General features: G+C 32.7%; 7 protein-coding genes across 7 annotated transcripts; 2 read left to right on the forward strand and 5 right to left on the reverse strand.

Moving 5' to 3' along the window:
* Window positions 1-1,762: 1,762 nt before the first annotated feature.
* TRIADDRAFT_57972 (uncharacterized protein) lies at window positions 1,763-5,436 on the reverse strand (the record flags this gene model as incomplete). The annotated part of the gene is made up of 5 exons (XM_002114266.1): window positions 1,763-1,860; window positions 2,381-2,462; window positions 2,661-2,705; window positions 3,317-3,427; window positions 5,359-5,436. The coding sequence occupies 5 exons, from the start codon at window positions 5,434-5,436 to the stop codon at window positions 1,763-1,765; spliced, it is 414 nt and encodes a 137-aa protein (XP_002114302.1).
* Window positions 5,437-18,760: 13,324 nt separating this feature from the next.
* Window positions 18,761-28,429, forward strand: TRIADDRAFT_28071 (uncharacterized protein; the record flags this gene model as incomplete). Its single annotated transcript, XM_002113948.1, has 30 exons — window positions 18,761-19,123; window positions 19,518-19,643; window positions 19,858-19,991; window positions 20,191-20,403; window positions 20,566-20,778; window positions 20,938-21,258; window positions 21,610-21,787; window positions 21,925-22,081; window positions 22,195-22,336; window positions 22,759-22,838; window positions 22,990-23,048; window positions 23,200-23,412; window positions 23,894-24,072; window positions 24,219-24,306; window positions 24,464-24,585; window positions 24,694-24,787; window positions 24,940-25,049; window positions 25,268-25,364; window positions 25,508-25,606; window positions 25,743-25,937; window positions 26,060-26,149; window positions 26,238-26,351; window positions 26,526-26,615; window positions 26,775-26,889; window positions 27,024-27,160; window positions 27,337-27,459; window positions 27,600-27,658; window positions 27,749-27,847; window positions 28,057-28,132; window positions 28,235-28,429. The coding sequence occupies 30 exons, from the start codon at window positions 18,761-18,763 to the stop codon at window positions 28,427-28,429; spliced, it is 4,281 nt and encodes a 1,426-aa protein (XP_002113984.1).
* A 3,579-nt stretch (window positions 28,430-32,008) lies between these two features.
* Window positions 32,009-33,175, reverse strand: TRIADDRAFT_57974 (uncharacterized protein; the record flags this gene model as incomplete). The annotated part of the gene is made up of 1 exon (XM_002114267.1): window positions 32,009-33,175. One exon carries the CDS (start codon window positions 33,173-33,175, stop codon window positions 32,009-32,011), a length of 1,167 nt encoding a protein of 388 aa, XP_002114303.1.
* A 10,562-nt stretch (window positions 33,176-43,737) lies between these two features.
* Window positions 43,738-47,752, forward strand: TRIADDRAFT_57975 (uncharacterized protein; the record flags this gene model as incomplete). Its single annotated transcript, XM_002113949.1, has 2 exons — window positions 43,738-43,818; window positions 47,036-47,752. 2 exons carry the CDS (start codon window positions 43,738-43,740, stop codon window positions 47,750-47,752), a joined length of 798 nt encoding a protein of 265 aa, XP_002113985.1.
* A 2,429-nt stretch (window positions 47,753-50,181) lies between these two features.
* On the reverse strand, window positions 50,182-57,092 carry TRIADDRAFT_57976 (uncharacterized protein; the record flags this gene model as incomplete). Its single annotated transcript, XM_002114268.1, has 22 exons — window positions 50,182-50,328; window positions 50,473-50,574; window positions 50,668-50,780; window positions 50,861-51,022; window positions 51,187-51,250; window positions 51,340-51,453; window positions 51,557-51,755; window positions 51,930-52,002; window positions 52,086-52,227; window positions 52,386-52,472; window positions 52,542-52,645; window positions 52,748-52,863; window positions 52,958-53,070; window positions 53,179-53,217; window positions 53,326-53,432; window positions 53,543-53,605; window positions 53,715-53,922; window positions 54,106-54,173; window positions 54,778-54,916; window positions 55,207-55,277; window positions 55,843-55,927; window positions 57,021-57,092. The coding sequence occupies 22 exons, from the start codon at window positions 57,090-57,092 to the stop codon at window positions 50,182-50,184; spliced, it is 2,388 nt and encodes a 795-aa protein (XP_002114304.1).
* Window positions 57,093-59,781: 2,689 nt separating this feature from the next.
* TRIADDRAFT_63333 (uncharacterized protein) lies at window positions 59,782-63,209 on the reverse strand (the record flags this gene model as incomplete). The annotated part of the gene is made up of 9 exons (XM_002114269.1): window positions 59,782-59,954; window positions 60,043-60,085; window positions 60,376-60,467; window positions 60,559-60,618; window positions 60,996-61,066; window positions 61,337-61,384; window positions 61,850-61,915; window positions 62,873-62,904; window positions 63,162-63,209. The coding sequence occupies 9 exons, from the start codon at window positions 63,207-63,209 to the stop codon at window positions 59,782-59,784; spliced, it is 633 nt and encodes a 210-aa protein (XP_002114305.1).
* A 909-nt stretch (window positions 63,210-64,118) lies between these two features.
* TRIADDRAFT_57978 (uncharacterized protein) lies at window positions 64,119-67,807 on the reverse strand (the record flags this gene model as incomplete). Its single annotated transcript, XM_002114270.1, has 9 exons — window positions 64,119-64,229; window positions 64,261-64,375; window positions 65,833-65,903; window positions 66,014-66,082; window positions 66,546-66,659; window positions 66,944-67,003; window positions 67,173-67,249; window positions 67,418-67,645; window positions 67,711-67,807. 9 exons carry the CDS (start codon window positions 67,805-67,807, stop codon window positions 64,119-64,121), a joined length of 942 nt encoding a protein of 313 aa, XP_002114306.1.
* Window positions 67,808-71,999: the final 4,192 nt, after the last annotated feature.

The following is a 71,999-nucleotide window of genomic DNA, read 5'->3' on the forward strand; positions in this document are numbered from 1 at the left end:
TATTACAGAAGTTAGGTTCGTCTAACTACCAAGGACTATCTGACTATCTGACATCTACTTATTACAGCAAAATTCACGATTTATATACGATTAGTTACAGAATGCTTTTACTGTAACAAATCTTATCTTGCCCATTAAGTCGCAAGATCAGATCTAAATTTACTATCGCGCAATCTATTCATAATTCGCGCGTCTATTTAAAGCATTACAATACTAACATACTTAGCGCAAATCTGTTTACAGTATATCTCAGATCTTTATATAAACATCTTAATAGATTCACTACAATACGTACTGTAAACATCTTCTACAAATAGACTCTTACACAATCTTACACTCTAGCTTACAAGTTAAGTTATTCTCGTACAGTCTTATAATAGTAATCTAAGCTATATTTGGGGCTGCACTACAGAGAGTATCATTTTTCCATTTAAATTTATCTTATTTCGTTGCAGATTCCATATGTCAAGGTCGTTTGTTACCGAAAGAGGATTATCTTAAGGACTTATCACAGAAATCTTAAGTAATATTGTACAAATACTTTATCAAGAATTATCTTGCATTATACAGCACCATCAAATATTGCTCAAAATGCGGGATGTATAGTACAGTACATCACGTATCTACTGCTATACGTAGTGTTATTCAGCTTAACTATGTAAAAGAATACAACGAAATTTTATGTCATACGCTATTCAATTATTGGATTGCTTAATTTCATAAATTCATCGCGAATTACAGTACCATGTTTGAAATTTACGATGTTGTAATTAGGGTAATCATCAACATGTCGATGATATGATTGTGCGGCTGCAATGCATTTGTTTTTAAGTTATTTGTTCCGTACAATCGTATGTCCTTTTCCTGTTTATGGCTCCATTTCTAATGATCCTGCTAGTAGTACTGTTTATGTTGGTTCTAAATTAAGCAACAAGTTGAATGAAACTTGAAAGAAGTACAATAGATACATAACATAACATAATTTATAATTTTATTGAAAAATTAGAATCGTTCCCTTATCTTCAGATTCTAATTACTGTACTTTATTATCGTAGTCACTGCAATTGTTTTACCATCAGATATCTCTTTATGTTATTTAGTCGCGTATAATAGAGTATTTGTAAAGTAATGGTCGTCGTCTATACTGTGTGGTATCGATTACTGCATCATTATATTTTAACTTGTAACTCTGAAATTGAGTCAAAAATTATGAGAAACAGTATTAACAGGACATCATACCTCGACGGAAACAATACAGTACTGTTCATTGGATATGTTTATGGATTTTTGATCAGTTCGCTATCGATCTAAACTAATAAAATCATATCCGCGACATAAAAATAGTTATCACTCTTCCCTAGCGACAGGACTCATTAGGGAATAGCCGAAGTGCATAGACAACTGACCATGCGTTGTAGCTACGAAATCGATAAAGGTATTTCCAGAAGTATACTACAGTACTGTTCAGAGGTATTAACATTAGAATCAGATATAAGATATCTGCACTATTCGGCCTTTACTCTACATCGTGCGCACGAGGTGATACACTAGTCTAATTACACAGCACCTTCACTGTGATATGACGTTCTGCTATTTAACCTATTAATTAATTAATTATACGAAGATCAAATATGATCGTCCAGCTAGCGTTGTCCGAAACCATACTATCAATGCTGGGCAAATTTTCTTGAATCCTTCGTCCCAGATTGCTAGTTGTTTTGGCTTAGCGGAATTGAGATAAGGCGCCATTAAAGTAAAAATCTTATTGGTCTATTTGTAAAGCGCGGCACATCCATCCACGCTCATTAGGTTTGAGATTGGGCAGGATGTTACTCTTTATAAACCATTTTCTTTTCCTTCCTAAAATAACCGTGCATAGTGGTTAGTAAAAATTATACAAAATAATAACAATATTATAAATTTGCGTTTACTATGAATCAAATGGCTACATTACTTATTTACAAGGTAAATATGTTAAACTCTAAGTTCTCTGACATGAAAAATATATCTTATTAAAGTAAGTAAAAGAATAACCGCCAATTTCGTAATAGTTACATATACAAACTGCCTTACAGAAGGTTGTAGCAAAGATAGCTAATAGAGATACTGATGTTTTTATCATAGCTCCTAATAGTTTGAAGCATATAAGTCCATAATATGGTGATAGAAAACGTATCGATAACTTCAGGAAGAGATGTAATTATTAATAATGTTAGATCATTGTATAGGTTTGCAAATATCGACTGATACAAATAAAAGAATTTGATACCTTCAATTATACGATCGATAACTACATCAGATAACAATTTCCTAACGTTCACTTAAAGGGATACAATGAATATCACACATTACAAAAATTAGTACTAATGACAACTTCAACCTCGATCCATATCTTTCCATTCGTCGAACATTTCAGTTACCAAAAGAGCGTAGAGAGTTGTCCGTCGTTTCTTCTCTGTATACTTTTTATCGAATAGATTAACCAAGAATTAATCAACGATATCATTACAGTACGAGTATATGAAACTAATATCTCGGGTATGATAAAGATTAGATAAACAGTATAATTATAGATGATTAAATGACATGAGGAAGACGCCTTTATATTTGTATTTAGTACCCATAAAAGATGATTAAATATTACGAGTAATCTAACTTACATCAAATACTCCAATACATCGTCCTAATACTCCTTTAACACCAGCCTAATTTAGAGATAATATACACAATACTTGTCGGTAATTTTATTAACTGTAAATTGATTTGATTGCGTGTGTAGTTACCACTTAATAAAATACGAAAAGCTAACTAGCAGATTACGCTAAAGCAAAGATAAAATGTCACCGTTAGAAGTGCAATGCAATAGGAAATTTCGAAATCAAACAATATTACCGTACGAAAAGTGTGTAAAAATACGGATAGGCAATTTGTAAACTACTTCAGCTTTTATACAAATTCTATGAATACGTGATTGGTACTCATTTCTACTCCAAGCCAAAACAGCACCTCTATGCAGTCATTACTACGTATTATGCATCACCCTACGAAAACTACCGAATAACACTTCAAACAACATTTCAAAAACTATCATATATTGGGTGGAACTCTTATTATTAGTTAAATCATTGCCTTCGTTAGTAAATACTACAATTTATGTACATCTGATAGCGTGTTCGAAAGAATATTACATAACTGTTTTAATATCTTTATTGCTATGGTATTAATACATAGGGCCATTAAGTCAGTACTTGTTTCCAATATGAATGAAATCATGATTTATGTTCAGACTACAACAGCTAACATTCTATATGAGTACCTCCTCTACGACTTCCCGAACGGCAGCTTGATGAAATTCTTCCTTAGGTTCCACACTTCCGGAAGGAATTGTCCAACTGTTAGGGGACTTTATACTGCTAACAAGTAATATCTAAAATTTTGTTAAGTTACGAGAAATATATATAAGGTTTTGCTTTAACTTTTATAATAAAAGTATCCGGTATAGCTGATTATCTAAAGAGTGATTAAATAGTTGATAGTGAATAAAATGTATATGTATGCCATAATCTGTTGAACAGTAATTGCTGAATATTATCTAGCACAGGACCATAGTTGCTTCTGAATACTCCTCTCTATATACTGTAATTGTAATAAACTGACAATTGGTACTCGTTACGCGAGAAATTCGCAATTCTCCCTTGTTTGATATAGCCATTCAAAATCAAGACTTGACGAATACCAAGACATGTCTATTTATAGTTCATTGATCATCCTATATACGAAATTTGCATACCGCATACGTATTTATCTAAATCGTCGATTAACAGGCTCATGTCTAAACCCACATCTTTCTACTAGCTTTGTAATTATATATATGATTCATTAATACGAAGAGTTGATATGCTGTACGTAGGTAAAAAGATATGTATCCATTAATTCTAACTAAAGCGAACAGTAAATACAGTTGCTAGTGCAATCGCAAATAGATTTCACGTTAATCTATTTTGCAAAGATCGGTGCCATTTTTAGTTGAGCGTAGCGTATTCAAATGGTAAAGTCAAGCTTTGTACTTTTGAGGCTGCACACCTGCACTCCATAAGACGAAATTAATTCATTGTAGCTCATTCTTGAGACTATTGTGCTGTGAAATGCAGTCAATTTAAATTTCTTTTACCTTGCTTATTGGACTATAATGAAATCAAGTGTTCCTGCCGTAGAGGACATTAAAGCATCATGATACAAGTACAACGTATACGTATAAGATATGTAGTAGGAACCATCATTGCAGTACAAGTAAGTACTTTTTTAAATCCATACACACTATGATCCAATGTTCTCGCGAAACTCTGGCCACAGGGATAATATACAGTACAACGTATTTGAAATAGAATATGCGAGAGCTCAAATTAAAATGAATAATACTGTAATAGTATGATATACTGTATAATTGTATTTGTAACGTATTAGTTACAATATACAATATTCTACCATCAAGATAACATTTAAATCATCTGTAATGACTATACTCTTACAGTAGGCTGATTTTTTGCTATCGTCATTAAAGGTATACATTTATGATTTCATAACGCATCTAATTATTACTAAAAAGAGAGTGTACGGCTGTACGTCTAAGAACTCCGAATAGTCAACGGTTAAAAATTGATATCAGGCTTATACGATAGTATTTGGGTCAATAAATTTCCACTCTCTCTCTCTCTCTAGGGTCTATCGTGTACGCCACTTTGTATTTTTGAGAACGAATCTACACAAACGTTAATATCAAGCATAGACTACTGTACTAGAAGAAGAACTATGATATCAAGGAAGATTTATTTATTCGGATTGACAGACTACAATACAAACTTCAGTTAATTTACTAAGGATACCAGACTGCACGATCCTCATCCATGATTGCTTATATCTGTGATTAACATGAAAGAATTTGTACTGGTATAGAAGAAAAACTCTAAACTATGATAATTGGACAGTGATCATCTTGAAAAATGTTCATCATACTGTACAACCATGTTACTAGGGTACAGTATTACAAGGAGCCAGATCAAGATTATAAGGACAAGTTATAATCAAAATAAGAGATTGCAATCGAGGCTGAAGAGGAAGACATTTTAATAAAATACTGCAAAAACATGACCAATATTAGTAGCTGTGATTAACCTCGTACTAAGGTTAAATGTCTCGGCATTATGACAGTAAGTAGTTTGGCAAAGTGGAAATATCTTGAAGATAATTACTGTACATCGATTGTTCTACTACTGCCATCAAATAGCTCTGAAAGTACAGTAGATAAAAGCCTTTTAAATGTTTAATTGATACTGTAGTTAGTTCGATGTTGTATTCTACCTCACGTTCGGTATCATCGCGAAAGCAAACACATCCAGCTCGTTTACGGAATCCGTCAGGATAGTATGTTTTCACCATGATCGTTGCGATGAGGTAGAGGTTTGTAGAGATTATCCACAAGATGCTGCTAGGGCCGGCAATATTGTGTCATGTTAGTCAGTATTTACAATAAGATTTGGTTTTAAAGCAGTTTACTGACCTTCTATCGTGTGAATGGGTGCACCTACAGCTGAACGGTAACAACGTAACTACGCATGGAGTGTGCAAAATAGCTGTCATCCCTTTTGATGGAGTCTGATTTGTATTTATTGACACTGAGCTATTACTATTGACGAAGAAAAATTGATTGGGGTGACAGTTCGTTTTGCATATTAAGGATTCAATGTCATTGTTTGCTGGCCTGAAATGAAGTACTGAGTTATTGGTACGCAAGGTCAGTAATTAGATATACAGTATATAGATACTGTATCATGGACTACTGTAGTACTTAGTGTTCTACCTTACAAAAAGTCTTCTAAAATTAATGAATTAATAAAAGGAAAAATGCGACTTAAACTAACGTATAAATACACTACTTTATACTAATATATAGCATATTAGCTGAATTTTTATACATGTAGATAGAATTGAAGAAATGTGACTCAAACTAACTATAAATACACTACTTTATACTAATATATAGTATATTAGCTGAATTTTTATACATGTAGATAGAATTGAAGAAATGTAACTCAAACTAACTATAAATACACTACTTTATACTAATATATAGTATATTAGCTGAATTTTTATACATGTAGATAGAATTGAAGAAATGTAACTCAAACTAACTATAAATACACTACTTTATACTAATATATAGTATATTAGCTGAATTTTTATACATGTAGATAGAATTGAAGAAATGTGACTCAAACTAACTATAAATACACTACTTTATACTAATATATAGTATATTAGCTGAATTTTTATACATGTAGATAGAATTGAAGAAATGTGACTCAAACTAACTATAAATACACTACTTTATACTAATATATAGTATATTAGCTGAATTTTTATACATGTAGATAGAATTGAAGAAATGTGACTCAAACTAACTATAAATACACTACTTTATACTGATGTATAGTATATTAGCTGAATTTTTATACATGCAGATAGAGTTAAAGAAATGTGACTTAAACTAAACGTACTAATGTACTACTTTATACTAATGTATAGCATATTAGCTGAATTTTTATACATGTAGATAGAGTTAAAGTTATTCGTAATATCCACTATATACGTTTACTAAACTTTATCGTAACTGTTCATGCAAAATTGTTTGAACGCATAGCAGTAATATACGTACATGTCCGCGTATATACAGTATATAATTGTCATCAAAACATAGTAATCTAATGTACTTGCGAGTCTTGGACTACTAGATACACCGATATACTGTAAAGTCAATTCTCTCTTTTAATTCATACAATTTACGAATTGTAAATGATTTTACTTTACATACATGGACTAACACAATACCCGCAGAAAGTGAACACTACGGTAGTTAGATGCGTACCTGTACACCAGTGAATTATGTGATATTTTATTGCACCATTAATAATAATTCACGTACCGTACTACTGTAGTAGAACCTGCTGCTCTTGATACTTACACATACTTGTTTAACGAGTAGAATATAGTCAGTAGACTAATCAAAAAATTTCGATTTTTGGTAGTCTATACAGTACCGTACAGTATCCAGTACACTCAACAGTAACATCTAAAATCGATTACTACGAGTATTAATTTTAGGAGATTTTTGAAAGAGTTTTTGACTCTTTCAAATGCATAGGATATAAGTATGCCACCAGAATTACTGATATCCAAAGCTATTTACAGTATGTTTCATTTTGCGTCAAATATTCTTCAACAACATTCTAAAGCTACTGCAGTATTTTCACTAAATCAGTATATCCGAATCATACGTCAAATTCAAGTATCATATAAAGCATGCTATCCGTGTCATATTGGCGATTTTCATCAGTACTCCACATGCACGTAAGCAAATGGCACCAATCTAAATGTGAATGAAAATGTTAACCCTATGCGAAATGAATACATTGATGATACATACGTATATGTCTTGACTACAGTGATAGACAGGAAATGGTACTTAAAATTCATAGACAACAGATAGTACTTTTAATATCATAAGATATCGTGATATGATTTCTTTCCTGCGCTCGGTTTCAAATAAACGCTTTCAATTAGCATTTATACAAGACAGTACCTGGTGATCCTACATGATACAAATTTTAGTTTCAATCGCTCTCTCAAATAGTAGAAATGGACTAACAACTAGTGAGCCATTTGTGCATTGCCTAGAATATGTAAACTGTGGTGTTTGGGGATGATCAGTAGCATTATTAAGCTCAGGTATGCGTACGAGGATTATCACAAAGTATAAATGTACGATAGTAGAACGATGGGATCAGAGTCCTTAATTTGGCATTTTCTGATCACTGACACCCGACGTGGTAGGGATAGATTATAATTTTGTCATAGTTTTATTAGTTAATTGCAATAACTATTAATTACCAATCAATCTTATCACAAACACGACGAGTCATTGCACACGACTTCAAAGATTTTTTCCACATTTCTTTAATTGACTTCAGCCATAAAATCAATCGAATCTGCACGAACGGCTCTTCGTAGCGGTCTCGACTAAAAATATTTTTTAGTATATAATATGATTAATAAAGGACAAAAATCAAAGCCAAGACCTTTAATGCAATTAGACAGTAATAAAGTGAATGAAAAAATTATACATAAAGAAATAAAGCCATAATACTATACTATGGACTTCTAGGATTTCTAGGTATCTAGAAGTCCATTATGATATGATTATTGGAAATTGCAGTGATAACACCAAATAGAACACCATATGCCTAGTATTTGGTGAATCTAACACGGGATTAGATACTGCTATGAAATCGGTATTTTATCTATAATTAATTTTATCAAAGTCATATGAATTACACTTGCTATAACGCGTAGTGTTAATTGGGGCATGTACCGGTACATAACTCTTTTCTATGCTTAACTATTTATGGAATAATCTATACTTCGGGTACATCACATACAGTATTTCTAATTAATGGTATAATTTCGCAATATGCCATGTCAAACATCATGATTAATCAGTTTATGGGCGCTGCTTTATTTGCTAGCGAAGAATTTTACAGCGTAATAAAATAAATCAAACTTAACCGTGATCATTTAATAGAACGACGTATGTTATTAAAGGATACTTCTATGTTTACTTATGATTAATTTAGCGTCTCCGGTATATGCAAGAATTGATCTTAAAAGCTAATTGTAAGGCCATAATGGAGATTATAGGTAAATTATCTAATTCATTAGTATATGACTCGCCCTGTCCATTAACTAAGCTAAATCATGAAGCGTTTATAGACCAGATGCCATTACAAAGTTAAACTCAATTATCGTCCGTTCCATTGCTTACATTTATCTATTATAATTCAACGATTCAATTGTTGGGTAATAAATGAAATTTTTATTCCAAGTGCCGATGTTCGTATTTACTTACCTTAAATTTAATTAATAAATCAGGTAGGCCTACTACCAAGAATAATTGCACTCATACGTTAATAATACGCTACCGTAATAAGCTTGGCAAAAAAATCAAGAATTTTCCGGATATCAAGGGTTTTTTTCTCTAATTTGTGAAGAATTTAAATCCATTAAATTGTGAAAAGTAGAATCCTTACGATGCATTGATAGTGCGGTGGCATTATCATGTCTCAATTATCCTACTTATTTATAACTATGCTTAAAAGCAACGTATGCAGTAGGAACAAGCTAAATTTGAAATTTAAACCATGACTTGTTTACAGGCTGATATTCCTGGTCATCAAGGTAGCGCATTAACTATTGCTCAATACTATTTGAGAAGCAGAAAAAATGGTACCAAGACAGCACAGGTGTCTTGTAAAAGTTATGCATATTAAGCAATGAATTCTATAGGATTTAATAGCGTGATAAATGACGTATTTAGGCGATTTTTAATCCATCTTGCGATACTGTGATACTGTGCCAATCTAAAGGCATCACTTCCATTAAGCGAAATACAATTGTTGAAATTTTAGGATTCCAAAATCTATAATCTTAGGAAATCAAGCAAGATAAAGCTGTTATCGCAGTTTAATATCATCGCGACACAAAATTACTAATTATTAAGTGAAGCACTAAGATATTTACTTTTAGTTGTTTATGAACATAGATAGCCCTTATGATAATGTTAGACAGCTATATTCAACACATGTGTTTTGATCTGATCTTAAAAAAATTATATGAAAGAACGCTGTAATTTCAAGTAAGGCTACCCTATGAAGTATTGGCATAGAGATACAATCAAGTGAAATCTATCTTAGCTTCGTGCTGTCTTTATTCAAATATTTACTCCACGGTGACTACTATATCCTTTAACCTGCTACAGTAAACAAATAAATAGATACATGTAAAGAGTACAGTACGTAGGTTACAGTCTGCAACTTACAGATCGCGCTAAGGTGCCGACTAATCTCAATATTAATACTAGTAATATTCGATAAAATACGCCCAACATACTTATCCTGGTAAAAAAACGATGGATGTGCAATAGTGCATTGTTTCAGTTTAATAAATAATGATCTATCGGAGATAGATGTTATTACGTTACTATACTAAAAGTTTGGCGTATTTACGAAGTATCATCAATTCGTTCTTTATCATGGATTATTGTAGTGTCATCCATGATAATACAACAAAAATCCATTAAATTCTGTTTGTTTACGACCAGAATCTACTTTTGTAATACTAATATAACTACTAAAGTCTATGCATTGATGACTATATTATGCGATGATCGTATAATTGGCTGAATACCGGGATCATCCGGTAAAATTGTTGATATATCTTGCGGATTTCCTGCTATTCAATTCCAGAGAATTATTAAATAATTGCCGTCATTTCATCAAGTATGATCTCATTCTCGTCATGAAATCAATTTTTCTGAAATGATCGAAGAATATCCTATTATTCATATAATATAGGAATTGCAGTCATTAACTAAACCGCTATAGCATGACACTTTCAATCTTCTACTGTAAAGAAAGACAAAAGCGGAAAAATGGCATTGACACCGATTAATTACATTTATTCACGTATACTATCATATTTGTATGTCTAATATTATTTGTGATGATAATAACGATATTGAATACTTTCAAATAGGATGAGCATATCCTACTTTCACGCATTATACGATCTATTTTATAACACTTACACGAGTTTCAACCATGGTCTAATTCATGTTGGTGGCGTAGCGCATACATGCCAACCCGATAGGTGAGTATAATACATGTACTCTTGATTACTGTCGTAGAGTCTGGCTCTAAACCAACATTGACGTCATAAAGTTAATGCAAAAGTGGGAACGCCAAACCTGTTGGATTCGAGACGAAATAATAATAAAAACTTGTGACATTAATGACGTCAGCGATACAAGACGTGCGTACGCTATACGTGAGCGTGTTAAAAGTTCATCGTGCTTTATATTCCATAGCCAAGGTTGTATGAATCAAGGCTAACTCATTATAATACAGATACATTTCATGAATGAATAAATGCGATCTTAATCCAATATGAAAGTCAGTAAAAGTACTTCGATCTTTTTCACTAATATTATTAATTTGATCCATTGTCGTTCATTTTCCTCCAGTATTTACCTTATGTATTTTAATAAAGTAATTAGTTGATCTTTAGACTTTGCAGCTATTTTTTTTATGACTTCACTTAATGACATCATCACTATACTGATGAAACTCACTTTAAAGAGCATTTAAACTGTATTGTAGCATAGCTCACTACCTGTAAGAAAAAAATTTAAAATGAATAGATCCGAACTGGGATTAAAAAAATTGCAATTAGTTACATTGACACTGATTGTATCATTTAATTAAAATACATAGATTAAAGGACAAATAATTAATACCATTAAGCATGCAAATCTCGACGGCACATCTACAATACTAAACAATACTAAACAATACGTGAGCGAAGGACAAGTAGTTTATTATAATGAAACGCATCAAAATATTAGTGATGCATCAATAACATTAAGCGATATGCAAGAATTGGATACTGCAAGTTATGTGAGATCTTTGTATCGTTAAATGCATCTAAAGACTTTTATATGCCTACGTCGTATTTTGTAACTGACGTAGTACAATTGCTTAATTGTTACGGAATGAACATAAGCAGATCATCTCCGTTATTAGTTAGTATATTTCATTGGTCAACTTTACCATATTTCTACAGATTTATATCCAATATGCAAGTGCTTACTAAAAAGGTTAAGAATACAGTATAATATTACATCAACTAATGCGATACATAATTGTACGATAGATCCAATTTACAGTTGCATTAGCCTAGCAAGACGAAAGTTCTGATGACATCAGAAGCCAACAATATGTCTATAAATATATCTATATAACTGTTCATGTATCTTTTTATATAAATACACATATTATATCAACTAATACGATACTTAATTCTATGACAGATCCAATTTACAGTTGCATCAGCCTGGCAAGAACGAAAATTCTGATGATACCGGATGCTAAAAATATGTCTATGAATATATCTATAAGGTTGTTTACGTATCTATTTATATAAATACACATCAAAGTGATGACTGTACTATACTGTACCGTACATAATATACATACATTGACGGTGCGATTAATTATAGTTTACTCTACTTGTGTGTGTGATGCCATATGCTTATTCGCGTCCTGTATCTTGAAAGATTAGATCACTCCTACTATTATGATGCTGCATTTAGAGTTTTGAAAGTCCTGTGGAATTGTACTGCAATAACAGAAAGTTCTCGATACACCGTTAGGCACACAGATTTGTAAGCTATATATAGGAAAAATACGTAGGTATAAGCATAGGCGAACGTTGCAATACTACAATGATGGAGTGGGCGGATACTTGTGCATTATTCAATAAAAAAAGGAAGAAACTGTAATACAACTATACTGGTACAATACTCCCATTAATACACTCGTTGATCAATCAAATACACGTACTTAAAACGTTCACTATACTGTTCAGAGATAATTTTTACTTTGCTATAATGATGTAAATCATTTCTTTACAATGCCGTGAGGTAATTAAAGTCAATAATGCACCGAGCATTTAAAAAGCAGGCCAAAAATTACTGGATCACTCTCTTACTGGATGAAGTAATGAACTATCGAGAATTTAATGTGAAGATATCATACCTTATACAATACAATAAATAGGGTATTACGGGCCGCATTACCATATGCAATACGTTACGAAAGTCATTTCGTAATACATGAAAGGTATCCAGCAAAGCGATTAAATTAGACAAATAAATCTTGGTACAGTATTACTTCTATACAACAGCCTTCAACTAAAGAGGACAGAAAACGTAACAAGTCATATTCAAATTATAAGACTTTATGCCGTGAGCTATACCTCTCAAGCAAAAAAAAACACACTAAAATGTCTGCTACTGGCGATCAACAAGATGAAATACTTCAATTAGCGACTCAGTTGAAAAATATAGGCGATGAGATGAATACCAATTTCAATCGTGAGAATGATTATGATATTACACTTATTATAATATTAGCTTACGAAGCCCTATACTTGATAGCGAGAATTTTTTGTTTCTACACGTAATAAATGGTACGATTGACATCAAGTAAATTTTTATTATTAATTTAAGGTAAATATACTGTCTCAAGCATAAATGAAATATTCCTAGCCTTTACTAATTATGCCTTTAAGGTATCTGATGTATACTCTCCATCAATAATTATTTTTACTAGCTGTAATTTATACAGTGCATATTTCGATTTCTTCATCAGATCGATAATAATGTCAATTTTATAGTAATAGTGTTGTAAACACTATAATTTTAAGTTTTCGTCGATTAAGATTAATCAAATACCTTTGAATCACTTGCTATAGATACAGACTCTTTTCGGGCAATCGTTTATAGAATTTTAATTTATCGATGTAAAATTTTTTAGTTTTTACAAACGATTATAGGGAAACTATAACATAGCATCGTTAGCTAAGACTGTACGACGGTTCTACTTTATATATTCGTACAATGACTTCAAATAACAGGTCTTGCTGTGTGTCACGCTTATAAAATTCTCTAATATCTTGGGTGATAATGTAATGAAGTATTATAATATGCATTCGATATTCTTTCGTACTTAAAGAAAACACTGCTGACGTTAATTTCCCGCAAATATTGTAATATTTAGCGGAATCCTCAAAATTGAAACATTTATCTTTTACAATATCTTGTCAAAAAATTATTTCTCTCTTTTTTAGCATGACTTATACGTGGTTAATCGTATGTATATTGTGCCAAAAGCAATATTTCATTTTTCTCGTAAGGTTACGCGGTACGGTATAAAGTTGCTGAACCTCTGTTAAATGAGCACATTATCGTAAACCGTCAGTAAAGCGACGGGAGTTTGCACTAGTTTGTATAAATTCTGCATCCTCCATAAATTATATCGTATAAAATAAAAAATACTTATATGGTAATCATGTAATTATTCCTTTTGGTCTAAACGTATGTTTTATTATTGTTGAAGGATTTGATAGTATTGAATTCACAATTTTAGAGGATATGGAAAATAAATGAGGTGTGTCGCCCAGCGGCGTTGGAGGCACATCACAATGATAATCATTCGCGCTAGTTATGTTAAAAACCATGCTTAGGCGAATTTACTAACATTGCGCACTTGGTATATTGAATTTACATTATATCACCTGCTGTAAAACTGAAATTTTAAAATTGGAGAGGTTATGATTTCACTAAAACAATGGATTATAATTATTAGTCTTGTTGTCAATGTAAACTAAGGTTATCTCGAAGAGTTAATTGCCTTATCTTCAGCAATATCATAAAGAGAGGACAATCCAGTCAGAAATACTTGGTTATAAAATTTACAACTTTTAGACGAGACAACATTTAAGTCTGTAGCGTACTGAGTCATTCATTTCTGATCAGGATAGGAGAACAGTTGTCTATTGGTACATATCAATATGCTTACAATGATTTTACTAGAGAATCTACAAGTCTTTCCATTATATTCGTTAACATCTATTTAACTATCGTACTCTCTGACGGTAATGATTGAATGATAAATACCACGAAAAGGTATAATATGAAAGAAGAGATAATTCTATGACTCATATCTTTTGATGTTCATGACTCATATAATATCATCAATGATAAATAATCAATACTGAATGATTATATTCTTAAGAACAATTATCATTACACACGTATAATTATTCCAGATCAATTGGGATGAGTCATTGGTCAAAGATCATTTGAAATAGTGATGACTACATCAGTATTACAGCACGGGAGCACAATAAGTAATGTGTGACTGCTAATTCAATTGATAGATACTCGTTTACCACTGAATTGTTCAGTAATAATAAGTAAAGGCTAGGTAGAATGGGATTGAACGATTGTAAACACACTTTAAGCCAATAACGACTGGATTGATTTTTACCCATTATTTTCTGTCTATAATACTCTGTATACTGTAAAGTTCAATATCACAAGTACATAACAGATTGCATTGGACATAGTATGCAAATAATAAAGTGTAGGCTGCATCTTTGCTGCGACTATTCGTTGTTCATTAATTATAATTAGTCAAAGCTAATACAAGCACACTGCGATAAGTTTAATGACGTTATATAATCAATCGATGAGATGCCAAAATTGAAGTGAATTGAATGACGTCATGTATCTACACGGGTACAGTACAGTGATTAAAAAAAAAAACAACCTGTACTGTACTGTACAGTATAGTATACTGTACAGTACAGTACAGTACTGTAGCGTACAGTACAGCAGACATGCGTATTTCGTTTGCATGAATCATGGCGTACTGTACAGTACTACAGACATGCGTATTTCGTTTGCACGAATCTTAGCGCAAAATGATTCTTCGCGTTCGGTACAGTACAGTACTATAGAGTGCATTGTACTGTACACTACAGTATTCCACAATTCCATGGATTGTAAAACCAAATTGAATTTATAAATTTACCTACTGTATACTACTGTTAATAAATAAATAACGGTTATTGTAATTGACTGTAGTACAGTAGTACGGTAGTAATGATGCATTCCTGAAATTGAAATAATCCATTCAACATTGATCAGAAAAGAAATACGTTTACAGGGAGAATTCAATATGGCTTCCAGGTATGCTGTATTGATCTTGCTATAGCAACATAATTTGTAAGATATCTTCATGAATGGGTCGATGATATCTTAGACCGCTCTCTACGTGCATAAACGAAATGTTAATTTACCCTAATAGCAACATCCTTATCAAGACAAATAACAATCTTATCCATGTAATCGTACTAGTACCAAATTAAGATGGCTAATATTGTTGTTTAGAAAGAAGACAAAGTTGTTATAGAGTTTATCAACACTTAATTTTGGATATCTTGTTGCTTGGATACGTTACAGCATATGACATAGGTTACATAGGACATACCGAGTCTAAATTAGTATTAGAATGATTATTGCTAATCTCTAGAGATAAAATTCATTTTTAAATCGCATAATCAAGGTTATATAGTTATCCTTTTTGGGGAGTATGCTTTTAATGACTATACGTGTCTTAATTATGTTGTATTTTCTTCAAAGTGTTGATATGGTAAGCCAACTTCAGAAGAGAAGGGCTGCTCTTGAAGTGACACTACAAGTAAGCACAAATTTCAATGTCTAGATAACCTAGACGTATGTACTATCCTGCGACATTAAGTGTTATATAGTGTATCACAACGGTGCACATTCTATCATAATGTATAGCTATATCATCCACGCTATCAATTAATATTATTACTACTAAATATTAGCTGATAATATTCATTAGTACTATTGAAGCTATAATACGGGTACTATATTTATCGTTAATACACTCAGATGGCACTCTTAAAACCACAGCTAAAATTAATACAGACATAGCCAACCCTTGGTCTACGGTCTTAATGATAACATCGTGACCAGACCCTTTGTCAGATTAGGCTATCGTATTTTATGTTTCATTTATTGTAAAATCTTAAAATACATGTTTCAATTTAAAATCCGCAAAAGGATTCCGGTAGTGATGCATCAAATTGGATGGAAATGTCATCAATGAATGAAAGTCAGAAAGCGAAATCTGCCAAGTTAAATGTTAGTTTAAAAAAAAGTGTCATGATGCCCTCAAATAAGTCTAGAGCAATTGTTAAATCTTAGACAAGAATCCATCATCAATATTCTCATTATTTAATGATTTAGGCTTCTAATAATATGTTAGAATCTTTAAATCAACGAAGACTCCAGCGGATACAAGACGTAAGACATCCTGAGAGTTTTGTGTGACACGAAAATATCTCTGCTATGCGTAATCAAATCACTGTATATCGCAAAGATGACCCTAGGCTCACTAATAGTGTTTTTCACAATAGATACAAGATAGTGATCATGGAGGTGAAGCAGAAAGTGAAAATAATGAGAATAAAAACACTGGCATTGGAGGTATTTAGGCTTTATTAAGCGTGTTTATAATAGCTAATACAGAGCCAGTCTTTTCAGTTAATGTAATTATCTTCTGACTCTATTAATATAATTTACTGATTAGGAATTATAACTGTTGGCCGTCCTAAAAGTCTAGCTGTAGAGGATAATAGCCAGCGACAAAGTGATGAAGGCGTTCTTACTACTAATTTGCGCGACAAGTTGCGTAGTAAAGTTATCGAAATGGAGGCTGTAAGTAGCAGGTCTACCTGACTTAACTATTTTAATCTATCACAATAATGTCATTTCCATAATACAAGAGCACTATTCTGCTATTTTGATAAGAAACAGCCTACATTCAATTCAAGTTGTCAATAGTATACTTTCACATGCATGTTTACGCTGCTAATTTAGTGCTATCGAAAGTAGAGTTAGTATGAGGTATTGTTTTGCGACTATCACCCTCCGTAAAATTTATCTCAAATGTCATTAACTTTCGGCATGATTCAGTAGAACGTAAATTATTTTAAAGTTGTATTCTACCAAAGAAATTTATAAGTATCTTAATTTTCTCATACAAAACCATTAATTTGTATACTACCATGATTTTCATCTTACCTCAGTTTTTGATGTCTTAAAGCAACTGCAAGTTGTATACACTTATATGTAGAATACTACGCATATATGAGAATTTTAAATTCCGTCAATTTGTGAGATAGTAGCAAAGATATAATCAATGTGTCATTACATTTATTCTACGAAAGAAATCTAATAGCTCAATTAGATTATTAAGATAACATTATACGCGTATATATTGTAAATTATAAAAAGAAAAAAGCTTTTGATTATAAATTTAAAAATTTGAGTTGTAATCTTTGAATTTTTTCCCTCATATGAATATGGGCCACCAAAAATTCACTATATGATCGAATAGGAAAATATGGAGGACGAAAGCGAAGTAAATTATGAGCTTATTTAGTCCGTCTTATTCTATCGTGACTTAAACTTTGATACATTATAACTCTAGATAGTGTTTATTAATTATCATTTCTGACCTTTAAATTAATTTAAATTTCATTTAGCGTCCAGTTTCACGTTTGCGTGATCTTAGAGATACGGTAACAATGACTCGATTCGATGATCCTACGGTAAGATTTTAGAGCAACTATTAGCTAAAATCACTATTTACTTGCTAGCTATAATCCTACTAGACTACTAGTAATTCTTGCTTTCTTAGCCTAATTATAACTTCTTTTAATTCACAAGCTGGGGACTATCAGTCCAGTACCTCGAGATGATGATGAACAAATGGATTCAACATTAGAACGCTCTGCTCAACTATCAGCACGTTGGCGTCGTACTGGTGAACGCAAAAAAACAGCTGATGGGGTAGGTGATTCAAAGCGTTGCAAATAAAATTTCTTACTCTTGCAAAAAATTAATGTTTCATATTATCAACATTTGCTCATTTTCAGACGCCAATGCCAACATATGAAGAAAGACTGGCATTTTTTACTGGTAATTTCGACTTTGTTGATGATGAAGACGATTTCGTTAGGAAAGAAACCCCAACTGTTACGAAACCAAAACTGACTGATATTAAAGAAGAGGACTCCCATTCTAGAAAAGACCTGGAAGAAAGAGGTACTCCAGACGATCAAGAATCAAGACCAGATGATGCTAGTCAAGAACCTGAGATAACTCAGGTATTAAAACAATTATTTTAATGATATTTAATTCAGTCATATTATGGCTCTTACAATTGAAGTTGTGATAATAATATTAAAGGCAAGAGATGACGAAGATCAAGCTGAAAGCCAGCAACCAGCAGGAACGGAAGACGAAACTGAAGATTTATTATTAGACGACGATGGGAAATTAACGCGCCCACTTAAAGCCAGATATGTACCATTTAAAGAAAGACTAGAAAAAGAAAATCAAATATACTATATACCCAGTGTTAATGGTGTTGATTTCAGTCAAAAAACTGAAGATACCAAAGCAGAGCCTCGTCTTTTAGAAGACGAGGGATTTTATGTTGGTGATCAACCTGCCGTGACAACACGCAATATCAGGTTTATTGAAGAACGTATATCAAAACAAGCCAATAAGGTAAGGTAGTAAAGAAAATACATATTTCACGATTATTCGGAAGCAGAGTTTTATATTATGATCGTAACAATTGTACATAATACCATTTTCAAAGTTAAATCAAAAAATTTAGCGATATTTATGATGTATAATGCTTAAAAGTATATGTATAGTTAAGAGTTTAGCTCTAAAAGTTTTTTATTTTTGGCTCATTAGAAATATTGAACTTAATGACAATTGTAGTAAAAATAATAGATACTATTTTTACTTTAGATTGACACTAAGAAACCGTCACGATATATTAATTGGAGATGTAGTTATGTTATCAAATGAAAATATATCACAATTTAGATTGTTATTATTAATATCAGATTTGGAAGTGATATTTTGACTGAATTATGAATCATCATTATAGGGAACGAAATGGTTTGATCAAGGTGGAAGATTGAAATATTTAGCGGATCCGTTAAAGCAAAAAGTAACTCGTCCTGTAATAGCTCTCTTTAAAGATGATGAAGAATCTAGCTTAAAATTAGATTATGTTAAGGTAAGCAGCAGGACAATATTATAACCATTTTATGTTTTTAAGTTGTTACTTTATGCTATGATTAACGACTAATGTTTTGTATCATCAATTAAAATGTATAATCTTAGTTTTATTCCTTTATCATTTGTCGAAATTTAATTGGAATAAATATTTCTTTAAGTAAAGATACAAAAATACGAATAAAAAGAGCGTTTTCATAACAATTTAGCACTTATTAACACTTTTGCAGCCCATTGTGACTTCACAAGATAGCTATGTAAAATCAAACGCTAAAGAATCTCAAGATTATCAGCTAGATATTAATCTATCGTCGCTTACCTTTACACATCATCCATTAATGAGGTATTGATTTTAAGTATTTCACAAATTGTTATATCCTGCCAATATTAAGGCGCTGTTAGCTTTTAATGATAATCAGAACCTTCTGTTAATGACTACGATAGGCGAGATGATCAAGCCAAAATTTATGTTTCCGAAGTAAAATTGCATTATATTATACAGGCATCTAATTACTCTACTATTAATGATTTATTTATTATAGTCATGAACACGTTTTTCACTTTCGAATTCTTCGGCAATATTACGAATACTGTCAGCGTAAAAAAGGCAACACAGCAAATTATTATACTGGTAAATTACAAGCTTTAAAGGAAGCTATTTTTAATCTACAGCATGTAATCAAAAGCCATCATAGTGAAGATATAATCGCTATACAAGCTACCGATCGATTGAAAGATTATAAGTTTGAAGTTAGGTAAGCATATAGAAATGTATACATTAAATTAGCCGGCAGTTATTGATAAGTTGATTTATTAAATGTTAAATTACTGTGTTGCAGCTACTTGCCCAAATCTAGGTATCTCTATGTAATCACTTTTTTACAAATATATGTAATATAACCTTGATTTCTTATTAGTAACGTAAGACGAATGCGAGACAGCGAAGATTACAAAGATCGATCCTTAATTAAAAGCATGATAACAACATGGAACGAACTAAAACAGTTACGTGAGAAACAGGGATATGCTAATACTTCAACTAAATTAATTATGCATAAAAAAATAGTTGATAAAAAGGAAGATGCAGTAAAATGGGATAAAGAAATTAAAGATGAGTTAGAAGAGGCGAGGTACAGGACGTAAAAATCAGCCATTATGAAATTGTAAACATTCCTCGATTAGTACTAGCTCTTTTAGCATATTAGATTTTAGATTTAAAAAGGATGAATAATAAAATGTAAAGCAATAATTTTTCATCTCATTATTGCTGTCGTAACTTGCTTGCGTAGGGAATTTTTCGACGAAGAATATCAAGAAAAATTAGCGAATTATAAAAAAGAATTAAAAGAATGGAAAAGAAAGAATAAAGGCAAGAAACGAAGAAAAAAACGTAAACAACGACAGCAACAAGATGAAGAAAATCCAGCAGAAGATGAAGTAGTAGGAACCGACTTATTCAAGCCTGTACCGCCTGATAATTTTAATGAGCAGCAAGCCCTGATTGAAATTAAAGAAAATGCAATTAAGTGTCGCAGGCGTCCTGGTGAAGCGATATTATTTCCTGAACTTGTTAATACCGTGCCTATATCGCCAACCTCTAAATGTCCAAAGTAAATTATATTTACATTCTTGATAGGATAGTATTTGATAACTCCATTTTACTAGTTAATACTATGGCCTAACGATTACAATCAATATTTTTGATGTATTCAATAATCAGACTAGCTTAGAATTTTGTTTATGATAAACTCTTCTATATACGGTATAATCATATCAGGCTACCCAAGAGCGTGCAACTGTAATTTATGTCTAGTTTATTTATTTTTATCATTAATAAATTAAGTAAATAAGACCTCACTGCAATTTGCCACTATGTAACATTTTTAAATATATATAGAAGAGGCAAGATGACTGTGTAAAACTATTAACTGAATTTAAAATTATTTATTTTTACGAAAAAGAGCCGAAGCTCAAAGACGTCGCGAGGTGCAAGAATGGCATGCCTACATCCGTATTTTGTTCAATGATAATGAGGTGCATAGAAGTGCAACGAAAGCTTTAACTGGTGATTTTAACATCCATTTTGGTGAAATATGTAAAGCTAAAATCATACAGTGGCCGGAAAACATCAAACTTGAGGTCTGATAAAGTGGATTAGTTGACAAATTGAAAGTAGACTTTATAGCTAATTTGGAACATTCAGTTAACTTTCTTTTAATAGAACTAATATAATTTTTAGCATGCTGAACGTCATGATTCTTTTTGATCCTGTACAGCTATATGAAGCAGGTATAATTAGTAGTAGATTAATTGCTCAAGTATTTATACCGCCACCAAATTCGATGTCTCACGCTGGATTAAATCCAGAGCCGGAGGCATTCCAATTTAGTAGTGACTTGAAGATTTCATACAATCATACTGGTGTTGGCGCGGGTAATTCTTTAGTATATTTTAAATTTTTTACTATACTAGTTACGGTTAAGCAGATACACTTAAAATTGAGCCAAAATGTCCAAAATAACGCCGTATTAAACTAAAATATTTAGGTGTGTCCGTGACCGCAACAGGATCAGAACATCCAATGACTTTATTAATGTCGGGTGACATTTACTCTAATGTGGTTTGGTCTGTCGACGAGAATGGCTGCCCAATGATGCCAGCAATTCCTTCTGTTTCCAAAGAAAAGCAGTAAGTAATATGTAGATTTATTTTCTTCTGGATTACTTTTAGTTTAGAATTGGTACTTCTTATAGTACTATATTGATTCTTAAGTACTTTAGCAATTATTTAGGCAGTCGCACAGCATTTTAAATTGCTCCGTTCTGATTAGATTTGTAAAATTTCTTTTAATATAGAAGTAACACTATTTAAGAAAATTATTTAAGTGACAAAACCGTACTATTTGCTGTAATATTTTTTATACAAATGTAGTACTATGAAAATAATTATCGTTAAACTTTTATAGATTTATGGTAAATTCAGTTACTGTTTAGTCTATCATTTGCTTAAAATGAATTCTTAAACCTCTCGGACTAGAATTATGCGTCTATAATAAGCTAAATTTAAGATTAAGTAATTTTATATCTAAGTAATTTATCTACTTCTACTAGAGCTATGCAACGTGTTGATGCTGTTGCAGCTATTGGCGCCAGAGGCATTATTGACATTCAAAAGTTAATGGATTGGATAGGTATACCTTTACAATTGATTTTTAAAATTTCGATTGCTACCTGATACTTCAGTGTAGATTTACCACAAACTATAACATAATTGTGTTGCCTGCAATTTATAATAATTAATAATATCATCCCTTATACTTGCTCTTTGATATAATGTAACAGTTCAATCACGTCTGGATCCCAATGACCCTGCCAATGATTCCTTGCTCGACATTTTGAGGGTAATTTGAAGACTGTATACTATACAACTGGTATCATTACTTCTTTAGCAACAAATACATGATTGAATTAAATTTCAAGAAATGACCAAAATAAAATGTAAAGGGAATATACAAGAAATACGCAGTACTAAATCTTAATATTCATTTATAGGCATGCGGTGTTAGCCCAGACGGCAAAGTTTATTTACCAGATTATTTCCGGCTTAATTCTTTAAGTCATGAAAGTGATTTGGGTACAGAAGAAGATATTGACAAGAGTAAACGATTTAAAATATTAAAGCTAAGAAGTCAGGAGGCATCAGAATTTCGTAACTTAAAGCAAGTGCCAATTAGGGATATTGATATTCCTGACGATATTCTCAGGGTAATGTTTGCTATATTTACAGTAATTAGTAGCCGATATTACTTTCAGTTAAAATAATATATCTTTTAAGGGCACAGCCACAACATTATGATAGATTCCTTCTCAGCTCAATAGGTTAAACGAATTGGTGGAAAATAAATTATGATGATTTCTATTACGTTTAAAATGATAACCTTTCATTGGTAAATTACAAAATCCATCAGTGACCACTTGCTTATGCTATCCTCTAGTTCTCTTTCAGTTTAACGATTTTGATACATAAATATATCTATACTGGGGATGATTGCGTTTGTAGATCATTGATATTGCATTTCTTTGCTTTATCCCTTATACTGCAATGCTATTTGATAATATAACTGGTATGATAACTGAAATTCTCATTCCCCCCTTATTAATAGCTACACTACACTACATGTAAACGTAGTTTCGATTATCTTGCTTGTAATCTTCTCATTTTAAAATTTCACGTTTGATTAAATAGGATTATTACAAGCGTTTAGAAGAAGATGAGAAGGTAGATTTGACTGCTTTATCACATCGAGAGAGAGTCAATCGTTTTCTGTCTAAAGTACGCGAAGAAGTTTTACAGCGATCTCGAATCGCTCAGCGACAATATCAGTTATCCGACGTTGTTCGAGAAGATTTCTTACCGGATATTGGGTAATGACCAATAATGAGATGTTATCATAATTTCACTTCATTCGTGGTATTATTAGAAATTTTGCTATAGATGACAAATTCAGGAGAAGACATAATGTCATTTAATAGCTTAAGAAATATATTTTTAATCAATTCGCGTCTTTTAGAACACTCGGGGCAAGTGTTGGTCAGTTGCTTAAGCCTCGTAGACCCCTTCGTCCTGTCCGTAAAGAGAGAAAGAAAATAGCTGCGCAAGTAAGTTATCTGAAAAGTTTTTATCGACCAATATTGTAAATACCAAGCGGTACATTATCATCTAGTGATTATTGCAGTGGTACAACAGCTGTTTTGAATGCCGTAAATCGATATTTCTCACTGAAAATAATCCTATAAATTATTTACTTAACTTTAGCATTTGGGAATGATGAATGTCAAGATTCTTGTTAACGTGGTACGAGCCTTCGATATACCGATTAGGAAAAACCATCCTAGGTACACAGAAGATATGCTTTACGTAAATGAGATAATGACTATGTGCAGTTGAATTAATTATCGAGGATATTGCTCACTAGTAGAAGATACTCGTATATTGAGTATTTATGATGGTATAGAGCTAACCAATGAGAAAATCTTTAATTATAGATCGGATGATCAGACTCAAAGTACTATGCGGCATGATAATACAACTGATATAAGAGGAATCAGAAATTTAGATGCAGAAGAATTACAAACAGAGGTGACTCATACTATCAAATCTAACTAAGCCCACTTATATTCCTCTAAGAAAGAATATCTAATATATAAAATCACAACATTAAAGAAAATGAGTTTCTTTATCCTACCATGCATAGCTAACTTCAGAGGCATATTTGATCGTTTCGTATTTAGGTTCAAGTTAGGCCTTTTGTAGAGGTTATGTTTCAACGAAATATTCGCAGAACAGAAGTTGCTGATGGCCCCAATCCAGCATGGAATCAACAGATTGTTATGCCATTTAGGTAAGAACTATTGCCATTTGCAGTACTTGTTACCGTACTTATAACGACTGGATTTTGCAGTAAAATTATTCTCTATTTGCTCTATCATAAATTATTTATGATACGATAGAAAATTACGATATCTACGGTATTAAAATGATTATTATATTTTCACAAAATTTTGAATATACAGTTCTTGACCGAAATTTAAATTTCATTTCACAATTATTTTAATGAAGAGCTCCACACGATGACTACTCGTCCAATAATTTAATGACCGTAAACGACGATATTTACTTCAATCTATTCGATGAAGAAGTGATAGATATGCTCTCAGTAAGTAATAATTTAAATCAAAAATTATTTCCTATAGCGAATTAAAACTGGTGATTAAAACTTATTGGAGAAGTACCGGTAGTAGTGCCTAGTTATTTAAAATAACAGTCGCATATGCGTTTTAATGATCATTTTAAATACAGGACGATCGCGAAAGAGGTACCAATATTCATCGTCGTAAGGAACGACATTGGCTCGGTAGTATCAGGATTCCATTTTCTACACTATATACTAACTCTCGGGTAAGCAATAACGATTTGAATTAAACTGTAACTCTCACTAATGCGATAAAAGTTGAACACTTTTGTATGATTTCCTCGAAAAAACAAGACCAGATAGGTTATATGTATATTCTAATACATTTTATTTATACAATAGATCGAGGGATCTTTTCGAATTAATTCACCAACTGTCCTGCTGGGATATAGTCACGCTAAAAGTGCACAAGTTGAAAGTGGCCAGGCTTTATTGGACGTTGGAAAAGGCTCACGTAGTCAAACTTACCTTAGTATGTTCGTTACTATCGAACCTCCACTAGCACCACCACCATCCATCAAAGAAAAGGTATCGCTTGTTTGAAAAAACATTGCTGCTATAATTTGAATTTATGACCGATTGATGAAATAGGTTTTAACGGGTAACGGTTTCTAAAAATTTAAGTTGATTAAGAGCTACTAATAATATTCTTTCTTTAGTTCGATAGTAAAGAAGATATAAAGTTGTTAAAGTATTCGCAAACTTGGTTAAACGAATTCGAATCCAAATTTTCCAATCGAGAAATTAATGTAATGTTTATTACTTAAGCTATTTCTATTTTTAATGTAGATGTTATCAAGTTATGCAATCTTTATTCATATGAGATATTTTTAACAGATTTTAGTAACCGATATCAATGGCATGTCAGTCTTTGTAACTCGCTATATCACACCGCAAAATCCTCCGGTAGAAGTTTATCAAGAAGGCGTAGAACCAACTCTTGAGAATTCGGTAAGTGCTTTTATACTCTTATTGATGTTGTTAAATTTTTAAATATAATATTAATGTACACTTCATATATAATATATATTTCGTAGTTATTATTGTAAGCAACTATGGCCATAAATTTTTATATTACAATATAGAATGTCATTAAATCTTTTATATAATCAATTTACTACATAGGAAACGGTCGCTCGATTTGTCTCCCTTATCCCTTTCATATCCGACTCCGTTTCATTTGCTGGCCTTTGTGATATCTGGAGCACATCCAGTGTGAGTATACCACTTTTGGTTGTTAAGCTAGATGCAAAGATAGCAATAGTCAATAGTCAATAGTAACAATATTTTTGAAATCTTGACTAGCATTGTTTCTTTGCACCAATGTGTTAATGAGTTATATAATAAATATACTTAAATACTGTTACTTTTTAGCAATTTTTGCAAATGTTAGCCGGAGATGAAGAAGAACATGCTGTATTACTATGCAATTATTTTCTGTATATGGGTAAGAAAGCTTGGATAGCTCTAGGGATGGGAATTCCTGAAGGTACGTAACAAATCTTATACCTATATTGCTTAAATAATTCATGCTATTTTTGAAAAAATATGTATTTATCATGCGTAAGTCATAGCAGAATTCTAATTTAAGGAATAAATTGATTGATTGACATGTGCGATTAGGTTCGACGGCATACGTTGTTTCTGAAGAAGCAAATGGCGATTTTATGTTTTGGAATGCTAGTACTGGTGACCATTTTCGTCAACATGACGCGCATTGCCCATTACAGAGTATTGGATGTTTAATTGGTCGAGATAATGTAAATAAATAGTTTTGCTACGATAAAGTCATAAATTTAATAGGTTGCAGTAGTATCCTAATATGTAGTCATGGTAATAGTCGTTTTTGCAATCATAAATAAGTCACTACTCGTCTACGTAAATTGATTTAAAAAGCTATATGTGAATTAATCGTCTGATATTATTAACACTTTAGGTTTATGCCAATATTCAAAGTAATGATATCCCGTCAAGAATGAGCATGGATACTACAAATACAAAACTATGGAAACCATTCTTTAATAGCTCTTTTCCATATCCCGGCTTGAGTAGTGTACAAGTCAGTAATGCTATATTATTAAAATAAGTATTAACTAATGTACAATCAATTTAATTCTTGCAAACGTGCTGAGAATTGATAATTTGATACCTAGAACAAGGTGGAAAAAAATAATTAAATGATGATTTATTCATATATAGGAAGAAACATTGGTATATCATGCTACCGATTCCAATTATGTTGGAGAACTCGAGGAAAGGTAGAAAATAAATTCTTCAAAAGAAGCAAATTTTCTAGCAAGATATAATCTAAATTTTTCGTCTAATACTTATGACCTATTTTATTAAAGGATTGAACTAGTTTTGAAAGAGAGCATTATGTCCTGGAGGAGACGTTTTGTAACGAGATGGAACAGGTATGATTATAAGCTGAGGCTGTATTTCGAACTGTACGTTTGCCAATGACGAATTGATAGAAGTGTCTGATTATTTTTTTAATTTCTTATTGACAAAATAGGTATTGCACAAGAGCATTTCGTAATATTCTAAGCAAGTAAGTCAGCTAATAATTTTTCCAATTTTTTATTAACAATTAATAGCATAACGTAGTCATCTAGCTGTAGGCATGTAGGTAATTTCTCTTTTGAAAAATGATTAGTCTTGAAGAATCAAGAAGAAATGCCTCAGAGGAACGACACTTAAACGAACTTAGCCATATCCTAGATAGCTATAAGGTTAGAAATGCAGTTATATGTGTCTGCATATCATGAATAGCAATGCTGTACATATTAATAAATTCGTACTATGAATAATAGTTATTTCATATTCAATTGTAGCTATCCGGTTTTCCCATCCATATGCCTTATACTGACATAGAACCAGTCATTGACGCGGTTTATAGTACGGGAGTGCATACTGTTGAATCGCCTGATGTCGAATTTGCTTTAGCTACTCATATCCATGCTTATCCAAATTCCGTATTGTCGTTATGGATATATGTTGGCACAGTCACAAAAATCAGTTCAGCATAATGCTGAATTTTCACTCAGCAGTTTGATATATCATGGTAGAAAGCACCTCGACCTATTTTGATATTACATATAGGTATTTGTGATAACAATATCAGAATGATATAAGTCATATACCGTAATCATTTGTAGCTTATCCTTTTATTAGCAGCAACTAATCGATATTAATTGCTAAATTTGCAAATATGAAATGTTTGTAACGGAAAAAGAATATTATTACCAATTAATTATTTTCAATATTGTACTGTATAGCCGTTTCTTAATCGAAAATTTTAACTTCTTAGCAAAAGCAAGAGGTTAAAAATTTTTTACTTTAAAAGTATTTTTATAGCAGTTCGCAATAAAATCATAAAGGAGGCTTAAGTTGCGGCTTCGAAGAAGTGTTGAGTTACGTTCCTTCCTTGAATGGTAATACATAAACTTCCTGATTTTAAAAATTAATATTACAGAGTAAGTCGAATTTACTTTCACTTTCATTGGTAGCAGCTACGAATAACAATATCTAGTTATATTTGTATAGCTGTTATATATAGATACCATTTGTTTTTAAATTACCGAATTCACTTTGCACATGATAATGTTGTAAATATAATCATCATTGCTATTACAATGTACCAGAGAATTCGCACATTATACAGTATAAATGAAGTAGATTTAGTATCATCAAATGATTCAGTAATGAATATCTCTTACGTATGGAGGATTATTGAAGTTATTTTAAATTTCGTTAACGAACTATCTGCCCATCTACTGCAGATAGATATAAATATTTCTTTTATACCGGATCTGTGTATTAGTGTTTATAAACTGATTAACTATATTGTTGATATTGGTAATATATGTATCATAAGAATTTATTATTCTTGTATAATTTTCTGCTGGAATTGAAATTTGATTTTTTTATGTTATAAATAAATTCCCTTTCTTTATTTAAATTAACGCTTGTTCGTATGTGCTTCCTTACTGATCTTGGTTACTTCATCCTTACTATGCTTGAGACTATATCTAATTCTAAGCCTGCATTGTATTAGGTATATACTGGACTACGCTAACTCAATAGTCAGTACAGTACAACTTAAGGTCATAAATCAGAGACAGCGTTCACTTTTGTTAAAACAAGAGATATAATTTATGTCAGGGGAAGCAATCTTTAATATTACTTTAGATAGCTTATAACCTAATTTAGCATTGCTAATAAAAATTATGGGTTGTATATAGTTACTCAATAGTTTGTATGCAAGTCAGGGGCCTTCATTTATATGTTTACATCCCGATCCTGAGAAATTTGATGCAAGTTCATTGAAAGTGCTACAAAATAATTTCAATCGACAATACTATTGCAATTCAATGAATATCTTAGCTTACTACTATACTAAATCATGCAGTAAAAATAATTGATTGACTTTTATGCCAGCAATAAATTAATTTCAACGGCAGAGTATAATGAAGCCAAGGTTGCGCTTTATTCATTATATTCAAATGGATATTAAATATGTCGCTCTATTATAGTAAAGAAATGATTAATTTCAGCTATAACTGAGCAAAGATTAATAATATTTAAGATCAAGTCTTAATATGGTAGAAATACCATTGAATTATGAACAGACTGATCAGTAGATCGGTTGATAAGAGCATAAGAAATTTAGCAACCAAATGGCTATATATATGAATATATTATAGAAATTGATAATACTAAATAAATGCAAGGTATTAAAAACAACAACGACAGATTATAGAAAGGAAATCAAGTCTAATAGAAAAGCAACAGCTGAGTTGTCTACAAAGAATTTTTTCAGTAAAAATGTACAATCGGCTAGTATATTCACCATTTAAGGCAATGCATGAAAGCAGCTAATTTTTCTATCTTTTATCTGCGGTAATCGTATTGTTATGAAAACTTTGCAGATTCTTTTCCTTTATTTGTGTAATAGTGGTATATGCTGATACCTGCAAATTTTGATAAAGTCACACTTTTTATAGTAATCTTCATAAATGGTCAAGGAACTTAGTAAAGGCTTATTGCAGCTACATGAATAAAACTCGAGAAGCATATGCAGTATCATTCAATATTTTCCTTATTATTGTGCTTCTACGTACAATGTTATAACAAGTTAAGCAAATCGTAAGCAGTATTAAATTCACTTTATAAGAGTAAGATAAGGCATTAAAATTTTCCCTTTGCTATTATAACTGGAGTCAACCCATACCACAGGTCTTTAATCGCGGACGACTTTCAAATGCATTATCAAACGGTTTCAGAATTCAGATGGTAATTGTCAAATGCATAGCTTATAGCTATTTGCGAAGTTGTGAATCCAACTTAATAATTATGGTAACAAAGATGGTATAATAATATCAAATGTAACCGCAGTAAGTAATTAATTAATTCTTTGAACATGTTCCAGGTTGAAAAGAGCTTTATACGCCTTGAAATCGATTTCTTATTAATTATATTGCGACTGTATCGCCAATAATGCGTAGATATGCTGTATAACATAGCGATCTCACTTTGAAATTTGCCTTAACCGAACTTTTTAACCTTTACAAATAAATATTCAAGTACGAAAAAAAATCATTCGAAAACTATCGCATATGCTGTTTCATAATTATATTGATCAATACATCGTACAGCGTTATACAGATAGGATTGTACAAACAGAATTTTGTAACATAAAGTGACTCAAAGTGTCTCATTGTCAGTAAAAATGAAATATAAATCGATTTCAGTATATCGTACAGTGCAACAACTTATTGTAGTATATATCAGTTTAGAAATTAGTTAGAACTGTACTTTCTGGCATCAAAGGATTTAAATGTTGTTAAAAATTCTTCGAAAGGTATTAACCTGTTACAAAATGTGATAGTATCAATAATTAACATACATAAGTGTAAAAGTGTTTTGTTTACAACTTCTAAAAAGAAAACAGCGAAATCTCGTTGCACAAAATATTAATATATTACAACTGTTAGCATATCGAGGACACTAAATTGTTTTATGTTTTGTCGTGCGGATCATGTATACAGCATTGCTAACTAAAATTATTATTGGTTCCGCTTGACAATTTTGAGGTTCTCCTTCAATGCTTCTTTGATAAGTATCATAAGTTCATCAATTAGTGATGTCTTTAACTTCAATATGTATTAAAACCATTACAGTTGTCATTTTTTCATAATATAGGCAAATGTTACCGGTGTGGTGTATATTTTATCACTATTATGGTTTAGAAATGAGCGATTCACTTCATAAGAATTTCCTGAAGATATTCAGAATGGCTTTGATGTTAAATTTGCTTATGAATTTATCATTTTAGTGAGGAGTATCTTACTAATTACTTATTGTATGTTGGCTAGCTACAGTCTCCGAAGTAGAATTTTAATTAATTATACTTTTTTTCGATAGCTGCTGATGTTAACTTTACATGTGGACATATGATAAAGTAAAAAATTGTTCGAAAATGAAAAAAGTTAACGACTTCAATTGACTACTGTTACGATGTTACAAGATATGAAATTACGTATTAAAATTTTATGACTTGACAGCCAGAAAAAGTACCATTTTTGCTTCTCGCATAGGCTATATATTTAAGCTAATGGTCCTAAGCCTGATTCAAACCACTGATCTTGCATTAATTCGGAGACTTCAGGTGTTGTATACAGATCTTCGGGAAAATCGAAAACACTGATCTCACCACTATCGTCCATAGGAGATATAGCTAATGCCTGATCTAAAGTTATCATATCTAGAGATGACCAATCGGCTGATAGCTCGTCATTATTTAGACTATCACTTTCAGTCTCAGTACTGACACTAGTATCAAAATTGTTATATTGTTGATTGAATTGATCTTGTAACTGTTCTTGTTGAAATTCTTGAGGACCTGGAGCGCAAATAACGTCATCATAAAATGAAAATGTTTCAGAAATGCCTGCAAATTGTTGCTGTTGTTCAAGTGGTGTTGGTGAACCTGGTACTTTAGCTGGAGGTGTTGCTGGAGTCGGTAAATCTGCCTTTTTCTTATTATTATTATTATTTTTGCTAGTATCATTTTGATTTTTGATGAAACCATTTAATCCTTTCGATTTAACTTTGGAATTTTTACTTTGTTGATTGGTTTGATTTGACTTTATCTTACAAGCTGTTGTACTATTACTGCCGTTTACAGTTGAATTGCTATGGTTGTGATTACTGAGCTCGTTGTTTGATTTGCTATTATGCTTATTTGATGCTTTACTACTTCCGTTGCTGCTTTTACTATTGAATTTGCCATTGAGGATATGATTACTTTGTTTTGAATCTGTAGAGCTGATTCCGCTGTCGGTACTACTAATGCTGCTAGTACTACTGGCGCAACTATTATTGCCTTTGTGATTATTACTAGCAGTACTTGCTGCTACTTTTGGCTTCTTTTTCCTAGGTCGATACTTGTAATCTGGATATGTTTGCATATGCTGAACGCGCAATCGCTCAGACTCTTCAACGAACGGTTTCTTTTGATCGTCGTTTAATAACTTCCATCTTTTGCCTAATCGTTTGCTAATTTCAGCATTGTGCATATCTGGATGATGAACTGACATTTTCTTACGTTCAATTTGTGACCATACCATAAAAGCATTCATAGGTCGCTTAATATGGTGATGATGATGATGATGCTCTTTCTTGTTGTTGTCATGACCATTTTGACTAGATGTGATGTTGGGTAAAGTAACGCTGGATTTCTTAGCTATTTTATCAAGATCAGCTTCAACCATGTTGATTTTTATTGTTCAATTGTGAGTTATTTCAATTCTTTCTGATATAAAATGATTATTATGCAAATGAATAAAAGGCTTGCTGATATCAAAAATTTTATGGACAAAAATGTTCGGAAAATAATCTTAGCCAAATCTCAATGCCCGAGCAAAGTAATAAATGTTGCACTATATTGAAGGAAACGATCTAATTAAAAAAGTCAAAAGAGAACAATAAAACCATTAATATATTAGTTCTTCTTATAATTTAAGATAGAATTCAAGAATTTTAATAACAAAAATAATAATATACATAGGCGCTAGGGCATGTGCATCTACTCTGCGAAAGAATGAATTTCTACGGCAGCAAATAATTTATTTTCCATTCATCGATCATCATCCAACTAGCAGAAATTGAAAGTAAGAGTAAAAGTAAAATAATGCTTACAGGCATGATAACTATTGTTTTATGATCAATTTTTTTTTCCCTTATACCCCCTCCTGATTGCTATTATTATAATTTTTATAATACATTTTTTCTTCCCCATTTAATTACCAATATCGCGCTTGCACTTGCTCTTGAGGCTTAATGACTACTATACTTTAAGATCACTGTATCCCATTTATATGTAATATTTTATAACTGCAAACAAATTGATGATTGTCTCTGTGACTATACCGTCTCTAAAATTAATTACCGAACGCATTATCCTTATCTAGGCTATTCTACTATCATGAAGTATATAGGATAAAATTAATCTGATAGACAATGGCTTATCGTCACTTGGTGCTTTCTACGTGGCTGTTTACTCTATATGTCTTATGAGGCCAAGCTATCATACATCTGGTGTAATTAGAGTGCTGGCTATATTAAGTCTTACTTAATTATCGGCGATTAATTCTATCAGCAGACATTAATCGTTTTTGAAAAGGGTTGCAATATCCAAATAAATGCGAATGCTAGAAATACTCGTGGTAAGGAAAGGACGGTCTATTATTATATAACTTTAAGAAAATAGATATGTTTTTGTATTTGTAAATGTTCAATTTCAAGAGTTATGTTCTTTGGTGTAAATATACAGGAATGGGACGAAGATTTTTAGCTGGAAAAATAAAGATCCTATCTCGATTGAAATATAACAGCACATGGGTACTCGGCATAGGTGATAAGCTGCTAAAAATACAATCCCCTTTTCATGTAGACAACTACGAAGAAAAAAACTACTTTATCAATTCTTGTCAGAAATACTACAAAGATATGGCATACCGTAGTTAGCTTCAATATAAATGGGCTATAATCTTACTAAAAATAGTAATTTATGAAATCATTTTATATTCATTAGGCCTACAGATTACTAGCATTTTAGCATTGTAAGTATTGATGGCTTTTTAATCAATGTATGCTATGCACGCATGTAGTCATATAAGTGGTTAGAATCTCTAGTTAAACCGTTGAAAAAAATGCCATACTCGTATTATTCTCTTAATGAGAATGTTTTAATGCTCTATTGATACTGATATTGTTGATATATCGCTCTACATTGAAGTTTGGAGTCCGTTAAAAAAAGTTTATTTGGCCGTCTTTAGAAAATGTAAAAAAATAAAATAAATTCACTTGAAAATCAATATTATTTTATGTTAAGCTATGCCGGTACCTATCCATGAAACGTGTATTATATCACTGCCGTGTCGGATACTAGCTATGATACAGTAATAGCATGAGGCTAATAAAACGGATGGATTTATTGAACGATGATGCGACGGATACTGGGCGCTATATAGTAAGAAGGGCTTCAAGGCTGGACATTCTGTACTAACGATAGGAGTCGATCAAATAATGTGGTATACTGATGTGATAATCATATCAAAGGTTTGGCATAAGCTACAGAATATTTGAAAATGTACTTTGATTGGAGTACGTCAAAGTACAATCTACGCGTATTCCATATAATACGCGTAGGAGATGATTGATATCCTAGAGAAAATTATTGTATGATTGATTTATGCGTATGCTCTATTATAATAATCAACGACGTCTGCCTATCAAGTAGGTTGGAGATAGATTTAAACTGATTGCGTGCGGTAGCATTTTAAAAAAATTCAATTTCTATAGCATACAATAGGTTAAAAGCTGCCAATAAAATGGAAACTATGCACTATAGTACTACTACCAGTGAAATTGAAAGAGATCAACCTAGTCATTTTAAAAAAGAAAGTAGTTCGCCATTTTTAGTATTGCTTACCTATGAATGATTTGATAATGTTCAGGATAATAACAGTTTGGTTCAGTCGATTTTTCCCCTCAAGTACCAAGAAAAACTATTATGTTTTCTCTTCTTGTAAATGGTTTTGAAAATCAATTCCGCGGAGGTTAATTATTGCAGAGTTAATTTCGCATCAAAAATTTTGTTGATCCTTTAAAAATTGCTACCACGCTACTGGGCTGATTGAATTGGGTAAAAAAAACCGGTAAAGCTGCAATTGAAAGAGAAAAATGCGAAAAAGTATTAGCGCACTTTAATCGACGTCGTTGGATCGGCCGCGAACCACTAAGCAAACATTCAAGAAAAAAAAAAGTATAGTAGAAATTGCAAGAATATGCTGAGGATAAAACAGAGTATTACGTTGTAAGCTAGAGTTCAAGAAAAAACCCCAAAAAGTGAGTTTGAGTTTTTACGGGACGATGCAACGACAGATTTCAACGTGTCAATTCGATTTATCACTGAATCAGTCTAAAAAAAAAAAAGCAGTTTTGATACTAAGTTTTACTTTTGCAACTCAGTCAAAAGGAAGAACGATACGCGTACTATAGAAAAAAAAGTAGGATTAGAACTTGATTGGCCTGTTGTGTAATAAAAGGTAATTTAACCTTAATTGTAGTGGAAAATAGCGACAAGCAATGCAGCCTAGGACAGCGGACGATAAAAATAGAAAATGTATCAGGAAATAGTCCAGGAATGGGAAATGAAAAATTTCCCCCAATTTTTTTTTTTTTTTTTAATTGGATATACAAGCACGTACTCCACGCATCATTCTCATTTCAGTGTCTTTTAATGCTATTTATACAATGTTGGCGTTTTACTGTAGTCTCTCTCTCTCTTTTTGCCCCCCTTCCCCTTGAATTTCTATGAGTTCAACAGAAGAGAATCATGCAAGCAATGTTACAATGCTAAAGTAATTTATTATGCACGTCAGAAAAGTCTGTAGAAAACATGGAATAGACTTATTTTCAATCAAGGAAAAGAAGCCACCAATGGCAACAGCCTGACGGATTCGTTACGCTAATAGTGACACATTGATGTTGTCGGTTCTTTCAGTTGAAGATGGATGACATATCATGTACACAAGGTATTCAACAGCAGGCGGTCGTAAACAATAGGCTAACGAGTCAATCGTCAATAGCATCAATAGAGAGCGTACGGCTGGCTTCAATTTCGCTTTTGAATTGGCGATCGTGTCACGACGCGTCAACTGCACTCTCTTCACAGTCTCCCACTGGAGGACGGTAGACTCACAACAAGGTGATACTGGTACGCATACGCGTCACACTACGGTACCGTACTGAGTGTGGACAGTGGACACAACACGACACAACCAACCTACATGACGTCCTGCACAGTGATAGACGAGAGAGAGACGCTAGTATCAATCGACACCACCATCATTGCACTCTAGGTCATCAACACCAATGGGGTATCGACGAGATCGATGCTGGAAAATGGACTCCGTGACTCAGGTGTTGAAGAGACCGTTACGGTTACTAGGATCGGTAGGATGCAATACGCTCGCGAGTTTTTGCAGTATTCTCTTACTTTGGGAAAAACTCTCTCCTCTTCCATGAAGTCAACTATTCTACTACAATCAATCATCATCATCATGACAGGTCAATACGGTAGGTAGAAACAATCTTGTTCAGGTCATATTGCAATCAAGAAAAAAATGGATGCGATACAACATAGAAATACTCGTCCATCCAATCGATACAAATTGAAATCAATGATTTAGCAATAACTATCCTATTTCATAAATTATTTGACAACCTCCATCATACCGTTAAGGTATCATGCAGTCTTTAGCAAGAATCGAAAAGCTTAGCAACTTACCATGCTACAATAATTTGCTTCAATATCAAAAGTGAACGACTTGGATGAGATCCGATTGAAATTAACGCTATCGGTATACTGTAGTGTGCGGGACTTATCGGCCAGGCTATATAGCAAGGGAACTTGGAGCCTGATGTCATTTCTTTCACGATAAGTATAATAACATTCTCAGCTGTTGAACGTACATAATTGATTGCTCCACCCTGACTAGCATTTGATTGGTTGTCAAGGCGTCAAGTTGTTCAATTAAAATAGTACAATAGAGTGACACGTGCGGCGTTGTTTCGTGTTTATTACGGTGTCAGTCAATCTTGTTTTTTTTTCAATATACTGTATATATATATAGTCAAAAGTACATTAACATATGAATAACGGTACGGTAGCGATGTTGCATGCTAGTCAAAGATATACAATTTACAATATATTATACCAGTCCATTTGCGCACGTCTGGACTATGCAAAATGCAATCAATAGGCTAATAAATACACTCAATACACAGCTGCACAAAAATTAACTGATGTATGTCAATTTTGTTTAGACTGTAATCTCGTTTATATATTTTTTTTTGGGGGGGGGGGCCAACCTTATAGTAATGCCAAGTTGTACAGTACAACAAATTATGCTAGAAGGACAATCTATAAGAGATTTTCATATTTATGCCCTAGGAATATACTGTACAAACTGTACATTACATCAAAACGCTAAAATCGTTCAATACACGCATAGGGAAGAGTTGTACCGTCAAGGATAGAGGAATAGCGACACTCTGTTATATACTGTACAGTACGCCAAACGATGGATGTTCTCTTTCATTTTATGACCAACTATGATGGACTGCTACTACAAACATACTACGTTTTACTATTAATATCGACGGTACAATGTAATCTCTGATAAATTTCGAATCTATACCTACATCCATATACGTACAGTATGCTGATATCGCTATGTTATAACTACGAGTTCACCAACCTTCGCTGTAATACTCGCCAAAGTCAGTAAACTAGCCCCTAACTGTAATATCGATATTCTTTACTTTGCTAGCTGAAACCTACAACTCATTGGTCAAGAATAGAATTCATTATACTGTACTAACTACCGTGTTTAATTCGCTGTCGAGTAAACTGTGAACTTTAAGTAGCAGTAATGACGAACTAAGTAAATAAGTACAGTAACCCTATTCATCACTCTTCTTAGCCGCCGATACAATTCCTACTACGCAATTTTATTCCTATTCTATCATTACTCAGCTTGATGACATATCAATGTAATGCAAAATTCTTCGCATCATTTAGTAAAGTGTATATACTTTATACGATTGATTCGCTACGAGCTATGTACGATGGACAAGATCACGTACAAGTAAGCTAAGATACGTACAGTAATGTAGAATTCTGCAAATTGTTTCGCCTATTTACTTATGACAAATCATAAAACCAAAGGCTATGCTAACGTACTAATGACCCATTTGCCGGCGCATGTTAAAGCGTAGGCTATAAAAGTTGCATAACATGCTGATGAAGTCAATATATAACATTACGTGATTGTAGATATTTAACACCACATAAACTGCAAAGACGATAGCCCATGATAGCTCAATGGCATCGTACATCAAAAATTGTAAAGTCATAATATAGAGAAGAGAGAAATAACTTTCATTTCTCAAGTATGACGTATTCCGACACTGGTAACTACTAACAACTAGAGGCAACGGATTACCTTTAGTCTTTTTATACATACCGTAGATTGTAATAATAATTATAATCGCAGCTGCAGTACGTACGTCGTCGATAGTATACAATACGCGTATACATCACTAGTATACTGGACAGTATAGTACCCTATGTACTATACAACAATGACCAAAAATAATAATAATAACAATAATAATTTTAATAATAATAAATAATATTACAACTAATAATAATTATTATTATTATTACTATTTATTATTAATATATTTGAAGATTAACCGTATACGCGGCATATACTTGAACCCAGAATTGAAGACAGCAAGCGATCAAGAACTTCAAAAATATAACGCAAAATCGAGCGATAATTTCGATTCATTTTTATAAAAGATTCATTTGTGTGACTGCAGCATTTGAGTTAAGCATATTGAAGATCGACTATAGCAACAAGTTAACATCTGTACTTTACTGTTAATTGTATGAATGTAATTTTTGACTCGTTAAACTCATACCTTGAGTAAGATTAATGCTGTCTCAGCATAGCTATGCCCTATTACTTGGAGACAATCTCTAATTATAATTAATTACTTATTTATAGTGCTCATATATGTATTATAATCATAATTAACTGTTGATGTACTGCTCATAGACATGAATATATGATTTATTCTCAAAGATAATTAAAAATTGCATTGCACTAACATCCTGGACTACCGCTACTGGATGCACTATTACTATACCATGAGAAATTAACTAGTGGCAAAGCTTATCGGCTTAGTCAATATTGTTTAGATTACATGATGAAATGAGCATTTTACTGATTGATGATGAGAATTAATGAATGTATGAATAAACTGATGTAGTTGAATAAATATGAATACAGTAGTGGGAAGTCTCTTAATATACAATGTTAAAACAAATATGATGATAATCGGCTTAAAGAATACAGCGTGGCACATATGCTATTTAGAAAACAACTGCTCTCTTATGTACAAGATAGAGAATGCAAATCAATCATTTTATTATTATTCAAATGAAGACCTTGCGTTGTGATATGATACTATTACAATAATTAGCTATTTAATTATTCTATCTTCCAACACTTGAAATAACTAAACTAACTGAGCCAAGTGAATCAGGTTTCACTATCTCAATTAGATATAAATATAGCCATGAAGAATATTCATGAATCATGACATTTAGAAAAGTATAGAAATAAATAATGATTATGAAATGATGCACTTAAATATTGCGCTATTCTATTAAAGGTTTGAGAGATCTTTTGACCTAATATGGAATGGATGTACACGTAGGTGTAGATGTTAGCATAAAATATTTTATATTTTTTATTGAGTGTTGTAGAAAAGTAATATCTTAATGCTATAACATCTATCACCGGATATATCTTTAGTTCTATATACCAGTCGATGTTTAACTGCTAGGTATAAAATTTATCCTTGATTGGCGCTATCAAGCTAAATGCAGTTTACTCGATTCTGTATGTCGATTAAGGAATATTATTGCGACGACTCTACAATAATAGACACTTTAAATGTACTGGTTTAAATTTCTAAGGTCAGAAGGTGATAGTCGCGATAAAAGTGTACAATTTTTATAATTATTACGTCGTTCGCCTATAAACTAATAAAATTATACTTATAGTCAAAAGCAGGTATGCAGATATAATTTGAGTATGAAAAATAGGGTAAAAAAATGAACAATTTGCTTGCACAGCGCATTAAAACAATACTGTTCTTGATGTTATGGTGGATTTATGCTTATTAATAGATGTCATAATTTACAAAGTATATCTATCTTGATATAGATTCTTTAATTTCCTTCGAATCTTCTAAATACATTATTTTCCGATAAATGCCTCATAAAGTATATTATAATTTATAAAATATTCCATCGCGGCTCGAAATATTGACTAAAAACTCATTTGATTGGTTTAAGGATTTATCGATTTACGTAATGATCATATTGTCGAAGAAAAAATAGATCATAAATTTATTATAGTAACAATTTCAACTCTAAATCGAGATGTCGCTATTACAGTAAATGATGTCGTTATAAGAATTGAAACCAGGTGTACATCTTCATTAATCTAATCATAGCCAACGTGAATGCCTTCGGGCAACAGTCGTATTAACATTTAAAATTTTTTAAATTTCAAAATTATAATAATTAATATTATTATTATTAGAATGTTTTATTTATTTAAACTGCTGTTACGCTGTAACTCATTGGTGAGTCACGAGCCGTGACCTAGTTATAGTCAATAAATGCCCTATCAAGCTGCAGCTGTAAAGCGTCATGGAAAAAATAGGCGATTATACAATGAAAGTGAATGACGTGGGGAGTGGAAGCGTAATGTTTTCTTGCAATGAATTATAAAAACTCATAGAAAATTTGTAAATAAAGAATGCAAAATACGAATAGAACCATTAAGCTAAGACTTTATGCGTTATAATAGCGCTATTTATGCTAGCACATTGGCTTTATTATATTATTCCCTTAATAGTTTTATTTATTTTCTATCTTCGTTCTATATTATCAAGAATACTATAAACTATTGAAACGGGAGGCAGCAATAGAGATTCAGGCATCTGCTATTCCTATAAATAATTACCTATACACAGTACGTAGCCGTAGAGCCTTTGCAAATATGTTCTCTTAATATATTAAAAAGATAAGGCAATAGTGTATTCGTAATATGCATATTTATATTTTGATTATTTTCAAGTACCGGTCAAATTGATCATATGATGAATAAAATTGTAATACGCGTATTTACTATAATGCAATTATAAGTAAATTTGTGTTAAATCCTACTTATTTTCCTGTATAATCCTAAGCCTAGGTATGACTGCAAGAAGTAAAAAATATTATTTTCTTAGCTCTTAGTTCATTTCAATTGACAGCATTTGCCTGAGCCAGGGTTTTTTTTAGTGTTATCCAAGTACTAGTAATTATAATCAATATGGAAAGAAGTGAAGTATTGAAAACTGCCCTCATCGAACGATCTGTTTTTATTTTATTACCCTATTATTATAGTACGGGTACTCATGCAGGGAATTTTCTTACACTTCTTAAACTGAGATATTGTATTAACTAGCCACACATTATAGAACTAGGGAACGTGTGTAGTGTAGAGTGAACGTGTATATTTATTTTCGTTTCCGCAAGCCATAAAATAAACCTTTATTATTTCAAAAAGTTCCTACAAGATGTATGTTATGCAACACGGTATCCTTCTATTCCATATCGTAAGTGTTTTTACATATCACAAGTGTACCATTAATTCTTGCTCGCTTGTAAAAAAGGTCATCATTTCTATCGATGAATTTATAATTTCCCTGCAGTACTATACAACCAGAATACAGTAAGTTGCTTGTGCATCTACAGTTAGGATATTACTCCTATAGCTACTGTATTTACAATCTATTTGTACACTGTGTAAGTAGTGTGTAGCATACACGTAGTTAGCCAGATTGACTAATGACAATTTTGATGAGTTGATAGTGATATGTTTCGAAGTACTGTCATCCTAAATTGAAAATTACTGATAATCATTATCTCCTAACGTAATCATATCACATACCATAAATTACAATCACTTCCTTTTTATTTTTGCAACCTGGCACAGGTGTTGATTATGATGTGAATTTGCAGCTGTCGATGTGTTTTATCACTCTGATTGGTGTAAAAAGTATTGACGTCACTCCCTAGCAACCGATCAAAGCCAGAGTCGTAAACCCCCAGGTGTACAAGCATGTACTGCAAAATATAAAAAAATAGAGTTACTCTTCATACACTACTTTGAAAATTATGTAATCAAGAAAATGCCTTGCTGATAAAAATAAAATAAATAAATAATTAAAATAATGTTACTGATCTATCCTGTATATCATCAGTAATGTAATAACATACACAGCTCGGATGAAATGAATGATTTCAATATCGATTTCGAGTATTTCAATCTTATACAGCATTTTATAAGTTGTGAACTGTCTAGTACGGTTCGTTTCTCTCTCGGCTAGCTATACAGTACTGTGTACGTATATAATATAATATATATGGTCATATATATGTTACGGGCAATGTTATATATGAGAGAGAAATAGATAGATACATAGATAGATATAGATTTATAGATGCTATACGCACCACAATTCTTTTACTCTTATGACTAAAATGAGTACTAGTCTAGTAAGAGACCAGCAGAGACTGCTCCTTGTTGGCATTGACCATCACTAAGTACCGTAGCCTGCAGGGACTACTAAAAGCGTAGTCTCTGATACTAGAAGGCTTTCAATTTCTTATGATGAACACAGTCTTGAATGTTGGACTTGCGTACACGAGGTACAGTAAAGGACGGTACAATTGCCTCACTCTTTCCAACTCCGTTACGCTTTCTAGAATCCTTGCCGCTTGTTTGCGTATCCGTAGTACTATCTTCGGTATATATATATATATATATATATAGACACACAGCACGTTATGGTGACGATAAAATTTATTCTTACTCGTATTGACAAGATAATATTAATAATAATAACAATTATTATTAATTATATTATTATTCGATAACTTGCATACTAAAAGCTGTGATCCTAAATCAATTAGTATGATACGTAACAATGATAGACTACCGTTGGAGTCAGTACCTTCCAAATGCGTACATGGGATTGGCAGATGACCGCTGCGAACCATATATATATATTTGATTAGGATATTGTGTTATCATCAGTGATATCCACAAGAAGCAAGAAACCAGAAAGCTTGATGGCGAATCACGGCAATCATTGTAATGATATCAGCTGTCACAATTGCTACATTCCACATACAACTGCGCCAATTCATGTGGTAAGTGATGTAAACAGAAGGATAACGGTTAAATCAGTTTAGATAGATGTAGATATCGAGTATGGAATGAAATGATGATGTTGATGGTGTCAATCATCAATTGACTAGCAGTATTTAGCGGTCAAGTCAATGGCCAGTTCTCTGTCTATTCATATCTTGTATCAATTTAGGTGGAAGTACAATTAATAATCAATGAGTTATACTTTTTCTTCAACCAGGATTGATCCAAGGTATTAATTATTGTACCTATTTAATCTGGTATTCCTAACAGTTGATATCCCATACGTTTAGTTATCTACTAATAGCAAGAACCTTTCCCACCTAGTTGAGCCCGTAATGCAGTATGGTCCCTAAACTGCACACAAATTAATAGTAAAAAATGGCACGATGCGATACTAGTTTAATATTGTTTATTCTATAAGTAGAGGTGTTTGCCGTATAATCGTCGGCGACACTAGATGATGAAAATACACCAACACAATTTCTAGTTACTGCACTTGTCTTAATATCATAGCTCCATACTTGAGCTTTGCCTACATTTTCAGGCGAGAGATAATATCATCACGGTAAATACGTAAGCATGTGGTTTACTGCACGGAATAGAAAACAGTTTGCATTCACAGACTTTATGATAATCCTATATATCTTCACGTACTGTACTATATCATATCGTCAAAAAAACAAAACAATGATAAACGATATCGTGTATGTCAATTGCTGAATTTGGAAGGAGCGTATCGATTGAATGAAACTGAAAGATTAAGCACAGTATAGTGAATTTCACTCTCAATGAACTATCAATAACTTTTGAATCTATGTAGCTTATATCTAGGATTACTAGATTCACCTTTGGGTAATCCATCTATATGATCGTATATGTATGTTCACTAACCATCATAATTTGCCATACATTAACTCAAAAGTGACGGGGGTGGCAAATCTAGCAACTCATGCAAAAGTCTACTATATCAAATTTGTGTTATCAGATTCATCATTAAAATAATATTTTATGGATTGTAGATTAATTAACTCATTACTTCTCTCGAAATAGAACTTTTATGACAGCCAGGCTAACTATAAAAAATTCGTCCTGAATCTCCTATAGCTAAAACCATCGTTAGATTGTTAATAATTATACGCCTAATGGTTGTTTTACACTTCATCGAAAAACTAAATACTCTGATAGTAAATTAGTAAAGTAAAAGTTAATTTCAAAGATCACAAAATAATTATTCTACAAGCCAAAACAACCTTATTTTTACTGATTATTTATTTATTTAATTAGTCATATTTTCTAGCTAATATAATAACACACAAATATTGTATATACGAGTAAAAGATTGTATCAAAATCAAGAATAAATACTGCTTGTACATCATAGCAGTCAATTAAGAAGTAGTTCGACTACATCAGTAATCATTTGTATCCTGGTTTATTTACAATCCTGTATCTCTCTATCGTACTAACTTTAGCTTAGAGTGATATATTTCAAATTAGATCAGTCGACTGGCATTATTCTGTAATGATCAGTTATACGATGTTATGTTAATAATTAAACCCTCTAACATTTCCCTCGTCCCCATTTACAATCATGGTAGATCTCCCTTCATAAACGAAACCGTGTGATGGAATGATATTATGTGTTTCTGTAATAAATTTATGTATACGACTATTGAATACATTATAGAAATATGGGGATAGACTACAGGCTAACATTAATCCGCAACTATGTCACTCAATTCTACGTAGCATTTCGTTAGTAGACCCATACTAACTAAATATAAGATGCAATTATTAACGCTCTGAATTCTAATGCAATTATATAATGACTAGTCTCATTGTGATGTATATAAATATATGCCATCCTTATTAAATTACTTGTCTATAATTGCTACTATTAATTCATGACAATACAGCTAGCTAAGTGACTGGAACATTCCATTCCGAGGAAGCAATAGGGGATTGAATTATAATTATTTAAATCGAAATATCTATAGCCACAGTGCGAGACGTACAATTTAATTATTGATTGCAACTTACTGACGACTTAACGTATCAGTTGAGAAACTTGCAATATAATCTTGATACAAAAAGAAATAATAACTATAAACCTACTACATGAAGAACAATTATCTTAGACCTTAGTATAGCTTTAACCGAGCTAGCATACTCGTATATCTTAGACTGCTGCAATATTACTGTATTTAACTAACACAGTCCGCTTCAGACCCTATCTAATAACTGTAATAAATCAGCTGTGATCGAGGTCATCTGAAATATAAATAGAAAATGTAATCATTTATCATAATTCGTAAATGACGGCTACATTTACATACAGTTAACTTTGTAGTGAGCTGTATAGCTTAGACTTGCTGACTATAAACTTATCGTCTGTAATCAGTCGTAATAACACAAAATTAGATGGTTAAAGGTAAGCTAGCACTTATTGCAAGCATAATATTATCGAACCGTACGAAAAGTTGTTCGTACATGATATATTTAATGCAAACTACTAAAGTTTTATAGCCTACTTCAGTCAGCTATCCAAGGATTAAATACAGAAATGAAATCATAGTTTAGCATTTTATGTTTAATACTAAACTAACTTCCGTCTTCAATGGTGTCAATAATATTTTTAAAATTGGCTTATGATCATAAACTCTAGTCGTTTACTTTAGTCATATTAATATCTAGACTGAATTGGGTATTTTGACATAGTGCTCTATTACAAATAGTGATATACAGCTTAGTACTTAAATATACTATATTGTGTGTATGTGGTCATGTTCACACTGACGCAGATACTGTAGGGACTTTATATGTGTATGACCTCCAACCGATAGCATTGACAACATTACCATATACTGTTTAGTGACTGTCATAATTTAACAGGATGTTAGAACCATCAATAAAATATGATATTTCGTAACGACGGTACATAAAAATCTTTTGCATGAAATACATCAAATAGTTATAGAATCGTAAGATTTTAATTTGATTCAGTAGAATAGCTTATAGTTTCAGATTTAATGTTGTAAATATAAATGAATCACTTTAGAAAGAATAAGAATGTAATTGAGTTACTTTATCAACCTGCTTATAATTCTGCTGCAGACGTATAAGGTTTGTTATGCATATACGCGCATTATATGATAAATGTGTTTATAGTTACGATTGCAAATTCTTTAATTAATGCTGAAACTATTTATTTTTTTAGTTCAAGAATGTAGCTCCGAAATTAGTGCCTTTCACTAAATTTGTCTGCATCTACTTTGTTGCTTGGACGCCTTATGAAAATCCCAATCTTTATGCAGCTATAATTAAATGTCTGCCCATCTTGGCTTTGTTTGCGTTTGTTTGTTTACAACATACAACCAATTATGAAGAGAGCAAGTATCGTTACTGTGTTTTATTGGGTTTGCTATTAAGTTGTGTAGGCGATTTTTTACTTATTTGGGAAGAATTATTTGGGTACGGTGTATGCTTTTTTGGCTGCGCTCATATTGCTTATATATGCGGTTTCGGCTGGCTTGAACCATTTAACGTACGCTTAGGGATAGGAATTTATGCCTTAGGAATATTGACATACCTATTAGTTTTGCCTGTGCTGCCCCAGGTAGTAGCAATTGTAACTGGATTGTATTGTATCACAATTAGTACAGCAGCATGGCGTGCAGTCGCTCGTGTTGAATTCACATGGGAAATATGGAAATGGACGAAATTATTCGCAGCTATTGGAACAGTCCTATTTTGCATTTCAGATACAATGATTGTTTTTAGTATGTTTCGCGGTTGGTCACTACCAGGCAATTTTCAACGAGGTATTGTGATGTCGACTTATTATACAGCTCAATTAGGGATCGCGTTGTCGGCTGTTAATCATCAAAAATTGCTAATGGAAAGTCTTGCCTTGCAAAAGCCAAGAACTGATTAAGGAGCAAATCATTCATATCTAATTGCTTTCGTGATGAATTGATTAGCGTATAATAAAATTAAACGTAATATTCATTAAATAAATTCATCTCATTAAATTATCGTAATATGCTTATTATCGGCAAGATTATTTTTTTGCTATTGGTTTTTATAGCATAATTCCTTGTGATTGATTTCTATGATCTAATCCACCTCCTAGTTTTTGCAACGATTATTCAACATTTATATGCTATACATTAATCACCTTCATAGTTAATAGTGATAGTTGATAATATGCGTAGAGTACAAATAATGAACTTGCCAGGAGTTTATGGCCATGTATACCGATGCAGTAGATGCCTTGGTCTATATCTCAATGTACAAAACGTATTCTACATATATCGTTTGCTACTAAATACTGAAGACATCATGAGCAAGCGAGAAGTTAAAATAGCTCTAGTGAACTTTTAACGTAATCTAAATTTATGTTTTATTATACTACAGTCGGTATCAGATGTCGCCCATTCTAATGTTTTAGCCTTCTAACCTAATCGCTATTATGCGAATATTGGATAGTATATATATATATATAATTAGGTCGCGTAAAACCGTTTGCTTTCTAGATTAACTGAAGTCACTACAATGCTCTTTATCAGATCGAAATTCTATAGAAAGTAATCAAGAGCTCATCATTCCTATGCTATTATGGCGATATTGATAGATCTAATTTAGAAAAACCTTAAATACTATCTAAAGTTATTATGCTTGTTTAATTATTTTCTCTGGTTAATTATGAAAGAAATCAGAACCGTTTGTCTTTATAATTAGGCAGCACTAGTTGCATATGATACTAATATGCGCTATTGATCCTAAACTGGCCATAGATAATACCTTATAGGTCTAATACTAAAATATTGCAAGTATGCAAAGCTGTAATAATAGAGTAAATAATTAAATGTAAGAACATCTCTGTATCAGTGTTTATCTCCAGGGGAAAGTTGTACTTTTACAATTGATAGCACTTTGAGATGATTTAAAAAAATTGATTCAACAAGCGCGTCATATTAAGCTGAGCGTTTACATTTGGATTTCGTTAAAATTGGCTTTAAGCATGCATTTTTTTTGTAGATCTATATTACACTCCTTGAATTTATTCTTGTTAATTAAAATATGAAAATAATTATATATATAATGATTGTTTTGTTGCATGATTATATTATACTAAATTTTCAAAAGTTCTCTACAAATTAGATGTTGCCGTATCTAGTGATTATTGTGATATCAAAATAATCAATAGCATAAGATCTGTGAAGCATATTGACTAGTAATAATGTCAATATTTGAATATCATATAAACGCATTGCTTAAATAAAAATTTGATTGCATTTTTGTTTTACTGTGACTAATAATTTTCCGAAAGATGATTATTCCTGACATATGCGATATTGCTAGATCCCATCACACTTCTTAAATGACGATGAATCTTATAAAAAACTAATAAAACTAAAACTACCGTGCAAATTTATGCAAAATGCACTAGTATAGTCAAATTGTACAATGCTACTTTTAAATTTAGGTATTAAATCTAATTCCGAAATTGCAATGAATAGCTACAATTAGATAAGCCGTAGTACTTCTTACCTTATGATTTCAATTTTGTAACGGGAAATTGTTATAAATTTTTGCCATACTAAATATTATGATATCGTTCTGTATACGCAATAGGAAATTCTTACTTTTGATCATCTTTCGCTATAATTAATTTCTGAGGTGATCGGTTAGGTTATGCTATGTTAAATGTGATGATAATACAACATATAGTCTGCCCAATTAGCTTAAGCTAAACAAGAAGTTTTAATGCTTTAGTTCTTACAATGGTAAAATAAAATCTTTCAAGTACAGATTTACATTGATAGCATCCTGCCCTTGTACTTGTATCAGAGTAATGCTAGAACAGTAAAAGGCGTCTCAGTTGTTTATAATTTATAATAAAACAACATTTTTACATAGCTACATATACCTTTACATGCTTTTATATATCTGTTTAAAGAATATCATTTAATATATCTTAATTTGTAGATAAATGCAGAAGCTGATGAACCAGTTAGCAAAATAATCTATAAATACTGCTACAACCAAGGTTACAGCACAAGATTCCGGTAATTTATGGTTCACTATAATGTAAAAGGTTACATACCATCCTATTTCATCTAGCAAAATCAATACTTCATTAGTCCATGGTCATATACTGTAACACTGTCTACGCGTATTTACAGGTTGCTGCTTTTTATAACGTCAAGTAATGTAATATTGACGTCAACATGCGCGCAATGTAGCAACGTCAGCGATACGAAATTTCGATAATTACAATGATTTAGATTAGAACACTGTCTCTATAATATCCAATTTATATGCTGCAATTCTATGTTCTTATAAATGTAGATATTAAATTCACGACGGTGCCCAAAAATCTAATTTCCCGTTTTCAAAAATAAGGCATCTTGTAGGATAAGGAACTTCTGCTATTTTGGTATTTCCGCATGGATACATAGCAGTTATTGGAGCTTCTGGGCTTGGCTCCACACCGACAGGTAAGTCCTAGATCGCCATTAGATTACCGTAAAAGCTTAGTCAATAAGACTGTTGTATACATACTACAATGTAGGCAAAGCTTGTATCCACACGTTTCGTAGAATAATGCAAACGCCTTATCGAGATTAATATAATTTATTAGAGGTGTACCTGATATGTTGAAATAAATTTAAGAATGTTCAGTGATAGTTTTCTACTCGCGTTCAATGACTGTCGCAGATTTTCTTCGTCACATAAATTAAACGATATAATCTGGAAATTGAAGAATTTTTCAATTAGTAAACGTCGTTATTGTACGAGTAGGATAAGAAATTACGTGGGTAATTCTATTTTCAGCGTATGTACTTTATGACATATTTTTAAATTTAGTTCAGCATCAAATAGTGGTAGGCCAAAAACTAGTTCTAAAGGTAGCCACGTAAGTGAATCATCTGGTAAATTCTCGCTAGCTTCATTAACTAACAATCGTGAATAGAAAAGTGACCTTTAATTGGAACAAGCTTGTCATGATATGCATAAAAATAGTCAAATTCCTCACTTCCTTCCTTCGCTGCATGAATCTGAAAGTCCTTGGAGGTACGTTTGTTGTCTTTGGAGTCAAGGCAAAGCATGGTTAGATAGCCACATGTATATCGGAGTTCTAAGTGTTTTTCTAAGGTATCGACAACTTCATTGTATTGAGACCTTGGCAATTTTATATCTGTAAAGCAAGAACAAATGCTTTTAATATTTATTTTGCTTAGACTGATGCTAACAACTTTGTATGTATAGTAACTAAATGCTTATACAAAATATTATACAAACTCTACATATTCTCTTCTACAATTTACATTATATGTAATTAATTATAAAATTATATCATACCGTCATTCTTATCAAAGGGAATTGGAATAGGGACAGTATCCCCCGATGCTTTATAACCATAAGCCTTGAAATTGAAAGTAATTAAGTTATATTTCGTGAGCTTCCATAGTCAGAATATAGACTACTATAATATTTATACAAAATAGCAATTACTTGAAGCAGAACTGCTGAGTGAGTTAAAGCATCATTTAATGCAATCAAGACATTTGAAGTAGCTACTTCGGTGGAATCGTGTCCCCAAGCAGTCATCAAGAGCTTATCATATTTCTAGTCATTAATGAAAGAATTATTAACTGTAAGGGTAGGTAAATGTTTATGGTTAAAGATATAACTATCAAATTTATCACAGTTATTCTAAATGCGCACACACCAAAAACATTGACGGAATACATTTCAATCTTAGCCCCTTCACAAGCAGTAATGACGGAGGCCCAGCTTTCATCTTTTCATACAGCCATAACTTAAACCATACGGAATTTACTTCAGGGATTGGTGGGCCAATATGTGGTGGTACACAACTACTAACAGATCGAATCTCATAGCTTAAAGGAGCCATGGATATTATTAAGCTAAACAAATAAAAAGAGTTTCTGTTGAGATATCATTACTTCCGCTAGTTTATTTCATGAATTACACTAAATAAAGCATACAGAAAGTAAAATTAGATATAGAATAATAGCACTAGAAAATATTTTTCTTATTATCATTGTTAGCAAGGTAATGTTTTAGGGGATAATACTAACTGATAATTTTTGTTCATAATACGGCTGCAAGTTAGAGAGTCTAAGCTGTTCAGACTTTCACATCGCAGAAGATCTATCGTGACGCATCAATTTTTATTAGTATATTCATTTCTAACAGTGTCATCAAAAAGGCAGGAAGTCAAAAGTTAATTATACCTAAACCAGGGCAAGTGTTATCTTCTGGACACAGCTGCTTCGCTAGTTCTTCGTTATAGCGAAGGAATTTAATCGTTTTGCATAATGTCAGAGCATGATCAAAATATCTTCTTGCTTCTCCTTCTGCTGCATCTTGTTCAACCTGTATTTTATAATTGCATAAATAAATCGTAAGAGTTACAGTAAAGTGATGATTATCATTAGCAGTAGAAGTAACGCAATCGCTTCGTAGTAGAATCGTTCATGAACTACGACCGAACTAAGGTCCAGTAGGAACCATCAACAAATACAATTTTATACCTTATCTAGTTCGGTTACAAAGCAATCTAGAGATTCATTAGATAGCTTTCCAACTTCAAACATCGTCACAGCATGGCTCTTCAAACCCTTGTATAAAATATTCCAAGACTCATTAATTGAAAATTTTAAGTGAAGATGTGTGCGCTATGTATTTACTTGCGAAAGATTTCCCATCATCAGAAAAGCCGTCAATGTTGAATCAAAAAGAAACGCAATCCGCTTTCCATAGTTGGTAGGTGTTAATGCAGAAGAATCGATATCTGTTGAGTAAAAATTCGGTCGTTAAGGTCTACTAAATTAATTAATATGATAAAAATTTTGCACCTTTACGGTCATAGCTTTTATAAGAAATGTCAACATACCTAGGGGAGTAGTAAGTGACTCCTTCCCAATCTTTGAGCTAGCAGAATCTTCACTATTACCATTGTTTAAGTCGAGGTTCATATCAAGAGGCACTTTCTCCAATACAAAATTACTACTAAAATTTTTTTAGTATATTAAAATAGTTATTGCTTTAATAAATTATATCGTTTTTAACTGCCGTTAGCGTCGATAAAGGTTCGTGTGTTTACCTCTTTGAATCTTGTATAAGTTTTGAGTACCAAGATGAGTGAATCTGTGACTTATCAAGATCGATATGCTTTTTATGTGCATATCCTAATCTAATGAACATTGATATTGCGCTCTAGTTTGTATGTAAAAATATACAGCGAAGATAAAAATTTAATCAAAAAAGAAAATAATAGATAATACAGAAGATGCAAACGCATCACTTTTAATAGCAAGAACTTACCTTAACTAGATCTGAATCAATCTGTAATATATTTGCAAGCTATAAAAAGGCAAAAAATTCGTTGCATTAAATCACGCCCAAACGTAGCATTATGACGCTCATGGCAGACTATAAATATTCCGCTCTTAGTTATTCTTTAATGCTAACCTCAGCTACATCGGTATTTTCGTCTATGGACACAAATATTTTATATAGTAATGTTTCGAAGTAGTCACCCTGTACACGATTCATTACAAATCCCTCAAGTGGTGGGACTGAATCATGCCGCAATTACACGAATAACAAAAATAAATTTGTTATTTGGAAGCACTATTAAGTTCTTACACGATAAAAGTGAAAAATAATTTTTAATAGTTATACTAACCACTAATTTTGTCGCTATCGGCTATAGGAACATTAACATAAATCAAGCCACGTGTGTACAAGGCTAGAAAGTCAGAAAATTAAATATTTTTATCAACTATAAAGCACCCAAGTAGAAATTGTAATATTGATAGTGTTTTGCAGTTTAATGAATTAATTAACAATCTACATACATTCGACAATACTCAAGTCAATAAGTCCGGCCATAGCTCCGTTGTTGTCAATAATATAATCTATTGCTTTGTGTTCCTTTGTGGAAGACTGTTTAACATCTTCCTCAGATATAAAACCGTTTTTAACTGTCCACCAAGGCTGCAAGGCCTTAGGAAAGACAGGTTTTGTAGGAAGCATTTCTCGTATTGGTCGACGCCTAAAAAATCTCTGCACCATCAAAATAGCCAATGATAGTTCAGAAGTGTGATTATTAAATTCTTCTTATCCTATGTAACATTACTACATAACCCTACATTATATACAGTATATATTATTAAAGAGTTATCTAATTTATATATAACCTCCGTCTAAGCGATTTGATAGTAAAATTGTTTCAAATCTAGTACATACCCTACTTGATCTGCATTGATTCATTAAATCGATGTACTGATTGCGTCCAATACCTAACAATCGTAGGCCTAGAATCAAATTTAAATTTCTTTTAGATCAAAAAAGTACAACACAATCCATAGGATTTACAAAACTAATAGACGAAGTATTAGTTATATGATTAAAATAGGATAGTCTAGAGAAATCGATAGAATGCCATAATATATCGTACTATAATACGATTATAGCAATAATTGGATAGCATGCTTTAAAACTATACGTTTATGTTGAAATTTATTGCTTATATGTACTGTACATCATTTTATTAGTAGTATTAATCTTAAGCTGTCCTATACGTGTATACTTAAATTTTTATGTATGATTTAGGAGTAGTGCGCTAAATTTGTGATTACTTATGGTTCTTATTACATATTCAGCGGTTAAAATGAAGATATATTGCAAAATTTAATGAATTATGTAATGACTAGATATTATATCTTGATAGAATAAGTCCCGTTTTCACAGTAAATTGATTAGTAAACGAACGGCATTCCATGCTACTTCGAAAATAAATATGACTGCGTATAATAGCATGAAGATTACACATAACATCATATACTTGCATGCACATCAACCACTTTCCCTGTATAGTAGATATAGAAATAATATCGACAAAGATAAATAAGTACATACAATCCGCCGCAGTAAAATTGGGTAAAGAATCGTAGCTTTTTTCTTTCGTCATCATATCTTCTATGATTTCCAAGCAATAGGCAAAAGGTGAAATTCGCAGTCCTTTCAAGATTACATCAGTCAGATGATAAGGATATAACTATACAAATTGAGATTAAATGATATTTAAAATTATAATATCATCACATTTTCTTTACAAATAGTACTAAAATCATTGGTTGCTTGTTAATAAACGACTAGTAAGCTAAAATGTATTAGTGCAATATGCTGTAATCTAAATCACATAGCTCGTATGCAGAGATAATACGGTATATATAGTGTTCTAAATTGATATAAATGTGGTAAATTTAAGTAAAATTTCTAGCAAATAGTGAAACAATATCTGCTATGTTCCCGATACAATCATGCTTTAAATTCAGATTGCTATACCATTAGATGGGATCGACTGTAGTTGATTAATTCTTGGCAATAAGCCTTTTCATCTTTTTCAATAAACCTCACTGGATTGCAGCATAACAAAATATAAAATTAATAATAATGACCATTGCTTTAGATATACGAATAAATAAAAAACAATGGCTACAACAGTAGCGATAACCATTCAAGCAACAGGGCCAAATAATTAAATATTGGAAAGTATCATTAATATCTCAGTATCCTTAGCAAAAATTGAATAAATCATAAATAGTTAATACTGCCGAATCTGTGCATTAATATACTGTATTTCATTATGTATTATAGACCGGATGAAGACAATGCTAGAGAAGAAAAATTTAAAATATTCATTATATGCAGTTAATAATAACTCGTAGCAGATGTCATAATTAACGATATATTTAATATCAACTGATCTAAGGATGATCAAAATATGAATAAATTTTGTTATTAGTTTTATAAGGAACCGCTTGATTTAATTTTATCTCCATATTCTGCAAGTAGAGGGGGTCAATCAGCATTTATCATTGACGTCAAAATATAAGAATACTAGCCAATATCCTGTGAGGTCATATGCCTATTTTACAGTAATCGTAATCGTAGATGAAATTCTAACAAATCGAATCTAACCGATATTTCCTCGCCAGCGCAGTTGATGCTTGATGCTGTATTCAACAACGAGTTTTTCCCAGTTTTTGACAGAGTTACCTAAAGCCTAGCGATTGACATAGTAAATACGTGTAAGTAAATTCATAATTTATATACTGTATCATCACAATTGGTAACTACTGTATAACAATTTAGAACGTTAGTTAGCTAGTCGTTTAACATCGGTAATAATATTAATTGATAGGTGATCTACTATATATTCGTGTAACAGCTACAAAGTAATCAACGATAAGGCTAAATAATACGAATTCTACATCTGCTCCTTAGGATCCTATAGCTAGAATATTTGGTATTTTACTCGCAAATCTAATATTACCACTCATAACAAACGTATCATGATACAAAAATATCATCATGATCGCTCATGATAGTCGGTTGATTGTGACTTTAATGCTATACGTTCAAGTCAATACAGTACATTATCTAGGTTAACAGCATCATCAAGTACAGTCGATATACTATTCAACACACTCAAGTTCTCTTTTTGTTAGCCAAAAATCCATGACTAAAGATTGCCATTGGTCAAGTTTCAGGTAAAACCAATATCGAACTTGGCAGTCATTATTATTATTCTACTTATACTATATCAGTAGTCCTTCGTGTAGTTATCGAAATCAAGACTGAGGTAATTGATTGCATTTTTTTTTTCAGTATTTCAACCAATACATCATACTGATGATGATTTGAGTGGGGTTACACCTCTAACTATCATGGAACAAATGGATTACAGTGATTCCAGTCCATAACAAGCACTGGATGGCAATTTACAGTATGGCCATCATTCATGAGTGATAACCGATGTCAATCAATACTACGTTGATCAACACTTTCAGAAGCTTAACTACTCTATTCTATATGATACAACATCACTAGATACGATCAACCCATTATTTGTTACAAATCAATAAGTCAGATTTATCCTCGCTACTACAACTAATTGATAGAATTTTCGAACATGATCAATGAATCGACAGAGTTACCAAAGCTAAGACGACAACATTAATTTCTAATTGGCAAGCGTCAATCAATGCTTGATCTCTCTACTGTAATCCTCTCAGAGAAAAAGCCTTCAAGACAACTAAGACAGAAGTCAATCGTGCTATTACACCATAAATGACTTAATACAGTTATGGCATTACCCGTTTGATATTAGCTGGCAATCTTTTCCACGTATATTGATTCTTAATATGCAATTCAATATCGGCATTCATGTTGGAAAGCTTGTCTTGGTCTTGTCTAGGCTTGCAAGTGGAATGGCTGCAAGCGAGAGCCTTGACTGCCTATACATACTACAGTCAGATCTTCTTCTCACTTGTATGGCATCACAAGGTGCGCATACTACTGAGGCATGAGACTGAGTAGTATGGACCAAAAAGAATGTCACGTATAGAGAGGTAGCATAGTACAATAGCCAGTACTGTAGGCCTACACAAGTGACATTACTTTTGCTAGCCAACTGTCCAGTCAATCGTGCTGTTACACCATAAATAACTTAATACAGTTATGGCTTAATATGCAATTCAATATCGGCATTCATATTGGAAAGCTTGTTTTGGTCTTGTTTAGGCCTGCAAGTGGAATGGCTGCAAGCGAGAGCCTTGACAGCCTATACATACTACAGCAGATCTTCTTCTCACTTATATGGCATCACAAGGTGTGCATACTACTGAGTAGTATGGACCAAAAAGAATGTCACGTATAGAGAGGTAGCATAGTAGTACAATAGCCAGTACTGTAGGCCTATACAAGTGACATTACTTTTGCTAGCCAACTGTCCAGTCAATCGTGCTATTACACCATAAATAACTTAATACAGTTATGGCTTAATATGCAATTCAATATCGGCATTCATGTTGGATAGCTTGTCTTGGTCTTGTTTAGGCTTGCAAGTGGAATGGCTGCAAGCGAGAGCCTTGACTGCCTATACTGGCTATACATACTGTACTACAGCAGATCTTCTTCTCACTTATATGGCATCACAAGGTGTGCATACTACTGAGTAGTATGGACCAAAAAGAATGTCACGTATAGAGAGGTAGCATAGTACAATAGCCAGTACTGTAGGCCTATACAAGTGACATTACTTTTGCTAGCCAATTGTCCAGTCGCGGATACTGTCAAATTACTGCTCCAAACTATACTGTAGACTACAGTAAAACTGTAGAAGGAATCATGACTTGATGAATTTGACTGATTATTGGGCAAGAAAAAATGGTGTTCGTAGTCATTGGGTACATTGAGCAAAAAGGTAATCAATCGCTAACGGTGGCATCATTTTTTATACAAGCTCTTGTCAACTACTGGTAATAATGCTGGTAGTGTGCAAAGTTATTGTCATCCCTTGCTTCCAAATGGAAAAGACTAAAATTACTGTAGTAATAACGGAGACAAATTTTGGATTTAGCAACAGGCAGCAGTATCACCTGAAAGACGAAATAGGGTGACAATATTTATGCAAGCCTATCACGTATCTCAGCCTAGCATACGGTACAGTATGGGATTGCTCTACTGCATGTGACAGTGGATTGCACTTACTACTACAAAAGTGTACAACAAAACTCCTTGATCATGATAGATATATAATTACTTAAATATGGCCAAGCGCCAGGTTGGCCTAATTTCTGCATTATTGTTTCAATCTGTATTTATATCATTATATGTATAGTAGTAGAGGAAGGCAGAGGTTGAATGATGTAGCTTCAATTTATAAAAGTAACTGCTCCAGAATAATATTATTCGTCAAGATCAAGATGACGCTAAGGATAGCCCTACAGCATGTCGATGTATATATACGCGTATATATATATATGTATTCAAAGATAGCCCTAAGTCTCGAGGACAAAATCATTCTTAGGAATGGCCGTAACATACTATTACGCCCAAAACCCGATATTCGGCCAATACGCGTATTTATATATCCAAGGATAGCCCTACAGCATGTCCATGTATATACGCGTATATATATATATATATAACACACCTATGGCTAAAAGTTATTGTTGGAACTCCCTCAATTTTGAGTATAGGAACATTTCCGAGATTTTTATTCACTTCGTTATGACAGAAAATGTCAACTTTCGCAAGCAGCCATATAGATTTTAAAGATGAAAGCTACACCGTTGAAAATATCATTGCCCACAGCATGTGAAGATATAAATAAGGCCATTGTTATTCGTAAGATGTAAACGCTTTAATTGGGCATTGGTAAACTTCAGGGGTTAATCAATACATGCTCGCACAGTATGTAAGTTAATGAATTAATCAAGCAGCTTATACAATGATGAGTATAGGAATTGTCTATTCCAGGTACTGTACTGTATTTTACTAACTCTGACATTACCTCAATCTGACTGATGCAAATATTACAGATTCATTTTTTTAAATTACATAACCAAGAGTGCTCAAGCAAAAACAATACCCCATTGAGGAAAGGAATTACGGACCTAATCTTTTTATTACCGATTTTTAACCATTTATTACTATACCTTGCACACAAGTACCAACTACGTAAATCAGAGTAGGAAACTTCACCTAATGTCAATTTCACATAATTAAAACTTGCTTATCAAACAAAGTGTTACCCTTCAATTCAAAATAACTACTACAATACATAAAAAATTCTAAAATGCTATCATGCAGAGTACACCTTGGTAGCTCTGAGCATTGTTATTGAGACTTTTCTAACGTAAATCTCTTACGTGATTGACGGATAATGAAGTTTATCTAATAACTTTTATATTATTTACGAAATTATTGAGCTATTCCAACAAACAAATATAACGTATTTATCTCCAACCAATACTCTTTTACTACTATCTCATCACAAATCCTATAACAGTGCTTGAAATAAATAACATCAGTACAAAGAAGCAATACGTAACATTTCTGTTCTCTTTCGCATTATTGATTTGGCAATCGTTCATCAATAAATTTCTTGACATCTTCCATTTCCTGAGGACATGAGCTGTGCATCATTCCTGGATATGTAACAAAATTCACATTCGGATTGAAAGATGATAGTATTTGCTTGGTCATTAATCCGAATCGAAGGTTTACTAGAGGATCGCAATCGCCTAATTTTACAATTTCGACATTGAAAAATATTTTAGTGATCTAACGTTACGAGACAACACGGCAAATACGATATCATCATTTGCTTACCATGGCCTTGAAATATTGGACAATCCTTATTTACATTTATTTCCTATCAAAAAGGACCACTACTTTAGAAAACTATCTACACCATTATTAAGAATCAATAAAGATGGGTTTGATGGACTAGACTAGTAAGACTGTTCTTGATTGAGATGTTTGTAACGATATAAGATTGTATCATTATCAATCAGCGTTGCTCACAATTAAATGTTTAATGTAAATAATACAATATTATAGGGTAGCATTGTCATATTAATCTATAAGTGGTACTGTAATCAATCCTAAAATATAATTAACTGACAATATAGATTGTACCTGTTGTATTGAATTTCTATTAACCAGAAATGTACTCAGTCCTATAATGCCACCTAGTTTTTTTTCATAGGTCAGAGCGGTGTTAAGCGCAATTGCACCGCCTTGTGAAAAACCACCTTGAAAATTGAGGATGGGTATAACTTAGTTTACTCAGCATAATATCTCTGGAGCTATAAATTAATGACTTATAAATATGGTTATACTAACCTATGATTATTCGATTGCTAGCTATATCATTGTTTAATTCAGCAGAGATCAAATCTCGTACTAAAGGCATGGTCGACATATATAGAAAAAAGCCCCCAAAAATTAAAAAGAAGATAGACTTTTAAGAGATAGCACAAAAATCAGCTACAGTATTATAGAAAATAGCTTCGCAATATGATGACTATCATGTATTGTACGTCTTATAGTCTTTTATAGTTTTCTAATTTCTGATGCTGTTTTACGCATTGAGATGTACAGACATTGCCTAGTCTACAGTAAAAGTATAAGATTATAATACTTTGGAAACGAAAACGACTAAGTTAAGTTGTCCATACGTGCTATGATTCAGTGTGTCTATCATGTTGTAAAGCAATTCTAGTATTATCTTGGATATGAATAAACATGCAGCAATAAAAAATACAGTCCACTACACCAACCGTGATTAGTGGATGCTTTAATTCCTTTTTCATCTTCAGGTCCACTAAGTGAAAGGCTTATTAGATCGAACCTGGCGATAACAGTTAACGGTGTGTAAGTAGTAAGTAATTCTACTACTGCTTGGAAAGATTATAGACATGATTGATTACAATCCTACAATTTCTTATGTAATTGTGGTAATATTTATAGTCTGTATGCACATCATGATATACAGTACAATTTCTTATGTGGCGTATCATACGTGAATAAAGACATCCTTGATAAATTTATAGCTTAAGTTAAAAAGAGATAATGTTGCAATAGCATATATATCGAACCACGAGATCTGATGTTGACTTACCAAGATGGCATGACTGCTCCACCGTTGAGAGTCACTGGGGATTCTGGTCTGCAAATGACAATTTCCATGTTTAAGATAATAGATAATAAATGTAATTTTTAAATTTATTAAAAAAATACTGAGGAAACATCGCATAAAACTTTGAAAATCCTTCTACGATTATAGTACAAATATTAATTATTTATTAATGCGTAGCACTATAAGTTAAAAATTTTATTACTAATATCTTATAAGATATCATCGTACCATAAAGATAACTGGCACTTGGAAAAAGTAGAATGTACATGCAGTATCATAACAATGTATCGATTATATCATAGGTTATGGTGTAACGCGTGCACTTATCTACTTTACGGTACTTTGCAAAAAGGTTTGACTACGCTAGCATTAATTTAATAGCGGTGATGGCGTTCTTTTTATCAAGAATGAGTCTAGTCCAAACCGCTAATTATGTTTAGCTGTAAGATGTAATACAACATCATGTCAGAAATTGGTTGCAATAAGGATCCTTACGCATTAGGGAAAATATATTTGATGTAAGGGCGACAGATTTCTTGGAAAGCGCTGCACCATCCTGCTCTTTAAATCATAAATTGAAGATATACGTGAATCTTTACAAAAGATTCTACTGAAAGATTTAATGGAAATGAGAGTAAAAAATTGTATTTAATGTAGTTAGTAGTAGGTCTTTGAAATTATTATGTACTGCGTCTTTCAATATATTGCAAAAAAGTACTACTGTGGTGAGTATCAATTACAGTATATTAGGTAACTATCAATCTAGAGAATCAGTATCACAATCAGTATGTTTTAAATAGGTGTATCAATAATATCAGTCAGTCCTTTTATGATCTTGTCTATTTTACTCTACATCCATTCTTTCCATTTGATTAACCTCGATACGTGTCCTATGTTGAGTATCTCACTTTTCATTATAGTAAAGCTTCGAATATTAAGATTATCACAGTAGATACTGCCCATTCAGTGCCCCAAGTATTTAAATCAAACACAAAAAAGATGTTACATTGTCTGTAGATACGCCATAACGATAATGCATATACAGTATACTGTATCTACGTGGCCGTTTTATATAATATAATTTACGTTTGGTGTTGCAATTTGCAAGATTCAATTGGAAAGTGCGGTATTAAGATCTACGTTGTTTTTATCTTTAATAGTAATGGACGAGTTTGATAGAAAAGTATTGAAACTGAAACTACTATAGCTATAGTAATAAAATTGCTACGACTACAGTTATGACCATTGCTAAATCTACAGTATATTACTGTGGCTACTGCTTTACAAGACGGACTTGTTTAGATAATCAGTCAATTGTAATGTATGGCTATGGAATCTATCTCTGCCAATTTCAAACTACGATAAAAAAGAAAAAAGGATCTCTTTAAACTGAGCACTACGAATACAAATCGATAACAATGTCTATGGATAAAACTGCTGACGAGTAATACCCGAAATTTACGTGATGTAATATCATTGATAGAATATGTAAGAAAGACAGTCATAAGGTGAGCATACCCAGTATCGCCAAGACCATGCAGGAAAATCACCTAGTTATAACCAATTGATTATAAGGAATTGATTAGAAAAAGTGAAAACATCATCACCAAGCATTGTAAATTGCAAGGAATAATTTCCGAAAGACATAATGGTAGGATCAAATCAAGTGACGTAGCAAACAGAATTGGCTAAATACATTCTTCTTGGTGAGATTAGTTACTATTCTTGTCTTGACTATATCGGGTGAAAAGAACGTGAACAAGAAGCCTTCGCTATTTTACTTTATATAATGGGTTGAAATACTTACGGTAGCGGTCTGCTTTGCAGTAGCATTAATAACAAAAGGGGCCACCATACTGGAAGTGTTGCCACACATGTAACACCAAAGAGATGCAATGATAATGAATTTTATCCCAAGGATAATTTTGCAATAATTACTGATGGAGGTTTTCTCAAGAAGCGGAATACGAGTTATTACTCGTGTTACTTGGATTCTGATCCAGAGTTCATATGTCGGATGTCAGTACTGTTATATATATATATATATGACATATATACGTATACGTAGGCTATACAATACTGCTTAAACTAAGTGTCCAGGAGTCCAGTACTTCTCTGAGGGCAGCAATACACTACAGTACCGTACTGTGTACAATTTCGACTGGATTATAACATACATAAATTTCAATATTAAATATTTCCCAACAGCTTCACGATTTAGTGTTTATTAGGAGCAGTCTCCTCTTGTTCATTCTGAAGGAACTCTATTTGCTAAAAGTGGCCTATCTCCGTTTTAAATTACTGATCCAACGCTATTTTGCAGGCCATTTTTATAAACGGTGTTGGATCAGTATTTGAAACGGCGACAGTTGACTTTTAGTAAATAGAATTCCTTAAGAATTTATATTAGGAGACTACCACTTATATACATTAAGTCGTAAAGCTGTTGTGAGCTTACTCTTTTCAAAACTTAGATTTATTAATGCAGTCTACTGAGTGTACATTACATGCGAGTATTTCTCTAGTTATCCTCCGATCAGCACTTTTATTAGAAGAAAGGACAGTACGTACAGTAGTAGACAACTACAGAAGTAGGTTTCTTCGAGTGCATGGTTGTCATTTGCAATCAGACTGCGTTATGGGATTTTCTAGGGGAATTCATCGAAGTACTCCGGCTATTATTCTCGGAATTAAAGATGTCCCAATATGCTTATTGAAATGGGATTACCTTTATTGATTATCCTTACAACGATTGCAAACATCCTTACATGCTTGAACTTCCTTTATGAGGTGTATCTTGCTGATTAGCAGAATCACAACAATTTACCTTACTTTGCCAATCCGTGTTGCAAGTATGAATCTCTAGATCTCTCCGCTGTATGATCAAGTTATCAGCTATAACTTACTAAGTTGCAAGTTTGCTTAAAGGACAGGCGATTCGCTACTAATGTATAGTACTTTATTGATAATAATTGACAAATAACATACAGATAAACATTCAGTAGGCCGCAATTCATTACCCTAGAGTGAGAAGATTAATAACGCTGTATGTAAACGACAGCTGTATGTGGTTATAGGGTATTTCTTACCAGGGACTTTTAAAAATTAAAAGAGGAGAGAAAAGTCCCTGACCATACCATCGCACCCGTTTACTGCTTTTATGTTTCGTACACTTCCATCTTGTAGTGCAGTGCTGTAAAATATCACATCCACCAACTCGGATATCCGATGTGTTTTTATACGTTTACTTATATATATACTCTAAAACAGAATACTATGTCGGTACGTCTTGCATTGTGTCTAAGGTGAAATCAGAGCCTTTACAGTTGATCCTCGATTATAAATACGACTACTACTCGTACAATTTGCAGGAATCTTGATAGTTTCCTGCGAAAAAAAATTGGAACTTGGGGTTTCGGTCAAAATCAGACAATATTTACCATAAAGAATACCGTAGTTAAAGTGAATTCGGAATTTACAGCCAGAAAAATAAATAAAACTGTATATTCGGTCGTAATTCAGTTTAATAGGACTGCAATGTAACACCCATAATATCCAGTGCTTTATCTTAATACAGAAGAAATAAATGCGATACATTACAGTTACACCTGTTCAATGTCAGTATTACAGTGCTAACTCAGCTACCGACCGCTTTGCTGGCTGTTTGTTCGATACTTAGTATACAGTAACATGCTATACAGATATCATCACCTTAAGTTCATGTAAAGTACTTTGTTCCGCAGTTCATGCACCCACAGTGAGTCTATAATAATGATGAATAAATATCGATGCTAAATGCTGCTAGTATTGTACACCTAGCAGTTACGGTTTTCTGTTGTGCTTCCGTGTCGAGACCCTACAGAAACTCAACTGATACTTCAAGAAATACCTTCCAAATCACAATTCAGACAGCGTTTCATTTTCTAAACGCATCATAACAGCGTTGTATGTCTTACGAGTACTTCATATTCTAAAATTTCGGTATAATTGCTGTACAGAACCGTAACATTTTTTTATTTGGAAATGATATAATCATTTTTGAAATGTAACATGAAGACATTGCATTAAATGCAAACATGATACAAATACAAATTCGATAATCAAACTTCAAAAACGACTGATAATCACATTTACGTAACGTTTCCCATAGAAACAACCAGTCTAAAACACGCGAAACATCTATCTCATCGCAACAAGATATTACTCAAGTAAATATTTTACTGATTTGGGAGTAGATTCATCCCCATAGTGTACCGTTGAAAATCTAAAATGAAATGACACAACAAAACTCAGCAATACCAAAATATAACTAATCTCCTAGCACTAAGATAATATCATGAAAGCCTATAGTGTAGTGGCACAAATTTTTTTGGTATCGATACGTTAGTTAACATGAATCACCGTCAGTAACTAACGCTTCCTTCATTGCACATTAATTAATCCACAGCAATTCATTCTAATTTATATGCCACGCTTACCTTAAAGCATCAAGTAGATGTTGCTTATTGTTTAAATTGTTACTTTTAATCACCTTGATAGCGCCTGTAACCTGATATTCCGTCAACATATCAACAACCCAGATAGATTAATAAAACTATGTTATTAAACTAGAATCATTCCAGGTAAGGAATTTAAGAAATTGATCACAATGCAAATTACATCTATATCAGATTTTTTCGAAAAGGCTCCAAATGGATGAACGTGATCATACAGAATTATGACACCAACCTATAAGACAGATTTTAAGGTTTATAAATAGTTACTAACGACTTGCAATTTGTTGTTGAATTTTATTACTAAATATGATTACCATGACGCAAATAGAGAATTGAATTTCACTTTCACTTGTAAAATTTGAGGAATATTTTCTATAGCGAATAAAGTTATTTTAACTACTAGAATAAATCGTTCGAATAATGTTTCTATTTTTACTATCTTTCACTCAGAGCATTGTCTCAAGTAACCATTGCGAATTAAATTCACTTACGGATTACTTATCATGTTCTTTAAAGTATTAGCCAAAGTACTAAGATAGAGTGTTGTATTTTCTATAGGGATGGATTGGTTCTATAGTTAAATTACGAGAGATTTTATATTAAATGATGATTATCGTCACAGTACATTAGTTTACTAAGTCACAGATGTTAAAATAGAATTACAAATTACTCGTTCGCGTTATATGATTACTAACCTCAGCTACAAATTTTGTTGTCGCGTTACTTAACATCTTCAACATTGGAGTTGGACTTGCATAAAATAAAGACATTCTGTTTGCAGTATCCATTGACATTTCAACGGTTTCTTCCTAATGATTAAATAAGGATAGACAGAGTTTCTAGTACTAATATTTACATTTACGAATACACTAAAATAAATACTTCTACTGAAGTATTTACGCTTTTATACAGACATGATATTCCTGAACCATCTTCTGTAGCATCCTTCTAAAATAACTAAAGTCATTTTGTATTGCTGGATTCTTCATCTACCATCATTGATCAGTTAACACTTTAGTAGATGTCATCATAGGATACCGCATTAGGTCAAAGAAAGTAGCATGATGTTTTTAATAATAGGAAGTTATTTTACCTTTAGTCGATCAAATATCAGAGTAAAATGCAAAACTTCTGCAAATTGCTTGATCAGAGCCTGTATAATTTCGATTACGGTAAGTCGTAAGTATGATATGTGAGCAATATGAGAGCTTTATTCTAAAATTACCAAACGATAACAGTAAAGAAATGTACTCGTATAAATTAATGTAAAAATACAGATTTAGATCCTCAAACCATTTATTTAGATTAGTATTCAGGTTCACCTGCTGACTCTGGCAATGCTCTATGGGCGTACGTGGTCCACTGCATAAGGGATACAGTAATTGTGGAACAATATTCTCTAAGCGGTAATATTAGTAAATATATCATATCATATATAAATTGAAACACCAACATGTCCTATTCCTAATTGGATGTATGCTTATATGTATTATACGAGTATATATATATATGCGTACAGATTATAGTGTAACTCCGTGCAACGAATGCAAATTTGACACAAGCCTACCGATTTCTTGTGAATATTCATATAATCTTTTTAAAACTGTAACAAATTTGCAGACTTCTCGCCAAGTCTGCCGTTGCTGATAGTCATTATTGGGCTGCGAGATCGCATCTCGAATCTCTTCAGTCGCCCCTTTATAAGATTCGAGGTCATTAACCATTTGTGACGAATGTTCCAGAACACCATTGACTACATTATATGCAGTTTGATCTTCGTCGTCGGGTAAAGCATCTTGAACAGTTAACCAAATATAAAAAAGTGCTGTCCGTACTCAATCAAAAATGAACATGAAATACCTGTTGATTGCTTACTTTGGATATCGATGAATAAATCATGGTTAGAACCGCTGCTGTCACAGCTGCTTTGAAAGAAAATTCGTAAAATGTTTCCCATACCTGAAATCTAAGTACATTATACGTATAATGCCTTATCTAAATGAATACAGAGTGCTTTACATTCATGAATAGAGATAAGTTAGTGTACAGTTCACAATAAAGTATTCTAAAAAATAATTCTTTAGAAAGGTTGTTAGGAGTGAAAGGGAAGTTGTTTTACTTGAAACAAGCCTATTAAATGAGCAGTATAATGCTGTAGTTTCTACCCCAATTTACATTTTAGCATATTATTGATTACTGTAATAGTACAAATGAAGATATGGTCTACGCCTTTGCTCATATATCTCAAATTTGGCTCCGTTTAGAAATAGAAGTTTCAAGATCTTCCATCGTAACCGTAGGTAAAGCTAAAAATATTCCATTTTTATAGTCTATTGTGAATAAGTATAACTTTGTTGAGTGCAGATGGCTGCCTGGAATACTGTGATCAAATAAAAATCAATAGCAGACAGAAAAGCTCTCTGAATACACAGCTCATACCACGATTAACTGCGGTAATGCAAATACTCCTACGAGGCAACATAGCGAACGGAATATACCATCGAATCTGATAGTATTTGATTTTTAAATAAAGTCAATGATGGATAGGTGAGTTTCATAGGTACCCCCAATTTACTTCAATACTTATAAGTGTCATTTATTTGCAAAATAAACTACGAGTTAATCAGTAATGTGTTATGCGCACATCAATAAATGATGCTAGTGTAGTAGCGCATCTGGTACATGAAAATTTCAATGATTTTGTATGTAAATTTTGAAATTACATACTGAATATGAAAAAATTTTGGGTCTGGATATATATTGTACGACTACACGCTCAACGTACCTAGAACATGTTGTAATATAATCGATATTACTGGCAATCGCTCCAATTTTTCGACATTTAATGGTAATGATTCTCAGGTTTACCCGTAAAATACTGCACGTATTCTTTCGATATCAAAAATGGAGCAATTGCTAGGCTAAAGAATTCAAAGTACATGACAAAAAATCATTTGTCAATCCCAAAATAAGAAAAGTACACATTCCGTACGATAATTATTAAGCAAACAATATCGTAAAACAAACTAATACTTTAGACATATTACAATAGCAAACACGACAAATCCTTAACATCGATGTTCTTGGTGGGTAAAGTATTGTCAATTGCTCCCAAGTTTGAGCAGCAATGCCGCAAAAACTTGCGTACAGTATTCTATCATAAATGATAGCTGCTAAAATGTAGCATGAAATCAGTCAATGGACGAATTGTAAACTAAATTGAATTCTTTTCAAGGCAGTATATGATTGTAATTTAACTTTGAAATATTCCATCGTAACGAAAAGAATTGAAATACTGTAACAGCAGGAATTTGGGAGAAAACTTTACTCTAATAAACGATACTGCTAGCTGTACAACTCGGCAATATTTACAGTATAGTACAGTACATGCATTGCAGTAATCAATCTCCGCATGAGGTATAAACATTCAACATTCTATGCGAACAAATGTAGCCTTGTACAATAAATATTTCATCATTGCTTTTAATGGACAATGTCAAAGTAATGCAAATAGTAATACTACCAGCAATGCATTAGCTATCAGTCAATGTCATCAATCTGTCCAATATCCAATTACCGTAGTCAAGACTGACATGATAAACTTGCGTCTAACAATCTTTCACCGCCAATGGCCAAGCAACATTTGCAATACAAATGACGGTCAATGTAATGTAATTGTCTTCCTCTCATGCGTGAAAAATGGCAGTGCTGCTGTCAATATGTAGAGATAGAAGCTTCTAGTCGGCAATATCGATTTAGGGTATTATGGAATGATTATACATAGCTCAAGGCACTCGTATAAGATTGAAAATGGATGCATGATTTTCTTCGACCACTATTAATGAAAAGGTAGAACTCACGACAGTGAGTCCATTATGGTCACTTTATTACCACGAGTATCTCCTCTATTCTACCCATTTATAACAAAATGAAATGGATACCAAGTGGCAAACATTGCATGAAGTATATCTGAAATAAAATGTCATGTATAAAGGCAAAAAGAAATGATCCATGATTGGATTAATGATATTTTATCATCTCTCAAACTGCAGTTAATCATCGTTTAGCAAGTTTTCTGTCAAGAGTGAAATGATTGCATCTTGACTCTATACAGTCCAGTACTGTCGATATGTTCAGCCCTATAGTGTACACTTTACTGTGCATTGCGTATGACTATTCAAGCCGTGGAAGAGCTATCGCGCTGCCTACTACAGTACTTCTTCTTGAACGTGTTCGTAAAACGAATATCGAATATGTCAGTGTGATTCTTTTCTTCACTCAGAAGCGACTAATAGTAAAAGAAATGGCGATTGCGTTCTCCCCCCCCCCCCAAAAAAAATGGACACACGACCGTCTTGCTTTGAGCCAACGACAAGCAAAGGGACTCGTATAAAAGCCCCTGGCTGCAGACCCCCTTGTACGGGTACGTCAGTACTAAAGAATGCACCATTGGACATACCTATCTACGCTATTTCGATACCATTTGTAAAAGTGAGCATAAAAACAGAGTGTCGACAGTGATGGAAATTGTTAATTGAAGATAGTACACACTACTGTATCTTATGGTTAAGTAAAGTTGCCAAAAGCAAAAGCTTATAATTCTATCATGATTGATGAATAAGATTGGAAAATATCTCCGAGGTAATTAACTTCCATTGAACAATACTTACCATTCACCAAATATGGTAATACACCGGGGTGTCACTGCTGGAAAATGCACGCAATTGAAAAATTTCGATACTGTACTTGTGCTGTAGTACAGGTCAACAGGTTGGGGGGGGGGGGGTGTACAATACCGGCGGTCAGGCGATATCCAACAGTATTGACGCCGTACCGCGCTGTACAGTGTCCACTGTACATAGTACTGTGGCTCTTTACGGTCAAAGTCGCATGGAGTACAGTACACGCTACTGTACACTGTACAGTAGTACTGTATTGAACTCAAATTGAAGGCATAGAGCGTACAGTACAGTACAGTAGAAGCGGCTAGAAAATAGATGAGCTTATTCCTTGATACTACTTCTGGATGTTGCACGGGCCACTAGAAAGAAATACGTGTCGACAAAACTTGCATACCTACATAGTAAAGTAGAAGAGCCCACTGAGCACATCAAGCGATGTTCAAATAAACTAAAATAGTTTACTGTACAGTACACTACTGTAAATGTCCCTCTGTTAGTGGAGAGTAGAGTACGGTACAGTACTGTACAGTACTTTGTTCCAAAGTACAGTGTAGTGAACATACTGTACACTGTACAGCATAGACTGTAGGCCGTCGAGGATACTGCTATTTTGCCAACAAGTCACTCTACTCTATACTGTACAATATGGTCTGTACCCGTGTACCGGTAATGGCGATCGCTAGCAGCGTCGAGTCTCGTACTACAGTACATGGACTATTAGGAAAAAAAAATACCTGGACTGGAAACTCTATTGGACGGACAGACGTCTGGCCTGATTTGATCAAGAACTTGGGTCAACCACTTCATTATGACAATGCTTTAGTATGCTGACAGCCGATTCTGAAGGGACTGATTTTTTTTCTAAAATAACTAAAAACTAAACTAAAATAATGTACACTAATGTCCCTCTGTTAGTGGAGAGTACAGTACAGTAGAGTACTGTACAGTACTTCGGAGCAAAGTACAGTACTGTACAGTGTAGTGAACATACTGTACATTGTACAGCATAGACTGTAGGCCGTCGAAGATACTGCTATTTTGCCAACAAGTCACTCTACTCTATACTGCACAATATGGTCTGTACCCGTGTACCGGTCGGTAATGGCGATCGCTAGCAGCGTGGAGTCTCGTACTACATGGACTATTATTTTAGGAAAAAAATACCTGGACTGGAAACTCCATTGGATGGACAGACGCCTGGCCTGATTTGATCAAGAACTTGTGTCAACCACTTCATTATGACAATGCTTTAGTATGCTGACAGTCGCTTCTGAAGGGACTGATTCTTTTTCTAAATAAAGTACGACTGTACTGTACTCAGTGTACTATACTGTATAGTAGTGCATTTTCCACATCTTCGGCCATGTCTGTTATGAAAAGTCCGTCTATCTGAGGAGAGTTTCCAGTTCAGGTATTTTTCCTAGTACAGATCAAAATTCACCCAGGTACCGTACAGTAAAACTGTAC

This window comes from Trichoplax adhaerens, genomic scaffold (assembly GCF_000150275.1).
Source record: "Trichoplax adhaerens TRIADscaffold_7 genomic scaffold, whole genome shotgun sequence".
Taxonomy (NCBI): Eukaryota; Metazoa; Placozoa; class Uniplacotomia; order Trichoplacea; family Trichoplacidae; genus Trichoplax; species Trichoplax adhaerens.